This window comes from Sorex araneus, chromosome 3, assembly GCF_027595985.1.
Source record: "Sorex araneus isolate mSorAra2 chromosome 3, mSorAra2.pri, whole genome shotgun sequence".
Classification (NCBI taxonomy): domain Eukaryota; kingdom Metazoa; phylum Chordata; class Mammalia; order Eulipotyphla; family Soricidae; genus Sorex; species Sorex araneus.
In genome coordinates this window covers 145825970-145898058 of record NC_073304.1, presented here as the reverse complement: position 1 = coordinate 145898058, position 72089 = coordinate 145825970, and the positions used below count along the sequence as shown (strand labels likewise).

Sequence of the window (72089 nt, the reverse complement as noted above, 5' to 3'; positions counted from 1 at the left end):
TTACAAGGAATTCCCGTAATATGATTGATACCATAAGCAGAGAAAAAAATCACGTATTTTTGCAGAGGTATAAGCAAGTGCATTATCAGTTTTCATTGTTTTAGGAACACCCATAACAGCAAATGCCTCTAACAAATTAGTAACCACAGCTCCTGCCTTTTCCGAAGATAACGCAGAAGCCCATCGAAAATGTGAATAGGTATCAATTTCTTTATTAATGACCATATTTTTATTTACCAAAAGCTGGGACAATAGTTACATCCATTTGCCAAATTTCATTTGTCTTTATACCTCGAGGATTACCTCCCAAAGGCATATGAGGCATATTGATTGCCTGACAAGTAGGACATTGCCTAATAATGTCTTTAGCTTGCCTCCAAGTAAGGGCATATTTGGTTTTCAACGCAAGAGCATTTTGATGATGTAAGGCATGAGATTTTTCTGCATTTATTACTAAACCAACCAACTTATCAGCTTGATCATTGTCTTGAACTAATGGACCAGGAAGACCCATATGAGCTCGCATATATATGAACAATGTATAAAAGATGTTTATGGTCTTTCAAAACTTGCCGCGATTTTTTAAATACAGAAATAAGCTCAGAGTCACTCAAAGGCAAAGCAAAAGTAAATATATGATTGACATTCCAAGCTGCATACTGAGAGTCCATTACAATATTTAATGGCTCAGAATAATTTTGTAAAAGAGAAATAATTGCAAATAATTCATTCTTCTGAACTGATTTATATGAAGTTTGTAAAACCTTATCATTTTGCATATTAGTATAAGCAACCTTTCCTTCTTTTCTAGCATCTGTGAAGAATGTAACAGCAGACTCAATAGGTTCAGCTTTTATAATGTTTAGCCAAATCCAATTAGTCATGAATCATGAATCACGAAATCCCGTTGATCGTTGATTTCTCAAGCGGGGTCAGTAACCACTCCATTTGTCCTATCCCTGAGATTTTAGAAGCCTCTCTCCACTCGGCCTTCCCAAGGATGCCACATTGGAGGCTCTTTCAGGGTCAGGGGAATGAGATCCAGCCTGTTACTGGCTTTAGCATATGAATACACCATGGGAAGCTTGCAAAGCTGTCCCATGTGGGCAGGAAAATCTCAGTAGCTTGCTAGTTTCTCCCAGAGGAAGAAGTAGGTTACAAGATATCACTTCTGGGAGCTTGCTTTTAAATCTCTGGATATTAGCCGTTGATGGGATTACACACACCTGGGTTCCTCTGCCGGTACCTTCATGCGTGAGGCTTGTCTGAACCTGTGGAGAGGGGCCTTGAGCATGGCTGTGGCTAGATTCCGGTGGTCTTTGGCCGTCAGGAGCTCTGCTCTGGGTGGGGAGGGAAGCTGGAGTTCATCCCCTCCAAGGAGCCCCTGGGAAGACAGCAAGGCGTGCGGGCAAGAGACTCAGTAAATTTAAGAAATTTAAGAAATTGAAATATCTTTTGCTTTGGAAAGTTGTTATGAATTTTGCACAGATAAATAGTACAAGCAATTTGCCAATTTTCATCAATTTCCCATAGCGCTTGAATTTGTTCACTAGTCAATGGTACAATAATTTCAGTAGGATTGCTCCCTATTAATTGTTTAGTTCTTTTTCTTCCTTTGAAAATTATTTGAGATATTTTATTTACATAAGTAACCAATGTTTTACTATACTTGTTACATAAAAAACTCCATTCCACAATATTAGTTCCTTGTACCAAAATCCCAGTAGGAGAATGTGAAGTACGCAACACTATCAGGTATAAACTTTCTGAAGAATCAATTCTATCCAGCTGAGCCTTATTAAGAATTTCCTCAATTATTTCTAATTCTTTTTCAGCTGCTAGGCTAAGTTGCCTTGGACTATTTAAAGAGGGATCACCTTCCAATGTTTAAAACAAATTTTGTAGGGCATAGGTTGGAATACCCAAAGAAGGTTGTAGCCAATTTATATTTCCTAATAGTTTTTGAAAGTCATTTAAAGTTTTTAATTTATCTCTCCAAATTTGGACCTTTTGGGGTGTAATTTTACTCTCCCATATTATTTGTCCCCAAAATTTCCAAGAAACCTGACATTGAATTTTGTCCTGTGCAATTTTTAAACCCCATGACTAGTTCATAAGTTATAGCTTCATAAACTTTCTGCAAATTTATTTGAGGTGGAGCAGTAATTAGAATATCATCTATGTAGTGAATAATTTTGACTTCAGGGTACTGTGCCCTAATTATATCCAATAGTTGATTAACAAATATTGACACATCATGGGACTATTCATCATCCCTTGAGGCAAAACAGTCCAGTGATATCTTTTAGCAGGAGTTTCACTATTTAAGGAAGGCACAGTAAAGGCAAATTTTTCTCTATCCTCTGATGGTATAGAAACAATCCTTTAGATCAATTATAATAATATTCCACTGTTTTGGAATAATGGCCAAATTAAGTAGGCCCATTTGCAAATTAGGGCCCATTGGTTTCATGCAGCCATGAATTTTTCTTAGATCACTTAACATTCGCCATTTACCAGTCTTTTTCTTGATAACAAATACTGGTGAGTTCCAGGGACTAGAGCTGAAAACAATATGTCCCAGTTAAAACTGTTCTGTAACTAATCCATATAAAGCCTTAAGTTTTTTCTTTTGTTAAGGGCCACTGCTCAATCCAAACCGGCTGAACCTTTTTCCATACTATTGGGAGAGTTGTTCTTTGAGCAGCGGCCCAAATTAAAAAGGCAATTGCTGAGACACCTCTTTTTCTTTATTATATTTCACACCAAGTTTTTGCAACAAATCTCGTCCTCATAGGGTGATAGATATTGGAGCAATGTATGGCTGGATGAATGCCGTGTCTCCATCAGGATCACTACAGTGAAGAGGCTGTACGCTCTGTTGAACATCAGTGACCACTCCCATACCAGAAAAAGTAACGTCCACACAACGCTTTTGCCAAACCATAGGCCAATGATGAGAGGCAAAAACAGTAACATCAGCACCTGAATCTAACATACCCTCGTTTTGTCCCATCCTCAAAGGTCATAACTAAAGTAGGTTTATCATCAGTAATCTTTTTTTGCCCAAAATATTTCTGCATTACTGCTTCCAAAATCACCTTTTCTTTTCATGCCTGTATTTTTTCTTAGTATGCACGAAGCAAAAGCAGTTGAGCAATATGTTTTCCTTTAAATATTCTGATGTTCGTTTGGACAGAGACTATAATTGAGATTTCATTTACAAAATCACTGTCAATGAGTCCCACTTTTACGTTAACACCTCGTAAAGTCATACAGTTTCTCCTTAGGATCAATCCTGCTGTTCCTTTTGGAAGGGGGCCATAAACATTAGTTGGGATTTTATAAATTTTATTAGGAGTCAGAAACAAATCCTGTAAAACTGAAATATCAGTGGCTACGCTTCCTTCCGTTGCTCTCATAAGGTCAGTATAAGACAGTTTTTTGTCAAAGTTCTTGGGTTTATTAATTACTATCATCATAGGGGATGAAAAACTCTTTAATTTGAGGTTTTATTGACAATTTCCCGTACTGTTGAAGGGGCCCCAGGTCGAGCCCTGACTCCCATTTCCCTTTGGGTCATTACTTTTCCAAATTTTTCTCTATTATAATGACATTTATTAGCCCAATGCTTCCCCTTCCCACATTTTCTACAGATGTCTGGTTCTTTCCTTTCCCCAGGTTTAACACGAGTACAATCTCATCTGAAATGTCCAAAAGCTCTGCAAGCCGTAACATTTTACCTGGTTCACTCTTTTAAAAGCAGCGGCTATTATTTGCACCTGATGGGTTGGTGTTCCCACTTCACTACATACTCTAATAAAATCATCCAGAGAGTTTTTACCCATCAACCTATTACTTTGAATTTCCTTTTGGCAATATGCTGTAGCATTTTCCACCGCAAAAGTTAGCATAAGCATTTCACAAAGGCCTTCATCAGGTATAGCCTTTTCAAGAGAGTCCAGGAGTCTGGCAATAAAATCTGTTTAAAGTTCATTTACTTCCTGAAAGATTTTTGTGAATGACATAGTACGTTTTGCAGAGGTTTCAAAATAACATCACGCCTTTAGACAGGTCTTATTAACAGCTTCTAAAATGTTTGCCTCAAAAGAACTTTTCTTCCACTAAAGCCCACTTGCTAGTGCCTAAAATCTGGCTCACATTGATATCAACATGTATTGGTTCTTTAACTCTAGCAAATTTCTGCTTCTTCTCTCCAGCAAGATTTAAATTGTACATACTGAGAATTTTCTTTCTTTTTTAAAAAAATTTTATTGAATCACCGTGAGATAGTTACAAACTTACATGTTTGGGTTACAATCTCACAATGGTCAAGCACCCATCCCTCCACCAGTGCACATCTTCTCACCACCAATATCCCGGGTATACCCCCGTTTTCCCACCATCCCCCTGCCTCTATGGCAGACAATATTCTCCATAATCTCTCTCTACTTTTGGGCACAATAGCTTGCAACACAGACACTGAGAAGTCATCATGTTTGGTCCACTACCTACTTTCGGCATGCATCTCCCATCCTGACTGGTTCCTCCACCCATCATTTTCTTAGTGATCACTTCTCTATTCCATCTGCCCTCTCCCTTCACCTCATGAAGCAGGCTTCCAGCTATGGGGCAATCCCTCTGGCCCTTATATCTGTCCTTGGATGTCAGCCTCATGTGATGTTATTTTATACTCCACAAATGAGTGCAGTCCCTCTATGTCTGTCCCTCTCTTTTTGACTCATTTCACTTAGCATGATACTCTCCATGTTTATCCATTTATAAGAAAATTTCATGACTTCATCTCTCCTAACAGCTGCATAGTATTCCATTGTGTAGATGTACCAAAGTTTCTTTAACCAGTCATCTGTTCTAGAGCACTTGGGTTGTTTTGAGATTTTGGCTATTGTGAACAGTGCTGCAATGAATATATAGGTACAGATGTCATTTCGACTGTGCTTTTTTGCATCCTCGAGACATATTACCAAAAGTGGTATTGCAGAGTCATATGGAAGCTCAATTTCTAGTTTTTGAAGGACTGTCCATATTGTTTTCCAGAAAGGCTGGACCAGTTGGCATTCCCACCAACAGTGAAAGAGTGTCCCTTCTTCTACACATCCACACCAGTACTGGTTGCTTTTACTCTTTTGAACTGTGCCAGTGTCTGTGGTGTGAGATGATATCCCATTGTTGTTTTGATTTGCATCTTCCTGATGAATAGCGATGTGGAGCATTTTTTCATGTGCCTTTGGCCATTTGTATTTCTTTTTTGAGGAAACTTCTGTTCATTTCTTCTCCCCATTTTTTGATGGGGTTGGAGGTTTTTTCCTTATACAATTCTACTATTGTCTTGTGTATTCTGGATATTAATCCCTCATTAGATGGGTATTGGGTAAACATTCCCATTCTGTGGGCTCTTTCTGTATTTTGGTCACTGTTTCTTTTGAAGTGCAGAAGCTTCTTAGTTTGATGTAGTCCCATTTGTTTAAGTTTGCTTCCACTTGCATGGTCAGTGCTGTTTCTTCCTTAAATTTGCTTTTAGCTTCAATGTCATGGAGAGTTCTGCCTACGTTTTCTTCTATGAACCTTATAGATTCATATCTGATATTGAGGTCTTTAATGCACTTTTTTTTTCCTTTTTGGGTCACACCTGGCGATGCATAGGGGCCACTCGTGGCTTTGCACTCAGGACCATATGGGATGCTGGGAATAGAACCTGGGCCGGCAGCATGCAAGGCAAACGCCCTACTCAGTGTGCTATTGCTCCAGCCCAAAGTCTTTAATACACTTTGATCTGACTTTTGTGCCTGGCATTAGACAGAGGTTAGAGTTCATTTTTTTGCAGGTAGCTATCCAGTTTTCCTAGCACCACTTGTTGAAGAGGCTTTCCTTGTTCCACTTTGCATTTCTTGCTCCTTTGATTAAGTGGCCATATATTTGGGGGTCTGTGACAGGATATTCAACTCTGTTCCATTAGTCTGCAGGTCTGTTTTTATCCCAATATCATGCTGTTTTAATTACTACTGCTTTGTAGTAGAGTTTAAAGTTGGGAAAGGTGACGCTACCCATCTTCTTTTTCCCAAGGTTTGTTTTAGCTATTCGTGGGGGTTTATTGTTCCATATAAATTTTAGGAATGTTTTGTCTATTTCTTTAAAAAATGTCATGGGTATCCTTATAGGACTGCATTAAATTTGTAGTGTTTTGGGAAGTATTGCCATTTTAATAATTTTAATTCTCTATCCATGAGCAGGGGATGTGTCTCCATTTCCTAGTGTCCTCCTTTAATTATTGAAGTAGTGTTTTTAATTTTCCTTGTATAGGTCTTTCCCTCTTTGGTTAAGCTGATTCCAAGGAACTTTATTTTCTGAGTACTATTGTGAATGGGATTTTTTTTTTTTTTGCTTTTTGGGTAACACCCGGCAATGCACAGGGGTTACTCCTGGCTCTGCACTCAGGAATTACCCCTGGCAATGCTCAGGGGACCATATGGGATGCTGGGAATTGAACCCGGGTCGGCCACGTGCAAGGCAAACGCCCTACTGTGCTATCGCTCCAGCCCCGGATTGTTTTTTAATGTCTCTTTCTTCTCTTTCATTATTTGTATATAAGAAGGCCATGGACTTTTGGGTGTTGATTTTTGTAGCCTGCCAGTTTACTATATCGACTTATTGTTTCTAGGAGCTTTTCTGTAGAGTCTTTAGGGTTTTCCAAATATATTATCATATCATCTGCAAATAGTAATAACTTGATCTCTTACTTTCCTATCTGTATGGCCTTGTTATCTTTTTTCTTGTCTAACTGCTATGGCCGAAACTTCCAGTACTATACTGAGTAGGAGTGACAAAGGCAGGCAACCTTGCCTTGTGCCTGATCTTAGAGGGAAGGCTTTCAGTTTTTCCCTATTGAGAATAATACGTGCCGTGGGCTTTTGGTAGATGGCTTTGACTATATTGAGGAGAGTTTGCTCGATGCCCATTCTGCTGAGAGTTTTCGTGATAAATAGGTGCTGAATCTTGTCAAATGCTTTCTCTGCATCTATTGATATGATCATATGGTTTTTATTATTTCTTTTATTAATCACTGTCATCCCGTTGCTCATCGATTTGTTTGAGCGGGCACCAGTAACGTCTCTTATTGAGAGACTTATTGTTACTGTTTTTGGCATATCCAATACGTACGGGTAGCTTGCCAGGCTCTGATGTTGATTGACTTGCGAATGTTAAACCATCCTTGCATCCCTGGGATGAATCCTACTTGGTCATGGTGTATGATCTTTTGTTGAGTCGTTGGATTCTATTTGCTAATGTTTTGTTGAGAATCTTTGCGTCTGTGTTCATCAGGGATATCTGTCTGTAATTCTCTTTCTTTGTGGTATCTTTGTCTGTTTTTGGTATCAGGGTGATATTTGCTTCATAGAAACTGTTTGGAAGTGTTTTTGATACTTCAATTTCCTGGAAAAGCTTAAAGAGGATGGGGAGTAAGTCCTCTTTAAAGGTTTGGAAGAATTCACTAGTAAATCCATCCGGGTCAGGACTTTTGTGCTTGGGGAGACTTTTTATTACCATTTCTATTTCCTTGATGGTGATAGGTCTGTTCAGGTACTCCAGGTCTTCTTGGTTCAGCCTTGGGAGGCTATAGGAGTCTAGGAATTTATCCATTTCCTCAAGGTTTTCATGTTTCGTGTCATAAAGATTATCAAAGAAATCTCTGAGGATCCTTTGAATTTCTGTAATTTCTGTTGTAATGTCCCCCTTTTAATTTCTAATTCTGTTTATTAGGGTTTTCTCTCTCCCTTTTATCGTGAGTCTTGCTAAAGATTTATCAATCTTGTTTATTTTCTCAAAGAACCAGCTCTTGGTTTCATTGATATTTCGGATTGTTTTTTTGGTTTCCATCTCATTAATTTCTACTCTGAGTTTTATTATTTCCTTCCTCCTGTTTGGATTGGGCTTCTTTTGTTGGTTATTCTCCAAGCTCTTAAGCTGTGAGGTTAGGTTACTTATGTGGGCTTGATCCTCCTTCCTGAGGAATGCTTGTAGAGCTATAAACTTTCCTCTTAACACATTTTTTGCTGTGTCCCATAGGTTTTGGTAACTCGTGTCCTTATTGTCGTTCATTTCCAGGAATCTTTTGATTTGCTCTCTAAACCACTTATTGTCCAATAGTGAGCTGTTTAATTTCCAGGTGTTTGATTTCATTTTCTGTTTGTGTGTGTGATTTATTTCTAATTTCAGCGCATCGTGGTCTGAGAAGATCATTGATACAACCTCTATATTCTTCATTTTATGGAGGTATGTTTTGTGGCTCAGCATGTGGTCTATCTTGGAGAATGTTCTATGCACACTTGAGAAGAATGTATATTCAACTTTTTGAGGATGAAGTGTCCTGTATATATCTACTAAATCCCTTTCTTTCATTTCTTCCCTCAGATGCTCTATGTCCTTGCTAAGCTTGAATCTGGTTGATCTATAAAGAAGTGATAAAGCAGTGTTCAAGTTTCCCACTAGTATTGTGTTGCTATCGATGTCTTTCTTCAAGTCTATGAGTAGTTGTTTTAAATACTTTGCTGGTCCTTCATTAGGTGGATATATATTTAATATTGTTAGTTCTTCCTGTTGTACAGATCCCTTTATCAATAAGAAATAACCTTTACTGTCTCTTGTACCTTCTTCAGTCTGAAATCAATGTGGTCTGATACTACGATGGCTATGCCAGCTTTTTTACGGGAGTTGTTCGCCTGTAGGATTGTTTTCCAGCCTTTGACTTTGAGCCTCTGTTTGCTCTGACTGTTGAGATGTTTCTTACAGGCAGCAGAATGTTGGGTTCAATTTTGTAATCCATCCTGCCACTCTGTGTCTTTTAATTGGTGCGTTTAACCCATTGATGTTGAGATTATTGTTATGGGGTTTTGTCCAATTTTTCTGCTGAAATTTGGTGTATTTGAGGGTCCTGTCTTGTCTTAAAGTAGCCCATTCAGTTGTTCTTGTAACCATGGTTTTGAGTCTATGAAGTTCCTGAGCTGTTGTTTATCTGTGAAGCTGTGTGCTGTTCCTTTTGTTATGAATGAGAGTCTAGCTGGGTAAAGTATTTTTGGTGAGGCATTTATTTCATTGAGTTTTTTCACTATATCCCACCACTGTTTTCAGGCCGTTAGGGTTTCATCAGACAAGTCGATTGTGAATCTTAAGGATGCTCTTTCATAGGCAATTTCTTTCTTTGATCTTGCTGCTTTCAGGATTTTGTCTCTAAGGTTTTGATCATTTTGATCAGGATGTGTCTTGGGGTATTTTGATTTGGATTTCTTCTAGCTGGTACCCTTCAGGCCTCCTGAATGTGGTCATATGTTTTCTTCAGCTCTGGGAACATTGTAGCAATGATGTCTTTGACAGTTTGTTCTTCATCAGGGTTTTCTTCCTGTCCCTCTGGGACTCCAATAATTCTTATACTACTCCTCTTGTCTTCATCGTGATCTTCTCTTGCCATCTGTTCCCGGATTGTCAGTCTCTTTTCCATTTTCTGTTGTTTTCTAGAGAGTCTCTGGACTTCATCTTTCAGCTCACTAATTCTGTCCTCAGCAGCTGTTACTCTGCTACTGAGGCCGTCCAGTGAGTTTTTTAATTCGCCTACCAGGTTTTTCACGTCTGACATTTCCGTTTATATTTTCTGCATCTCTATCTTCAAATCTTCTTGTATTTTATTGGTATTGCTTTCCATTGTTTCTTATAGCTCCCTAAACATCCTCAGTAGCTCCTTTCTAAATTCCTTGTCAGAGAGGTTGTATAGCACTTCATTGCTGTTGGGATCATATGGCCTAGCCTCTTCAACAAGTAAGCTTGGTGGGGATCTGCGTTGCTTTACCATTGTGACCTATGTGGCTCAGCCCTTCACACTCACTGTTACTATTCTGTTTATGATGCAATATTAATTTAGTGGGCTTAATGAGATATTGGCTAATGTGTTTCTGTTGGTTAAGCTAATCTGGTGAAAATTTCAGCTAAGAGGATAACTTCTGGTTCTTGTGGGATATAGAAGGGAGAGAATAACAGGAGCCCTGACCCAGACTGGTACTTGAATAGCGTGGCAGAGTGCACGGAATGATTCAGCTTTGGATGTGGCGCGGTGTCCCTCAATTTCTGCCCCCCCAAAGACCAAGGGTGAAAACCGGCTTTTCTGAGAACTGGGTAAAAACGCGGCCCCGGGCAGGAGCCTCGACCCGGGCTGGTACCTGAATAGCGTGGCAGAGCCGTACTGAGAATTTTCTAACACAGTATTAGCTTCTGCAAAATTTTCAAGAAGGGCTAGCACATAGTTAGAAGTAACACCATAGGTGGTCACAACTTGCTTAAGGGAGGAAAGAAACTTAAAATGGCAGGCTCCCCTGCCTGTCTTTTTTTTTTCACATCAGGATTGCAAACGACTGGAAAAGCCATAAACTGAGCAGGCTGTTGGCTCTATTTTGCCTTATATAAAGGAGCTTCAGATTTTTGCATCAGAGAATGCAACTCAGGAGTAAGCTTAAAATGGCAACAACTTCCCTATTGTTATAGAAGTGAGGGGTAGGAACTTCCAAAGGGTCAGGATCAGTGATACCTTGTAAAGCAGGCATTATCCTTCTTTCAGAAGGGCAGTGCATCTCAAGGTAATTTATTTGTCTAATTCACTGTATCGCTGTATCACTGTATCAGTTTTATCCCATTGCTCACTGATTTGCTCGAGCGGGCACCAGTAACGTCTCCATCGTGAGACTTGTGACTGTTTTTGGCATATCGAATACACCACGGGGAGCTTGCCAGGCTCTGCCGTGTGGGCGAGATACTCTTGGTAGCTTGCAGGGCTCTCTGAGAGGGGCGGAGGAATCGAACACAGGTTGGCCACGAGAAAGGCGAATGCCCTACCGCTGTACTATGGCTCCAGCCCAGTAAACAAACAACACAAACTTTTCACAAATCTTTCCAGCAATACCTCAATGCTGTTTTAAGAAAATCTAACCTTATTCTAAGTTTCAGTTGTTTTTCTATTTTAACTTTATCAGGATATTTTAAAATATTTTCTTGAGTTTTCTTCATCCTATTGGTTTGATTAGTAGCCTTTTGTCGAATCTCCAAAGATCTGATAATTTCTCAGGTTCTTTTTCTTAAAATTGTTTTGTAGTTCCACATTATTCTGGTCAGAAAAAATATTTGAAGTGATTTCAAACTTCATAAATTTATTAAGACTTGTTTTATGACTTAACATATATTCTATTCAGAATGACATTCCAATAAACTTGATAAGAGAGTATTTAAGAAATTTACTTCTTTATTTTTAGTTTTCTATTAGTGAATCACCGTGACCTAGAGTTACTTACAATTTTCATGCTTATGTTTCAGTCATATAATGCTCGAGTACCCATTCCTCCACTAGTGCCCATTCTCCACCACCCATGATTCCAGTATCCCTCCCCCTCCAACCCATCTACCCCACCCCACCTCTGTGGCAGGGCTTTCCTTTTTGTTCTCTCTCTCCTTTTGGGTGTTGTGGTTTACAATAGAGATATTGAGTGGTCATCGTATTTGATCTATAGTCCACTGTCAGCGTGCATCTCCTTTCCCCAGCGGGTCCTCAAACCACACTTTATCTGGTGTTCCCTTCTCTATATGAGCTGCCTTTTCCTTCAGCATTTGAGGCCAGCTTCCAAGCCGTGGAGCCAACCTCCTGGTACTTATCTCTAATAATTTTGGGTGCTAGTCTCCCATTCTGTTTCTTTATATTCCACAGATGAGACCAATCATTTGTTCTTTTCTATGTGATCGTTTCTGTGGTGTAAGATGATACCTCATTGTTGCTTTGATTTGCATCTCCCTTATGATTAGCGATGAAGAGCATTTTTTTCATGTGCCTTTTAGACATTTGAATTTCTTTTTTGAAGTAGTTTCTGTTCATTTCTTTCCCCCATATTTTGATAGAACTGGGTTTTTTTTTCGTGTAAAGTTCTACTAGTGTCTTGTATATCCTGGATATTAAGCCCCTATCTGATGGATATTGGGTAAATAATTTTTCCTATTCCATGGTCTCTTTCTGTAGTTTGGTCACTGTTTCTTTTGAGGTGCAGAAGCTTCTTAGTTTAGTGTAAGTGTCACTTGTTTATAATTGTTTTCATTTGCTTGGTCAGTGGTGTTTCATCCTTGAAGATGCCTTTAATTTCAATATCATGGAGGGTTCTCTCTACATTCCCTCCTCCCCCACGTATCTTATTGATTCAGGTCTGGTATTGAGGTTTTTAATCCATTTTGATCTGACTTTTGTGCTTGGCATTAGGCAGAGGTCTGAGTTCATTTTTTTGCATGTAGCTGTCCAGTTTTTCCAGCACCACTTTTTGAAGAGGCTTTCCTTGTTCCACTTCACATTTCTTGCTCCTTTGTCAAAGATTAAGTGATCATATATTTCAGGTGCTTTGTCAGAATATTCAGCTCTGTTCCATTGTTCTGCGGGTCTGTTTCTATTTCAACCAAGCTGTTTTAATTACTACTGCTTTGTAGTACAGTTTGAAACTGGGAGAGGTGATGCCACCCATCTTCTTTTTCTGAAGAATTGCTTTGGCAATTTGTGGGGTTTTATTGTTCCATATGAATTTCAGAAGTGATTTTTCTATTTCTTTGAAAAATATCATGAATATCCATATAGGGACTGCATTGAATCTGTACAATGCTGTGGGGAGTATTGCCATTTTGACGATGATAATCCTCCCAACCATGAGTATGAGTGTGAGATGTGTCTCCTTTTCTAGAGTCCTCTTACTTCTGAAGTGGTGTTTTTTAGTTTTCTTTGATTAGGTACTTCAACTCTTTAGTTAAGCTGATTCCAAGGTACTTAATTTTCTGAGACACTATTGTGAATGGGATTATTTTTTAAAAAATATTTCTTTCTTCTCTTTCATTATTTGTATGTAGAAAAGCCAAGGACTTTTGAGTATTGACTTTGTAACCTGCTAGTTAACTATACAAACCTATTGTTTTTAGGAGCTTTTCTGTAGATATTTAGGATTTCATAAGTATACTATCATATCATCTGCGAATAGTGATAGCTTGGCTTCTTCCTTTCCTATATGGATGCCCTCATTACTCATTTTCAACAGTTTTGGAAATCCTAGTTAGAGGAGTTAGGTAAGAAATAGACATAATATAAAACCATATGTGTCCATTCACCCCTCACCCCAACATATCCTTGTCTTTTAAAAAAATTAATTTTATTTATTTTTAAATATTTTTACAGACTTACAACTTTTTGTGCTTGTGTTTGAGTCATACAATGCTCGACTACCCATCCCTCATCAGTGTCCACTCTCCACCACTGATGATCCCAGTATCCCTCCCAACCCCCCACCCCACAACCCCCACGCCACTCCACCTCTGTGGCAGGCATTCCCTTTTGTTCTCTCTCTCCCTTTGGGTGTTGTGGTTTGCAATAGAGGCATTGAGAGGCCATTGTGTTTGGTCTATTGTCTATGTTCAGAGCACATCTCCCATCCCAGCTGGTCCTCAAAACACTTTACCTGGTGTTCACTTCTCTATATGAGCTGACTTTTCCTCCAGCATGTGAAGCCAGCTTCTAAGCCATGAAGCCAACCTCCTGGAACTTATCTCTACAAATCTTGGTTGCTAGTCCCCCATCTGTTTACTTTATATTCCACAGATAAGTGCAATCTCTCTATGTCTGTCTCTCTCTTTTCGACTCATTTCACATGATACTTTCCATGTTGATCCATTTATATGCAAAGGTCATGAATTCATTTTTTTCTAACAGCAGCATAGTATTCCATTGTGTAGATGTACCAAAGTTTCTTTAATCAGTCATCTGTTCTTGGGCAGTGCTGCAATGAACATTCGAGTGCAGATGTCATTTCGACTATACTTTTTTGCCTCTCCAGGATATATTTCCAGGACTGGTATTGCCGGGTGAAATGGGAGCTCAGTTTCTAATTTTTTGAGAACCATCCATATTGTTTTCCAAAGGGGCTGAACGAGTCGGCATTCCCACCAGCAGTGTAGGAGAGTCCCTTTCTCCCCAAATCCATGCCAACAGCAGTTGCTTTAGTTCTTTTGGATGTGTGCCAGTCTATGTGGTGGCATCTCATAATTCTTTTGATCTGCATCTTTCTGATGGATAGTGATGAAGAGCATCTCTTCATGTGCCTTTTTGCCATTCATGTTTCTTCTTTGAGAAAATTTCTGTTCATTTTATTGCCCCATTTTTTGGTGTGGTTGGATGTTTTCTTCTTGCAGATTCCAACCAGTGATTTGTATATGCTTGATATCAACCCCTAATCAGATGGGTATTGGGTGAATATTCTTTCCCTTTCCGTAGATTTTCATTTTATTTTGATCACTGTATTTTTTGCGGTGCAGGACCTTCTTAGTTTAATATAGTCCCATTTGTTTATCTCTGTTTATATTTGGTTGATCAGTGGCATGTCATCTTTGAATATACTGTTAGCTTCAATGTCATGGAGGGTTTTGCTAACCTTGTCTCAATGTACCTTATGGATTCTGGTCTGACGTTGAGGACTTTAATCCATTTTGGTCTGATTATTTTTTAATAAGTGAATCACCATGAGGGTACAGTTACAGTTTTATACATTTTCATGTTCATGTTTCACTCTTACAATGTTCAAGAATCCATCCCTTCACTAGTGCCCATTCTCCACCACCAATAAACCCAGCATCCCTCCCACCCATCTGAATCCCATCTCCCCCCCACCCACCCTGTCACTGTAGCAGGGTATTCCCTTTTGTTCTCTCTCTAATTAGGTTTTGTGGTTGGCAATACAGATGTGATGTTGAGTGGCCATTGTGTTCAGTCTCTAGTCTACATTCAGCATGCATCACCCTTCCCCCGCATGGCTTCCAACCCATTTTACTTGGTGTTCCCTTCTCTATCTGAGTTGCCCTCTCCCCAGAATGTGAGGCTAGCTTCCATGCCATGGAGTCAACCTCCTGGTACTTATTTCTACTATTCTTGGGTGTTAGTCTCCTACTCTGTTATTCTATATTCCACAGATGAGTGCAATCTTTCTATGTCTGTCTCTCTCTGACTCATTTCACTTAGCATGATACTTTCCATGCTGATCCACTTATATGCAAAGTTCATGACCTCATTTTTTCTAACAGCTGCATAGTATTCCATTGTATAGATGTGCCAAAGTTTCTTCAACCAGTTCTAGGGCACTTGGGTTTTTTCCAGATTCTGGCTATTGTAAACAGTGCTGCGATGAACATATAAGTGCAGATGTCATTTCAACTATACTTTTTTGCTTCTCTGGGATATATTCCCAGCAGTGGAATTGCTGGCTCAAATGGGAGCCCAATTTCTAATTTTTGAGAATCGTCCATATTGTTTTCCAAAAGGGCTGAACTAGTCAGCATTCCCACCAGCAATGTAGAAGGGTCCCTTTCTCCCCACATCCTCTCCAACAGTGGTTGCTTTTGTTCTCTTGGATGCGTGCTAGTCTCTGTGGTGTGAGGTGGTATCTCATGGTTGTTTTGATCTGCATCTCCCTGATGATTAGTGATGTAGAACACTTTTTCATGTGCCTTTTGGCCATTCATATCTCTTCCTTGGGAAAGTTTCTGTTCTTTTCTTCTCCCCATTTTTTGATGGGGTTGGAGGTTTTCTTCTTGTAGAGTTCAACCAGTGCTTTATATACCCTTGATATCAACTCCTTATCTGATGGGTATTGTGTAAATATCCTTTCCCATTCTGTAGATTGTCTTTGTATTCTGGTCACTGTATCTTTTGTGGTGCAGAAGCTTTTTAGTTTAATGTAGTCCCATTTGTTTATCCCTGTTTCCACTTGGTTGGCCAGTTGCATGTCATCTTTGAAGATACCTTTATCTTCAATATCGTGGAGGGTTTTGCCGACCTTGTCTTCAATGTACCTTATGGTTTGTGGTCTGATATTGAGGTCTTTAATCCATTTTGATCTGACTTTTGTGCATGGTGTCAGGTCGAGGTCTAAGCCCATTCTTTTGCATGTGGTTGTTCAGTTGTGTCAGCACCATTTGTTAAAGAGGCTTTCCTTGCTCCACTTCACATCTCTTGCTCCCTTATCAAATATTAGATGATCATACATTTGGGGTTGTGTGTAGGGATATTCCATCCCGTTCCATTGGTCTGCCACTCTGCCTTTGTTCCACTACTATACTGTTTTGTTACTGCTTTGTTCAGTACCATGTTGTTTTAATTGCTACGCTTTTTAGTAGAGTTTGAAGTTGGGGAGTGTGATGCCTTCCATCGTCTTTTTCCCTAGAATTGCTTTAGCTATTCGTGGGCGTTCATTGTTTCATATGAATTTTGATCCATTTCTTTGAAGAATTTAATGTATATCCTTATAGGGATTTCATTAAATTTGTATAGTGCTTTTTGGAGTACTGCCATTTTGACAATGTTAATTCTTCCTATCCATGAGCAGGGAATATGTTTCCATTTCCTCATGGCCTCTTTTATTTCGTGGAGTAGCATTTTGTAGTTTTCTTTGTAGAGATCCTTTACCTCCTTAGTTAGGCTGATTCCGAGGTACTTGATTTTCTGGGGCACGATTGTGAATGGGATTGTTTTTTCCATGTTACTTTCCTCTGTCTCATTATTTGTGTATAGGAAGGCCATGGATTTTTGGGTATTGATTTTATAGCCTGCGACTGTACTGTACAAGTCTATTGTTTCTAGGAGTTTCTTGCCACAGGTTTTAGTATTTTCTAGGTATAGCATCTGTGAATTGTGAGAACTTGATTTCTTCCTTTCCTATTTGGATGCCCTTAATGTTTTTTTCTTGTCTAATTGCTATTGCAAGTACTTCCAGTACTATGTCAAACAGAAGTTGTATGAGTGGGCATCCTTGTCTTATCCCTGATCTTAGAGGGAAGGCTCTTAGTTTTTCTCCATTGAGAATAGTGCCTGCCATGCATTTGTGGTAGATGGCTTTGAGTATCTTGAGGAAAGTTCCTTCTAAACCCATTTTGGTGGTAGTTTTCATCATAAATGGGTGCTGGATCTTGTCAAATGCTTTCTCTGCATCTATTGAAATGATCATATGGTTTTTATCTTTGCTTTCGTTTATATGATTGATTATGTTGATTGATTTCTGAATGTTAAACCATCTTTGTATCCCCGTAGTGTATGATTTTTTTGATGAGTTGTTGAATTGTAATTGCTAATATTTTTTTGAGGATCTTTGCATCCGTGTTCGTCAGGGATATTGGCCTGTAGTTTTCCTTGTTAGTGGTGTCTTTGTTTACTTTTGGTACTAGGGAGATATTTGCTTCATAGAATTTGTTTGGGAGACTTCCTGTTTCTTCAATTTCCTGGAAAAGCTTGAGGAGAACTGGCAACAGGTCCTCTTTAAATGTTTTGAAGAATTCACTAGTGAGTCCATCTGAGTCTGGACTTTTATTTTTGGGGAGACTTTTGATTACAGTTTCAATTTCCTTCATATTGATGGGTCTATTCAGGTATTCCAAGTCTTCTTGGCTCAGTCTTGGGAGATGATAGGAAACCAGGAGTTGATCCATTTCTTCTAGGTTCTCTTGTTTCTTGGTATACAGTGTCTCAAAGTAGTCTCTGAAGATCTTTTGAATTTCATTAGTTTCTGTTGTGATGTCCTCTTTCATTTCTAATTCGGTTTATTAGAGTTCTCTCTTTCTTTGTGAGTCTTGCTAGTGGTTTATCAATCTTGTTTATTTTCTCAAAGAACCAGCTCTTGGTTTCATTGACCTTTTGGATTGTTTCATTTACCTTTCGGATTGTTTTTTGGGTTTCCATGTCGTTAATTTCTACTCTAGTTTTTATTATTTTTTTCCTTCAACCGGGTTGGGGTTCCTTTTATTGATCTTTTTCTAAGGTCTTGAGCTGTGAAGTCAAGCTGTCTATGTAGGCCCTTTCTTCCTTCCTGAGGAATGCTTGAAAAGTTATAAACTTTGCTCTTAACACAACTTTAGCTGCGTCCCATAAGTTTGGGTAGCCCGTGTCTTCATTCTCATTTGTTTCCAGGTATCTTTTGATTTCTTCCTTGACTTCCTTCCTACCCACTCATTGTTCAACATTGAGTTGTTTAATTTCCAGGTGTTTGATTTGGTTCTCCGAATCTGTGTGTGATTAGGTTCATCGTGGTCTGAAAAAATAGTTGATGCAATTTCTCTCTTCTTGATTTTATTGAGTTATGCTTTGTGACCCAGCACATGGTCTATTTTAGAAAATATTCCTTGTGCACTGGAAAAGAATGTGTATTCTTTCTTTTGGGGGTGTAGGGCCCTGTATAGGTCTGTTAGCCCTCTTTCTTCTATTTCTTCCTTCAGAGCCAGTGTTTTCTTGCTGAGTTTTGTTCTTGTTGATCTATCCAGAGGTGACAAGGTGGTGTTTAAGTCTCCGATTACTATTGTATTGCTGGCAATGTCCTCCTTAAAATCTGTTAGCAGTTGTTTTAAATGTTTAGCTGGCCCCTCATTAGGTTCATATACATTTAAGAGTGTGATTTCCTCCTGTTATATATAAAAACCTTGATAAATTGAAAATGGCCTTCACTGTCCTTTCTGATCTTTTTCAATCTGAATTCTATGTTGTTGGATACTAGTATGGCCACCCCAGCATTTTGAGGGAGTTGTTTGCTTTTAGGATTGTTTTCCATCCTTTAACTTTGAGTTTCTCTTTGTTCTGATTGTTCAGATGTGTTTCTTGTAGGCAGTAGAATGTTGGTTTCAGTTTCTGGATCCATTTTGCCACTCTGTGTCTCCTGATAGGTGCATTTAGACCATTGACATGGAGAGAGATTATTGTCATGGGGGTTTGTGCCATCTTTCTTTCTATAAGGGCTTGTTGCGCTTATGGGTGTTTTCCTTCTTGTCTTACAGGAGCCCTTTTAGCCCTTCTTTTAAGAATTCAGAGAGGAAATCGTCAAGATGGTTGATGAACTCAAAGCAACTATGAAACAAACATCCAATAAATTAAGGAAGAATATGGATGCAGCTTTGGAACGGTCCACCAAGATTATCCAGGAAGAAATGAGAGCAGAAATTTCAAAGCTACGAACAGAAGTGACACAATTAAAAAAATCAGTAGATGAATAAAAATCTCGGTAAGAGCCCTCAATAGTAGAATGACTACAGCCAAAGACAGAATCAATGAGCTTGAAGATGAGCTGCACAAAGCATATAGGGAACAACAAATAATGAAAAAAAAATCAAAATGGCTCTAGAATGAATTAGAGTCCTAGGGGATGACCTCAAGAGAAAAAACATAAGAATCATTGTAGTACCAGAAGCACAGGGAACCAATCCCAATGAAAAAAACACAATTAAAGACATCACTGCTAAGAAATTCCCAGAGCTAGAGAATGCGGGCATGCAGATCCAAGGAGTCCGAAGGGTACCAGATAAAAGGGACCTAAATAAAAAATCCTCAAGGCATATCATAGTCAGAATGATGGATGCCGTGGACAGAGACACAATACTGCAAGCAGAAAGATCAAAGAAGGAAATCATATACAAAGGAGCACCCCTTAGATTCACAGCAGACCGATCAGAAGAAACATTCCAAGCCCGAACACAATGGTGGGATATAGTGAAAAAACTTAATAAAATGAACGCCTCACCAACAATACTATACCCGGCTAGACTCTCAGTTAAACTTGAAGGAACCACACACTATTTCACGGAGAAGCAACAGCTCAGGAACTTCATAGACTCAAGACCAAATTTAAAAGGACTCAAAGGGCTACTATAAGACAAGGAGAAAACCTACAAGAACAACAAACCCTACAGAAAAATGGCAGAAAATTCCATGACAATAATTTCTCTTAATGTTAACAGTCTAAATGCACCAATCAAGAGGCACAGAGTGGCAAAATGGATTAGGGAACTAAACCCAACTTTCTGCTGCCTACATGAAACACATCTGAATAGTCAGAAAAAACACAGTCTCAAAGTCAAAGGATGGAAAACAGTCCTGCAAGCAAACAACTCCCTCAAAAAAGCGGGGGTGGCCATACTAGTATCCGACAACATAGATTCCAAGCTAAAAAAGATCAGAAGGGACAGCGAAGGTCATTTTGTATTCATCAAGAGATATGTACAACAGGAAGAAATCACACTCTTAAACGTATATGCACCTAACAAACGACCAGCTAAATACTTAAAAGAACTCCTAACAAAATTTAAGGAGGACATAACTAGCACCACAATAGTAGTTGGAGACTTCAACATTGCCTTATCACCTATGGATAGATCGACAAGAACAAAACTCAGCAAGGAAACAATGGCTCTGAAGGAAGAAATGGAGGAGACAGTGCTAATAGACTTATACAGGGCTATATATCCCAAAAAGAAAGAATACAAAGTCTTTTCCAGTGCACACGTAACATTTTCCAAAATAGACCATGTTCTGGGTCACAAATTATACCTTAATAGAATCGGGAAGATAGAAATTGTATCAACTATCTTTTCAGACCATGATGCACTGAAGATGGAAGTTAATCACGCACAGACGTGGAGAACCAAATCAAACACTTGGAAATTAAATAACTCACTATTGAACAATGAGTGGGTCAAGAAGGAAATCAAGGAATAAATAAAAAAATACCTCGAAACAAATGAGAATGAAGACACAAGCCACCAGAACCTATGGGACGCAGCTAAAGCTGTGTTAAGGGGAAAATTTATAGCTCTGCAAGCTTTCCTCCGAAAGGAAGAAAGGGCCTATATAGATAACTTGACTTCACAGCTCAAGATCTTAGAAGAGGACCAGCAAAAGGAACCCAAACCAGATAGAAGGAAAGCAATAATAAAACTTAGAGCAGAAATTAACGATATGGAAACCCGAAAAACAATCCGAAAGATCAATGAAACAAAGAGCTGGCTCTTCAAGAAAATAAATAAGATTGATAAAACGCTAGCAAGAGTCACAAAGAAAGAGAGAAAACCCTAATAAACCAAATCAGAAATGAGAAGGGGGACATCACAACAGAAACCAAGGAGATTCAAAAGATCATCAGAGATTACTTTGAGAGTCTGTATGCAATGAAACAAGAGAAGCTAAAAGAAATGGACGAATTCCTTGACTCCTACAATCTCCCAAGACTGAATGAAGAAGACTTGGAATACCTGAATAGGCCCATAAATATCAAGGAAATCGAAACTGTAATCAAAATTCTCCCCAAAAACAAAAGCCCAGGTCCAGACGGATTCACTGGCGAATTCTTCCAGACATTTAAAGAAGACTTGTTGCCAGTTCTCCTCAAGCTTTTCCAGGAAATTGAAAAGACAGGAATCCTTCCGAACAGTTTCTATGAGGCCCATATCGCCCTAATACAAAAAGGAAACAAAGACAGCACTAACAAAGAAAACTATAGACTAATATCCCTGATGAACACCGATGCGAAGATCCTCAACAAAATACTAGCAAATAGAATCCAACAACTCATCAAAAAGATCATACATCATGACCAAGTGGGATTCATCCCAGGGATGCAAGGATGGTTTAACATTCGGAAATCAATCAACATAATCCATCATATCACCAAAAGTAAAGATAAAAACCATATGATCATATCAATAGATGCAGAGAAAGCATTTTTCAAGATCCAACATCCGTTCATGATAAAAACTCTCACCAAAATGGGTTTTAGCGGAACTTTCCTCAAGATAGTCAAAGCCATCTACCACAAACCTATGGCAGGCATTATCTTGAATGGGAAAAATCTAAGGGCCTTTCCTCTAAGATCTGGGACAAGAGAAGGATACCCACTCTCACCACTTCTCTTTTATATAGTACTGGAAGTACTAGCAATAGCCATTAGGCAAGAAAAAGTTATTAAGGGGATTCAGATAGGAAAGGAAGAATCAAGCTCTCACTATTTGCAGACGATATGATACTATATTTAGAAAAGCCTAAACGCTCTAGTAAGAAACTCTTAGAAACAATTGATTGTACAGTAAAGTCGTAGGCTATAAAATCAATACCCAAAAATCCATGGCTTTCCTATATGCAAACAATGATACAGAGGAAAAAAACATGAAAAATCAATCCCGTTCACAATCGTGCCCCAGAAAATCAAATACCTTGGAATCAGCTTAAGTAAAGAAGTAAAGGACCTCTACAAAGAAAACTATAAAACGCTACTCCATAAAATAAAAGAGGACATGAGGAAATGGAAACATATCCCCTGCTCATAGATAGGGAGAGTCAATATTGTCAAAACGGCAATACTCCCCAAAGCATTATACAGATTCAAGGCGATCCCTGTAAGGATACCCATGACATTCTTCAAAGAAATGGATCAAGCAATCCTGAAATTCATATGGAACAATAAACGCCCACGGATAGCTAAAACAATTCTTGGGAAAAAGATGATGGGAGGCATCACGCTCCCCAACCTTAAACTTTCTACAAAGCGGTAACAATTAAAACAGCATGGTTCTGGAACAAAGGCAGAGCCTCAGACCAATGGAACAGAGCGGAATATCCCTACACACAACCCCAAATGTATGATCATCTAATCTTTGATAAGGGGGTAAGAAATGTGAAGTGGAGCAAGGAAAATCTCTTCAACAAATGGTGCTGGCAAAACTGGACAACCACATCAAAAGAGTGGACTTAGACCTTGACCTGACACCATGCACAAAAATCAGATCGAAATGGATTAAAGACCTCAACATCAGACCACAATCCATAAGGTACATCGAAGATAAGGTAGGCAGAACCGTTCCTGATATTGAAGCTAAAGGCATCTTCAAATATGACACGGAACTAAGCAATCAAGTAGAAACAGAGCTAAACAAATGGGACTATATTAAACTAAAAATCTTCTGCACCACAAAAGACACAGTGACCAGAATACAAAGGCAATCTCCAGAATGGAAAAAGATAGTCACCCAATACCCATCTGATAAAGGGTTGGTATCAAGGGTATATTAAGCACTGGTTGAACTCTACAAGAAGAAAACATCCAACTCCATCAGAAAGTGGGCCGAAGAAATGAACAGAAACATTTCCAAGGAAGAGACACGAATGGCCAAAAGGCACATGAAAAAACACTCTGCATCACATGAGATACCACCTCACACGACAGAGACTGGCACACATCCAAAAGAACATAAGCAACCGCTGTTGGAGAGGATGTGGGGAGAAACGGACCCTTCTACACTGCTGGTGGGAATTCCGACTGGTCCAGCCCCTTTGGAAAACAATATGGACACTTCTTAAAAAATTAGAAATTGAGCTTCCATTTGATCCAGCAATATCCCTTCTGGGAATATATTCTGGAGAAACAAAAAAGTATAGTCGAAATGACATCTGCACTTATATGTTCATTGCAGCACTGTTTACAATAGCCAGTATCTGGATAAACCCCGAGTGCCCGAGAATAGATGACTGGTTAAGGAAACTTTGGTACATCTATACAGTGCAATACTATGCAGCTGTTAGAAACGATGAAGTCATGAACTTTGCATATAAGTGGATCAACATGGAAAGTATCATGCCAAGTGAAATGAGTCAGAAAGAGTGGGACAGACATAGAAAGATTGCACTCATCTGTGGAATACAGAACAACAGAGTAGGAGACTAATACCCAAGAATAGTAGTATATAATACCAGGAGGTTTCCTCTATAGCTTGGAAGCTGGCCTCACATGCTGAGGGAAAGTCATCCCAGATAGAGAGGGAAACACCAAGTAATATGTGATTGGAGATCCTGCGCGGGAAGGGAGATGCCTGCTGAATGTAGACTAGAGACTGAACAGGATGACCACTCAATACCCCTATTGCAAACCACAACACCCAAAAGGAAAGAGAGATATCAAATTGGAATGCCCCCCGACAGAGGCGGGGTGGGGTGGGGTGGAGGGGATGGGATTGAGAGGTTGGGTGGGACACTGGGTTGATTAGTTGTGGAAAATGGACACTGGTAGAGGGATGGGCTCTCAAATATTGCATGAGAGAAAAAGAAGCACGAAAATGTGTGAATCTGTAACTGTATTGTCACTGTGACTAATTAAAAAATATCACACACAGAATATCCCGTTAATCACTGATTTCTCAGGCAGGCTCAGTAACATCTCATTTCATCCTTTCCCTGAGATCTTTTTTTTTTAAATTAAATTTAATTTAATTATTTTTTATTAGTTTATTTTTAATTAGAGAGTCATCGTGAGGGTACAGTTACAGATCCATACATCTTTGTGCTCATGCTTCCCCCATACAAAGTTCGATAACCCATCCCTTCACCAGTGCCCATTCTCCACCACCCGTAAACCCAACATCCCTCCCCCCCTCCCCAGTCCCGTCTCCCCCCACCCCACCCTGCCACTATGGCAGGGAATTCCCTTTTGTTCTCTATCTCTGATTAGGTGTTGTGGTTTGCAATAAAGATGTTGAGTGGCCATTGTGTTCAGTCTCTAGTCTGTATTCCGCCCGCCTCACCCTTCCCCCACATGACCTCCAACCATATTTTACTTGGTGGTCCCTTCCCTGAATTACCCAGAATGAGAGACCAGCCTCCAAGCCATGGAAACTATCTCCTGGTACTTATTTATACTATTCTTGGGCGTTAGTCTTATAGTCTATTATTCTATATTCCACAGATGAGTGCAATCTTTCTATGTCTGTCTCTCTCTTTCTGACTCATTTCACTTAGCATGATACTTTCCATGTTGATCCACTTATATGCAAACGTCATGACCTCATTTTTTCTAACAGCTGCATAGTATTCCATTGTATAGATGTACCAGGGTTTCTTCAACCAGTCATCTGTTCTAGGGCACTCGGGTTTTTTCCAGATTCTGGCTATTGTAAACAGTGCTGCGGTGAACATATAAGTGCATATATCACTTCGACTATACTTTTTGGCTTTTCTGGGATATATTCCCAGCAGTGGTATTGCTGGGTCAAATGGGAGCTCAACCTCTAGTTTTTTGAGAATCGTCCATACTGTTTTCCAAAAGGGCTGAACTAGCCGGCATTCCCACCAGCAGTGTAGAAGGGTCCCTTTCTCCCCACATCCTCTCCAACAGCGGTTGCTTTTGTTCTTTTGGATGTGTGCTAGTCTCTGTGGTGTGAGGTGGTATATCATGGTTGTTTTGATCTGCATCTCTCTGACGACTAGTGATGTAGAGCACTTTTTCATGTGCCTTTTGGCCATTCGTATCTCTTCCTTGGTAAAGTTTCTGTTCATTTCTTCGCCCCATTTTTTGATGTTTCCCTGAGATCTTAAAAGTCTATTTGACTTGGCCCTCCTAAGGATGTTGCAGGGGGGGCTCTTCAGGGTCAGGGGAATGAGTTCCAGCTTGTTACTGGATTTTGCACATGAATACACCATGGGGAGCTTGCAAGGCTGTCCCATGGGGGCAGGAAACTCTCAGAAGATTGCCAGTGTCTCCAGAGAGAGAAGTATGCTACAGATATGGTGTGGCCGATTGTGGCCACACGCTTCTGAGAGCTTGCTTTTAAGTCTCTGGATGTTGATCGTTGATGGGATTACACACACCTGGGTTCCTCTGCTGGTACCTTCATGCATGAGGCCTCTCTGAATGTGTAGAGAAGAGCCTCCAGCATGGCTGCAGCTAGGTTCCGGTGGTCTTCGGCCGCCGGGAGCTCTGCTTGGGGTGGGGAGGGAAGGTGGAGCCCATCCCCTCCAAGGGGCCCCGGGGAAGACAGCCAGGCGTGCGGGCAAGAGACTCTCTGTAGTGAGTGGTTGCAAGGTCAACCTAAAGTCAACCTGCAGCAAATTAAAAAATAAATAAATTAAAAAAAATAAGAATGACATGATGAACTAGAGAGAGAGAGAGCAGAGAAGCTTGGGCACTTGCCTTATACCACAGCCAACCAGGTTTCAATCCTTGGCACTCCAGGTGGTACCTCAAGCTTGCCAGGAGTAAGGCCTGAGCACAGCTGGTTGTGGCCCCAAAACAGAAGAAAAACATGAGGACCAGAACGAGTAGAGACATTAAGGCGTTTGCCTTACATGTGACCAATCCTGGTTTGATCCACACTGCCACACAGGCTTCCCCAGGACCACCAGGAGAAATCCCTGAGCACAGAGGCAGAAGTATACGCTGAGCACAGCAGTGTTTTGGTCCTGAAACACACAAAAATAAACTTAAAAGAAGCACAATTCCCAGATTTAGGGTTTGATGAGGCAAGATACTTTGGTGTAGTTAGTCCTCCCCCTCAGCTCATCAAGTGAGGCACCTTAGAGAGGGACAGACCTAGAAGGACTGCACTCATTTGTGGAATATAAAATAACATAATAATACATTAACGCCGAAGGACAGTAGACACAAGGGCCAGGAATATTGCCCCATTGTTGCTAACCTGTCTCATGAGCTGGGGGAGAAGGCAGCTGGAATAGAGAAGGGATCACTAAGGCAATGATGCTTGGAGGAATCCTTCAGGATGGGAGATGTGTGCTGAAAGTATATAAAAGGCCAAATGTGATGGCTTCTCAGTATCTGTTGTGCAAACCATAATGCCCAGAGAGAGAGTATGGGGGAACTTGTCTGCCATGGAGGCAGGGGGAGGTATACTGGGGACATTATACCTGGTATGGATATAATGGTGGAGAATGTGCACTGGTGGAGGGATGGATATTTGCTCATTGTATGATTGAAATTCAAACATGAAGGCGTTGTAACTGTATCTCATGGTGATTCAATAAAAAATAAATAAATAGGGGCTGGAGTGATAGCACAGCGAGTTAGGGCATTTGCCTTGTACGTGGCCAACCCGAGTTCGAATCCCAGCATCCCATATGGTCTCCTGAGCAACGCCAGGGATAATTCCTGTGTGCATGGGCCAGGAGTGACCCCTGTGCATCTCCGGGTGTGATCCAAAAAGAAAAAAATTAAAAATAAATAAATAAATAAATAAAAATAAAAGTTAGCCATCTTAGTGAGACGTCCTTTCTTTTGGAGTCAATTAAAGGTGACATGGAGTGCTAAGACTGCATAGAAATACAACTGAGACTGACTTCTTCTTTCGTTGTGGTGGTGTTGGTTTGGGGCACATCAGGCTGTGCTCCTGGATCACTCTGGGCAGTATTTAGGGGACGGTGGGGTGTCAAGTGAGCTGCATGCAAGGCAAGTGCCCTACCCACTGTGCTATGGCTCCCTCAGTACTGAATTGTTAGAGAGTTTGTATTTCTCAAACAACTCACAGGAACTGCTTAAGATGAGGAAACTGGTTCAAGATGAAGCGATATCATGTTGTTTAAGATTAGAACATAATCCTATTACAAACAGAATGTTCCAAGTCATCTTCTCCCCAAAGTAAAAAGAATTGAACTTGATCCCCACCCACCCCACCCCCACCCCCACCGTGAAATCCTTCCAGGGCACTCTGAGGCCTCCATCTGTTTCAGACTCTATAAAACTTCTTGGTTTTCCTGATGTTTATACCACAAATGTGATTCCATTTTAAATATTGCTCAATTTTAGATGTGAGAATGTGAAAAGGGCTGGATAGTGAATACAGCGGGCAAGACATTTGTATGCAGGCGACTTCCGTTATTCACAGCCACCACATAGGGTCCACCGAGCACCTAGAAATTGTCCCTAAACACAGAGGCAGGAGTAAGCCCTGAACCTTGAGAGGTGTGGCTCAGAAACTCAAAAAAATAAATAAAATTTAAAAAAAAATGAAATGTAGGAAGAGTCCCAAGGTCTTACTTTCTGCTCCAAGGAAGAAGGCAATAGCTTAACATGCAGAGATTTAACAGAGCCTAGGAACTTGCCAGGCATGGCAGAGCCTGGCAAGCTACCTGTGGTGTATTCGATATGCCAAGAACGGTAACAACAGGTCTCATGATGGAGACGTTGCTGGTGCCCACTCGAGCAAATCGATGAACAAAGAGATGACAGTGCTACAGTGCTACAGGAACTAAGAGCACTGGACTTCAGATCCAGATGACTTTCAGAAATTCTAAAATTTAAATTCGATTTCTAAATTGTCACTGTCAGTGTCATCCCGTTGCTCATCGAGTTGCTCGAGTGGGCACCAGTGACGTCTCCATTGTGAGACTTGTTGCTACTGTTTTTCGCATATCGAATACGCCATGGGGGGGCTTGCCAGGCTCTGCCATGTGGGCGAGATACTCTCGGTAGCTTGCAGTAGGGCGTTTGCCTTGTACGCGGCTGACTCAGGTTCTAAATTAAAAGTTCTAAATTTCAGAATCAATGCTGGACAACTTTGGGAAAGTTATTTTATCTAAGTCTTGGTTCCCCTCCTCTTTAATGTAGAATAGTAGCCTTTATTAGTTCACAAAGTAGCACTGTAGCACTGTCCTCCCGTTGTTCATCCATTTGCTAGAGCGGGCACCAATAACATCTCCATTGTGAGGCTTGTTGTTACTGTTTTTGGCATATCAAATACGCCATGGGTAGCTTGTAGGATGATCAAACGAAGCATAAAGGAAGATCAAATGACATAGCCACCGTACTCAGAAAACTAGCAAGCATAAGAGTTAACTACCTCAGTGCTGGTTATGATTATGTTTGTTCTAGGTGTTCATTCCCACATTCCACAATTTTTTCCTGAGTGTCTTTTCTGTTCTCACAGTGAATAAGACAGGCAAGGCCTCAGCCCCTATGGGATGTCCTTTCACATCCCAAGGAAGAGTGCAGACACTGTCATTTTGCACATGCCAGTGCTTTGTACGTATCATATTCTCTTGGTGTTTGTGTGTATAAAAACATGCTTCGGAAAAGCTGGATTCCTGTGCAGAGACAATTCCAAGTCTGTGAACAAACCTACTGTGATCTACTAAGAAGATCTAGAATCCCAGTCCATGGACATTGCTTAAAAACCAATGCCTTGGTGACTGAAAATACAAGGGATTACACAGAGTTTCCACTGCACCATGCCATGTTTTCAACAGACAGAGACATGGCATGGCACACACTTTGGAATTGTGATGTGCAGCCAGATGAGCCCAGATCACCGTGAATATCACCACCGCAAGCACTGGACTTGCCAAGAAGATTCACTCGGCTTTGCTCTTGCCAGGGAGGCAAAGGTATACCTTGCTATGCACTTTTCCTCCTTGAAGACTTAAGTTACTATTCAAACATGTACACCTTGAGGACATTAAAAAATCTAGGGTACCTACTATTTGTTCACTTTTCACAATAAATAAGAATCAGATTTTCAAACTCAAGTATGTATGTTTTGTTACCAAAATCTTCAAGTTCTCACAGAGTCAGGGATGGGTGACCTTTCCCAATCCCACTGTTCTTCCTGGAGCCTGGAAGTCATGCCCATAAACTGTCTCTGGCACCGTATGAGCTCAGTAAAGGACGTGATTCAGAGACTAACAAATAAATCTTGGAAGAGAGCAACAAGTTGCAGAGATGCCTCCAGACCCCAAAGTCACCATCCAAATTCACCATCCAAATTCACCATCCAAAGTCACTAAATTCAATTCCAGCTCTATGACCCCATTCAAAATTTTAGAATTCCTGGAGTGAAATCTCCCTCTGGGAGAACCTGGCAAGCTACCGAGAGTTTCCTGCCCACATGGGACAGCCTTGCAAACTCCCCATGGTGTATTCATATGCTCAAACCAGTAACAATGATGGATCTCATTCCCCTGACTCTGAAAGAGCCTCCAATGGGCATCATTGGGAAGGACAAATAAAGAGAGGCTTCTAAAAGCTCAGGGATAGGACGAACGGAGACGTTACTGAGTACGAATGGAGACGTTACTGAGACCGCTCGAGAAATTTGACGATCAATGGGATGATGATGATGATGATGACGATGGGGTGACATCAATGCCACTGATATATCACGAGCAGCACGCCACAATGGATGTGGAAGACAATCAATCTCGATTATGAAAATATTAGCATATAAAGCTTAACCTGTAACAACATTTAGTAATCTCTTATACAAGGGTTTAATTGCTCTAGAGAGAGATACAATGATCTTCACACACCATCTTCTAAGGATATCTTTTTAGATCATTCTTAGCGAATTATTATAATTGTTAGCAATACAAAATAAGTTATTTAGGGCCTCCTCTTGGGACAGGCTTGGTGGTAGTTGGGATCATTGGAAATAATGGTGGTCAAAAGGTATAATGGTGATGGCACTGGTATTGGAATATTGAATATAATAAATTATTATGAACAATCTTATAAAATTAAAATAAAATTTAAAAAAATTAAAAAAAAAGAAAACATAGTATGAGACTAATACCCAAAGAGAGTAAAAACAATAGTCAGGAGAAGTGGTCCATGGTTGGCAGATGCTGCAGTATGGTGGGGGGGCAGGGAGAAGCAGTCTGAATAAAGAAGGGATCACGATGACAATGATACTTGGAAATGATCACTCTGGATAAGAACTGCATGAGAAAAGCAGGTAAAGGAACAAACACGATAATCTTTCAGTACTTGTACAACTGCAAATCATAATGTCAAAATGAAAAAGTGAGAAAGCGAGAGCCAGAGAGAGTGAGAGAGAGAGCGCCAGAGTGAGATAGAAAGAGTCAGAGAGAGAGCCAGAGAGAGAGAGAGAGAAAGAGAGAGAGAGAGAGAGAGAGAGAGAGAGAGAGAGAGAGAGAGAGAGAGAGAGATGCCTGCCATTGAGGCAGGCTGAGAGGGGGTCAGGGGGACAGATGTGCCGGGAGGGAAACTGGGATGATCAGTGGTGGGAAATGTACACTGGTTGGATGGGTGTTGGAACACTGTATGACTTAAACCAAATCATAAACAACTTTGTAGCTGTGTATCTCAAAGGGATTTAATAAAACATTTAAAAAAACCCTGAAAACTATGCACTGTAAAAAAGGAGAAACTTCTACCATTTGCAAGAAAACAGATTACCTATTATTATGCAGTGCCTTAAAGTCAAAAAGGAGAAAAAAAATCAAATGATATTCCAATATCAATACTGGGAACCAAAATATTAGAACAGATGAAACAGAAACAACCACTCGAGCACAACTAATGTACTGTAGCTACTACAGGTATAGGAGTTGGGGGAATGCAATGGTACAGGAACTATAATGAGGACAGGGGAACATGCATCACATGACTCTGTATTAGTTATTGTTCCCTGGAACTGCATGACCTCATACACGCAAGGAGAAATCCCAGTTCATCAGGTATTGACAATACTGAGCACAAGATCTCAGTGGGGGTTGCCTATTTCTTAATAGAATAAGAAAGGAAGATACATGCATGTATACATGAATTTTTCTATACATACATAATATTGCAAATATAGTGTATAAAAAGTATGAAATTGTACCTGTAAACTTAAGAATTTTATAAAGAAATATCAACAATATAAGAAACATTAAAATACTTAAATTTGATGTAAAGAATTCTGCAATAAACTAATACTGGTTTTCACTAGGTTCTCTCAGAAATCCTAAAGGGATTATGGACTATCAGTGATTCATAATGCACTTTCATTTTATATCATATCTTAGAATGGAATATTAGGAATATACTTTACACCTTTATTATAGCTGAGAACGCTTCCTATACAATTTATATTTTGGCTCTTTGGGTAACACCTGGCAAGGCTCAGGGGTTTCTCCTGACTTTGCACTCAGGAATTAATCCTGGCAGTGGACAGGGGACCATATGGGATACTGGGGATAGAATCTGGGTTGGCCATGTGCAAGACAAATGCCCTATTCACTGCATTATAACTCAGGCCCTAACAATTTTTTAAAACACATAAATTAACAAAAAATATAGAGAAGTTTCACATATATGTGTACTTGCATACAATATATGTTGCAAGTATTAATTATTAGTTTTGGTGATGCAATGGTCTAAGATTTTCTCTATGATGAGGAAATTGCATGAACAAACAAAACCAAGAACGAGATTTGCACCAGGCATCTTGTGTGGCCAATCAACAAGAAGTGATGTTATAGCTGTTGGTGTGAAGTGATGATATACTTCAGAAAAGATATCCTGAAAGGAAGAAAGTATGTCAAAATATGGAAAAAAACTGCTATTTTAGAATGTTTAATGTTAACTTTAGGGTTCACATTAAAAACTGCACTCTGTTACTAAGCAACTGTGTGAGACCAGGGCATGGTTGAAGAGGGGGATCAGTCCCAGGCCAGACAGGCCATGAAAAGGTCATTCTGAGCAGAAAGGCCAGGGAAGACCAGGAAGTGACCTTGCTCCCATGATGGGGGAAAACAGAGTTTGGAACGCTGGTCAAAAGGCACTCACGTTCTAGAAACGGCAGTTTGCTTGTTTCACGTGCTGGTGAAGGAGACACAGCAATGTTCTGCTGCTGGCCTCGATCCCCAGGCTGTGGCCTAAAGAGCCAGAAGGGGAACATCCTGAAGTGATTTAGAGAGTGGGTGGGGACTCGCTGAAGATGCTCTGCAGAGGTCATCAAGGGTAAGGCAGCACAGGCAGGGCAGGACAGTCTGGGACACAACACGGATGCCCAAGGGCACCCCCCTATCTCCTTGTCAAGCACGTGTTTGTGTGACTGGGCGTGTGTGTGTGTGTGTGAGCCTCTGACTGTGAGCAAGCTAATGGGGAAAGAGCCTACCCATGAGCAGGAGGGCAGGTAAAAATCACAGGGCAGAGTCAGTTTCCTGCTGTGTCAGGGAATATAGGTTGTTCTGGGTAGTGCCCTTCTGACAAGTTTAACTGAATCATACCCATCCTTGGAGAGTAGCACAGAGCTGTGAGGGAGAGTCAAGGATGCTGAACACAAGTGACAACACAGTACAGGGTATGAGTGCTGAGCTTCTGCTGGTCTTGTCATGTGTACTGTCATCAGAGACAGAGGGGAGTTGGGCATTCTCCCAGGTGGGAGAGTGGCTCTGGTTTAATCTATGGTCTCACAGCACTTTCCATTGTACTCTGAGTGCTGAGCTTCTGCTGGTCTTGTCATCAGCGCTGCCCACAGATAGAAGACAAGCTGATCTTTGAGGACACCCAATACCTTTCGATCCCTGGAAAAATGGCATCTCCCAGCACTGAGGAGATATGGTAGTGGTGTGGGGTGGTTTGGGTGAGAAATAGATCTTACAAATGCGGAGCTCAGCTTGGCCAGGGAGAGCTATCGTACAAGATAACAACATACCCATTGTACAACACCTTGATAGTGCATCGGGCACAAGATTCAGAGGATCTGGACAGTGAGGTTGAGTCCAGGATGGATGTGTGGAAATACATGGACAAGAGGAAGGTGGATGGGAAGCAGGGATGGGGGAATCACACACAGAGAAGTCCCTGTATTGGGTTTTCCAAAGAATTGAGCTTTGGCCTCACACCCCATCTGGGACACTGTGATAGAAGAGAAATATCCTATGGTGGGCCCTGTGGCCTCCAGGATGGAATCTGACCTTGGAAAACCACTTGGAAGAAGACATCTGGGTGACATTTTCTCTTCTTTCATATTCGGTTCCTTCTCCAGAATTAGAACAGGCTCCTCCTTCTGTGCCTCTCTCATGGAAGGAGCTGGGGGGGAGGTGGAGAAGCCAGAGCCACAGAGCCTGCTGCCACCCTGCCACCCACAGGGGCCACTCCAGAATGTCCTCCAACATCACCAGTGAAATTGATGCTGCGGATCTATCTAGGGCCATAGATCTGCAGTCAGAGCTCCATAAAACATTCTTCCTGTAATGTGTGCAGCCCTGCTGGAAGAAGACTCTCGTCAACTGGAGAGGAGGTCCCAATAGCACCACTGGGGACCCAGTGCTGAAGGCTCCACAAGAGCAGCACCCAGTGAGACAGAGAGGAGTCAGGTGCTCTTCCGGGTGGGAGAGTGGCTCTAGTTTATCTGTGGTCTCACAGTACTTTTCATTGTACTTTATGAGTTATTTTACTTTATTTTTTAAATTTAAATAAACTTTCTACTGACGTTTATTGTGAATGGGATGCACTTGACTATGATATAGATAACTGACAATGCCTTGGGACCTTCCCTGCATCTATATACAGAATATTTTGGGTTTTAAAGCATATCTGTTTAGAAGATTTCTTGTCCACCCTCTCTCCCATCCCTGCACAATTCAATCTTATTTCATTCTCTGTCCCTTTACCTATTCTTGACGCAGGTGTCAAGGGCCTAGGGGAGACTGAGTTTGCGGGAGCTTGCTTGGAATCTCGGGCCATAGATCTGCAGTCAGAGCTCCATAAAACATTCTTCCTGACCTACAGCAAATGGAACACAGACACATGATAATTGGACCCAACTACCAGGAACTGTTTTGTAACACTTTCAGTTTAAAAACTAATCAGTTCTTTCAACTCCATTTTGTATTTTCCTTTTCCACCATATCCTTATTGGTCATTACTATACTAAATTTGTACCTGGATCTAGAATACACAGTTCAGAAACCAGCCTTGGATACATGGGGCAGCAGAACAAGTGAGACAGGGATAAAGGATACATCACAAACTTCCCCAGGTGGAGAACACTGTTGCTTACCTGTAAGCACATTGTTCTGGGTCCCAGAGAAAAAATACTACACTGAAATCTCCCATAGAAATAAACACTCTGAAAGAGATAGACAGACAGATACACCCCTCCCCCCACACAAAAAACATTCTTCTCAAAAATGGCAGGTATGACTGGAGATGGAAAGAACCATGGAACAACTTTTTGTGAGCATGGTTCATGAGTTAAAACCCAACAGAACTGCCTGAGGTCAATTCTGCACACCTATGTTTACATACACATTTTTTTTTTGCCCCCATCTGGAACACTTGGGACCTTTGTGCTATAAGCAATGAATTTATATCAAACAAATAGGACTATAACTCCATTATGACCCAATGATACCACTTCTTGGCACCCATCCTTCAAACATACACATAATAATTGGAAAGGGTATATGCATACCTACTTTCATCACTGCATGTTTACAATAGTCAAGATACTAAAATAACCCAAATGCCCAAACACAGTGAATGCATCAAGGTGCTGTGTGATATATATGTATATGCAGCTCTAAGAAAGAACAAAAGAATGCAATTCACCACAGTATGGATGGAACTAGATTTATTTAAATTTATTTAAATTTATTATGCTGACTGAATCAGCCAGAAGGTAAAGGATGGATATAGAATGAAGTATCTCATACATGGGATTTAATAACGCACAGGAATACAACACAGGTACAAAAGCAACAGTTTAGGAGAACTGATCCAGGATAGTCAGGAGAGTAACACTGGCCTCAAAAGCTCAACTTTTCCAAATGTATATCATGCTGAGAGAAGTCAGCCAGAAGCAAAGGAATAGAAGAAAGAATTCTCCTGTATGTGGTACTGAAAGAAAGACAGACGGTAAGACGGTAAGATGGCAACAAGGGAATGTAATGGGAGTTCTGATCCACACAACAAAGCTGTGTGTGCAGGGAGGGAAGGTAAGCATGAAAGGGAGGGGTATTGGAGTGATGGGTATAGTATTAGAATTACATGCACCAAAATCATTTACATAATTATATTATAAATCATATAAGTTAATCAAAAAACAGCTCAAAAAGTACATATTTAAAAGGCTTATTTCTGTCAACTGGTGGTACAAGGTCTCTTAGCTGAAGTCACAGTGAGCAACCTGCTTCACTTGTCTGCAAAGAAATGTTTGCAGTTCCTATCTTCAGTCCACAAGCGGGGGCCAGGGGGATATCACCAGATTTTCTCTGGAGGAAAAGAGAAGCACACAATTTTGGGGGAGCACATGTGATTGATGATCAGGAGAAATACAGGAAGGCTGAAAAAAGGTGAGCAGTGTCTCTGATCAGCGGCAGTTGCAGGCCAGCAGACCTGGTGGCCTTCAGGCCATTTGACCATTGAACTCTCATCTTGTCACCTGTGAGACAGGGTAGCAGTGACTGACCGGGGATTAAAGGTAAGTCAACTGGGATACCCAGGGGAGGCCTGCATATATGGAGCTTAGTCAAGTGCCATAGCTTACATGATGAGACTTCACAAGGGCCAATATGAAAGGGGCAGTCATTCCCTTGTGACAGGCTCGGTCTTGTGGCATTGTTGCCATCTTAAAATGCCTCACTGTCCTTCAGGTATGATTAGAAATGTCATACTGTCATCTGTGTCCCAAGATTGCAACACTGGCCAAAGCAGTAGTTTTCCTAAGGCAGTTGTGAGAGGAGTAGGAGATTCATTCCTACACAGGGATTGACACTTTACTCCTCTCCCTGTGTGCACCATCCAGAAGACAGTAGGTCCTGAGAATGTCTGTATCATTCCTGCTCCTGCCAGTGGATTGGGGAATCTGAATAAGTAAGTGTAGCTGCAGGTGCTCAACAAGGTGTGATTTCACCACTTGATCAAATCCTCAACCCTGGGATCTGTAGGCAACTCAAACTATGTGCAGGGTCATTCTCATTCCTTTTAACAAACACATCAGCAGCAGTTTGGTTCAGTGTCATGGCCAGTATTGAATCTTCACTCTCAAGGTCAGGGGCACAAAGACTCTGCATGCCTGTGTCTATACTAAACCACAGTATTTAACAGCTACCCATCCCCTTTAAACACCTTTACAATGGCCCATTAATGACACTGATGATATGGATCATACCTAATAAGCACTAATTAATACCTTTTATTTATGCTGAAGCATATACAAGTCATGGATGGGAAGTACACCTTTTACTCCATGTACTTTTCAGGTATAAATAACTGTCCTGGATATGGGGATAATCTTCTAAAGTTTTAGAGCTGCAGCTGCCTGTTCCACAACCAGAAAAGGGAGACAAGATCAGTGTGGGCTGCTGTGAATTTGAAAGGATCAATCTGCTACTCTGAGATTCACTCTCACCCATTTACCCAATTTCTTAAAAAGCTGCTCATATGATCTAGAATTTCTTCTACTTCCAAACCTAGAGACACTTAAATACCAGCTCCTGAACCATCTGTGGCTAGCTCATCTGTGGTACACTGATAAAGCCAGAGTTAAAACAAGGCACACAGTAGAGTCCCTCTCTAGCTGAAACACTTAGTCCAACTCCAAAGTGGGAGTCATTTTAGCACTAATTTCCTACACCAAATCCAGTGACTGCGCCAGAGATGGAGATACCCTCAGATTTATTGCCATCTCTGGAGGCAGCCCTACTCATACTGGCAAATACTCAGTCACTTCCCCAAGATGCAGCATGGATTCCCAGAGAGTAGTTCTAGGACAGAACTGTGGCATCCATCTCTAACATTAGCCAAGTAGCTCCAGCACTAAAGCCACATCCTTCAGGGTCAATTATTAGCTTTAGGAAGAACCAAGAACAGAATTAGCAATTTCCTTCACCTTTACACATTTAGTAATATTTTAATTTCATCTAAATATCACATATGAACAAAGATAATAGATGCATTCTGATGTATATTTTAAATAGTGATCACAGCTGGCATGCTGGAGGGCATAGAGAATGTCACCTATTGGCTTACTGAGAGACTGCCATGAGAAGACTCACAGTGCTTGGACACCATGTTGATTTAACACCCCTACCTTTTGGCTACATCCCAGAAAATTCTATGTCTAATTTCTGCCATTTTAAAGGACCCAACTGTACATATCCTGAAGCTCTATTTGCTGTCCCACGCTTCCAAGTCAGAAGTCTTTTAGACACTGAATAGCCCTCTCTTCTACATAGCCTCTGACAGCCTTCACTTCAACGGCCACCATTTTCTTCCTTTTTATTGATTTTTTAAAAAATTGAGATTCTATGACTTACAGTACATGACCATTATTCCAACACCCTATCTATCACCACTTCCATCACTCCCCCAAAGACCTCAAAGCTCTTTCACACCCCTATTATATGATTTATGGTGAAATTCTATCATTGTGTTGCCTGTGATCTTTTGTTGCTACCTTCTGTTTAAGTCCCATATGAGAGATAACATTTAATATCTATTTCTTTCCTTTTGACTTCACTCAGCACGATGTCCTCTAATTTCATTCACATTGCTCCAGCTGTATTTTTGCTGACCCCCATCATTTCAACTGGCCCAGCTCCGCATCTCATTAAATGCACACCCATAGCGGCCACACAACAGTTCCACTGAATCTTACACTGCTCAAAGCTATGCTTCCTATCACTGGGTAAAGAACAGCAGGGAAGGAAAAGAGCAGTTCCCAGCCAAATTCCCGAGTCCCAAAGGGAATACACACAAAGATTCAACCTTAGCACAGCAAACAACCAAATGGGGTAGATACATAGAAGATCACCAAACTCACTAAGTGAAAACGGTAACACAGAAGTCTCAATCAGCACCAACTAGCTCCATAAATGCTCAGATAATGACTTTAGTGACATTGCTGAGAGGTTTAATAAGTTCAAAGAAACTTTGGCACAAATAGTGAAGCACAAGAAATCTGGCTCATGGACAAAAAAAAAAATTCAAAAGGACAGATGCACAACTTTATTCATTACTGCCTTTGGTATATTATCCATGTCAAATGAATGGCCAGTATGCTCATGAAAAAGTGCTAAGCATCACTTATCAGTATGGGACTCCAAATCAAGACACGATGACATTCATCTCACATTCAGTGAGAAAGGCACTTATCAAAAACAGAACAATTCGTGTAAAAGGACCTCACTCACTGCTGCTGAGGACTGCTTTTGATTGAACCCCTCTGGAAAACAGTATGGAGAGTTCTCAGTAGAATCGAGCTACTATCACTGTATCACTGTCATTCTGTTGACTGTCGATTTGTTTGAGCTGACCCTGTAACGTCTCTATTCGTCCTAGCCCTGCTACTTTATGATGCAACAATTCCACTGTTGGGCATCTACCTCCAGGGCAAAAAAAAAAATACTTTCACTCAGAAGAACATATGCACACCATTATTCACTGCAGCACTTAGTGCAATAACTAAGATATGGAATAAACCTCAGTGTTGAATGACAAATGTATTATTATGAAGATGTGGTATATATATACAATACTATGCATCTGCAAGGAACAATGGAATCCTACTATTTGCTGCAACCTGATTGGAAAAGAAGATACCATGGTCAGTGAAGTTGATCGTCGATTTCCTCGAGCAGGCCCAGTAACGTCTCCATTCATCCTAGCCCTGAGATTTTAGCAGCCTCTCTTTACTCATCCTTCCCAACAGTGCCGCATTAGAGGCTCTTTCAGGGTCAGGAGAATGAGACCTGTCAGTTACTGTATTTGGCATATGAATACTCCATGGGGAGCTTGCCAGGCTCTCCTGTGTGGGCAGGAAGCTCTCTCGGTAGTCTGTCAGGTTCTCTGAGAGAAAGAACTAGGCTTCCGGGAGCTTGATTTTATAGTCTCTGGATGTTGGCCATTGATGGGATTACATGGCACTGGGGGCAGTTTGTGGGTGTGACTGACTAGCTACTGGAAAATGGAGAATCTGGATGGAAGAGGCCCAGTCCCGATCTCAGCTCTGGGTCCTGCACACCTGGGTTCCTCTGCCGGTTCCTTCATATGTGAAGCTCGTCCAATCATGTGGAGAGTGGCCTTGAGCATGGCTGTGGCTGGGTTCTGGAGGTCTTTGGTTGCTAGGGCTCTGCTCAGGGCAGGGAGGGAGACTCAACACTCTCCTTCTTCTTTTTTTAATCTTTGAATTTTTAACATGCATAATTTTAAAAATGATATAACAATCAAATTTATTGCTATCTTCTCAAAAATGCAGGGAATTTAGAACAGCATAATTCTAATTACTTTGAACCATGATGCATTCTCTTGCAATTTAGTATTTTTTTTTGTGAGTCACAGTGAGGGTACACTTACAGATTCACACCTTTTCGTGCTTGTTTTTCCCTCATGCAATGTTCGAGAGCCCATCCCTCCACCACTGTCCATTCTCCACCACCAATGAACCCAGTATCCCTCCCACCCCCGATTCCATCCCCCCTACCCCACCCCGCCTCTGTGGCGGGGCATTCCAATTTGTTCTCTATCTCTCCTTTTGGGTGTTGTGGTTTGCAGTAGGGGCACTGAGTGGCCATCGTGTTCAGTCTCTAGTCTACTTTCAACATGCATCTCCCTCCCCGTGCAGGATCTCCAATCACATTTTACTTAGTGTTCCCTTCTCTATCTGGATGACTTTCCCGCAGCGTGTGAGGCCAGCTTCCAAGCTATGGAGCCAACCTCCTGGTATTATACACTACTATTCTTGGGTATTAGTCTCCTACTCTGTTGTTTTATATCCCACCGATGAGTGCAATCTTTCTATGTCTGTCCCACTCTTTCTGGCTCATTTCACTTAGCATGATACTTTCCATGTTGATCCACTTATATGCAAAGTTCATGACTTCATCCTTTCTAACAGCTGCATAGTATTCCATTGTATAGATGTACCAAAAGTTCTTTAACCAGTCATCTGTTTTCGGGCACTCGGGTTTTTTTCCAGATTCTGGCTATTGTAAACAGTGCCGCCATGAACATATAAGTGCAGATGTCATTTAGACTATATATTTTTGTTTCTCCAGGATATATTCCCAGAAGTGGTATTGCTGGATCAAATGGAAGCTCAAATTCTAATTTTTTGAAAATCGTATTGTTTTCCAAAGGGGCTGAACCGGTCGACATTCCCACAAGCAGTGTAGAAGGGTCCCTTTCTCTCCACATACTCTCCAACAGCAGTTGCTTTTGTTCTTTTGGATGTGTGCCATTCTCTGTAGTGAGGTGGTATCTCATGGTTGTTTTGATCTGCATCTCCCTGATGATTAGTGATGCAGAGCATTTTTTCATGTACCTTTTAGCCATTCGTATCTTTTTCTTGGAAAAGTTTCTGTTCATTTCTTCGGCCCATTTTCTGATGGGGTTGGATGTTTTCTTCTTGTAGAGTTCAACCAGTGCTTTTTATACCCTTGATATCAATCCTTAATTGGATGGGTACTGGGTGACTATCCTTTCTCATTCTATAGATTGCCTTTGTATTCTGGTCACTGTGTCTTTTGCGGTGCAGAAGCTTCTTAGTTTAATGTTGTCCCATTTGTTTAACTCTGTTTTTACTTGATTGCTTAGTTCTGTGTCATCTTTGAAGATACCTTTAGTTTCAATATCGTGGAGGGTTTTGCCGACCTTGTCTTCGATGTACCTTATGGGTTGTGGTCTGATGTTGAGGTCTTTAATTCATTTTGATCTGATTTTTGTGCATGGTGTCAGGTCAAGGTCTAAGCCCATTTTTTTGCATGTGGTTGTCCAGTTATGCCAACACCATTTGTTGAAGAGGCTTTCTTTGCTCCACTTCACATTTCTTGCCCCTTTATCAAAGATTAGATGATCATACATTTGGGGTTGACAACACTCTCCTTCTGAGGGGCCTGGTGAAGACAGGGGCAGGGGCAAAAGACTCTACAGTGAGTGAAGTAAGCCAGATAAAGACATATACAGGATGACCTCTTAGCTGTGGTGTACAGAGTAATGAGGAAATGAAATGAAGTAAATGAGAGATGCCAAGATCATTCTTACCTTAACATCACTGTATCACTGTTATCTTGTTGATCATCAATTTGCTCGAGCAGGTCCAGTAACATCTCCATTCATTCTAGCCGAGATTTTAGCAGCCTCTCTTTACTCGTCCTTCCCAATGGTGCTGCATTAGAGGTTTTTCAGGGTCAGGGGAATGAGACCCATCATTGTTACTGTATTTGGCATATGTATACATCACGGGGAGCTTGCTAGGCTCTCCCCCATGCAGGCAGCAAACTCTTGGTAGCTTGCCAAGTTCTCCAAGCAGGAGAACTGGCTATCAGATGTCATGCAGCTGACATACTGTATGCCAGTACCTTAGCATACTGGAAGAAAAAGAACAGAGAAGAAATCAAGGGCAGAAGCAAGAAGATGAGAAAGGGAAGTAATGGGGGAGTACGAGCTGGAGCTTCAGGTCTATTGGTCATATGGGAACGTGGTATAGTAATAGTCAAAGGACTCAACAATACTGAAGATCTAAAATGCACCCACCCACTTTGAAATATGCCTGCACAATAGCAGGTGGTGGTCTGGGGAGTGAGGTGTCGGGGGACAGGAAGCATGGATACACTGGTGAAAGATAAGTTCACACTGATGGCAGGAGTTTTTTGTTGAAACACTGTATGCCTAAAACTCATCTATCAATAATTCTGTAAAGCAGTTCTTTAAATAAAGTTTAAATAAAATAAATTGTTAGTTGAAATGAAAAAACTTCAAGCAGAAATGAGAGAAATGCAAAGTATGGTAGCTGATATAAAAAACTCAATAGACGTTTGACACCTAGCAGAGAAAGAGAAGCAGAGGAAAGGATAAAGCACTCCAGAGGAAACCTCTATAAAACAACAGAATGTAGGAAAATCTGAAAAGAAATGAAAAGCATGCCAGAGAACAATCACCGGAGTTCCTAAAACGATGAAGGCAAATTTGACAAAGAACCTATAGTTAAAGAAATCAGAGGGGCTGGAGTGATAGCACAGCGGGTGGAGCGTTTGCCTTGCATGTGGCCTACCCGGGTTTGATTCCCAGCATCCCATATGGTCCCCTGAACACCACCAGGAGTGATTCCCAAGTGCAGAGCCAGGAGTAACGCCTGTGAATCGCCGGTGTGACCCAAAAAGCAAAAAGAAAAAAAGAATCATAAATAAGAACTTGCCAGAGTTAAGGAATATAGAGAACCAAATATAAGTGGCCACAGGGCCCCAGACTCAAACAGGAAAACTCTAAGACACATTGTGCTTAAAGAATAGCATTGTAAACTACAAAGTCTCAATAAAAAAGTAGTATTAGAAAAGTCAGTTTTGCAAGAAGTTTTAGAGCTTCTTTAAAAAGCAAGACAAACTTCTTAGCATTTGACATTAAGTATGGCATTCACTCATGGTGCATAAGGTTGCTCTGCACTAAAAAACGAAAAAGTTTTTTAGTTACTTCTAATTGTTAAGGTATTTCATACATTTGAAATAATGAACTAACATTTCATTTACATTAAATGTTCTAAACACATGATAGGGTATTCTTTTAACATCTGTACTTTTACTACAATCTTTTACTTAGTATTGCAGGTATTACATCTTAAGTATACAGATATTTAAGCAGTATCTATAATATTTTCTAGCATAAAAACAATATTCTATTTCTTAGGACAAACACTTTTTTACTTTACCTATTAGATTTTGCCTTAAAATTTTTTCAATTTCTTCACTCTTACTAAATTATCATTATTTTTCAATTTTGTCACTTTCCAGAGTAGATCTATTTATCATTAGGTGTCTAGGTGTCCCTACCTCCACAATAAAAAGAAAATAATAAAAGAGGGGAGACTTTTGTCATATATAAGATAAAAATTAAAATAATAAGCACTGGAGCAGGATAGAACAACAAGTAGAGCATTTGCCTTGCATGTGGTTGACCCAGATTCAATCCCTGGCACCCCAGGTGTTCTTTGTGCCTTGCCAGAAGTGATCCCTGAACACAGAGCCAGGAGGAAGTCCTGAACACCATCAGGTGTGCTCCCCACCCCCCACCCAATTTTTTTTAAAAAGCCACAAAAACCAAGAGAACAAATGGTCAAAAGAATCAAAACTAAAGATGTTGTCCACTGAACTGAGCTTAGGATTTTAGTGAATGGCAGAGATCTTTGGAACACTGGAGGTGGAAAGCAAGCTCGGGTGGTACATGACATCAGTAAAAAGTGGTAGAGAGGACACAAAATTATTTTTCTCATATGTGGGATATGATAAGAAGCAACAGTGGAATAACAAATGTCCAAAAGCAATATAAACTATGAAACTGGTCTTGAGTAGAAAGGATGTCACTTGGGGGAGTGAAAACTGGTACAAGTGGATAGGGAAGGGAACATAATAGTGAAGAAGGAAAGTGTTCAAATGGGAGGGAAAGAAAAGGGACTGAAAGGTAGTAAAGAATTATGCATGACAACAGTACCTAAACTCACAATGTCAAAAGTTACTGAAAAAAGTAGCTCTCATAGAGGTAGATGTAGCTACGACAGGAGGGGCAGAGCTTATGGTGGAAAGACAAGATACTGGTGAAGGATTAATGTTGAAATATTGTTTCTGAAACTGAATCACAAATAACTTTGTAATTCGCTGAGGTATTTTCTTTTTTCTTTAAAGCCAGTCAGTCTTCTGTGAGGGCTTGTATACAATTATAGTGATACTCACGTGAATAAGTTCTGATTACCCACTAGGAGACTTTCTTTTTTCAATGTGCTGGTCAAGATGGCAGGCTGAGGGGGAGGGATGGGGAAATTATGGGAACACTGGTGGAGGTAAGTAGACACAGGTGGTGGGATTGGTGCTAGAACTGTCAATAACTTTGTAAATCATTATTATTATTATTATTTTTACCAGAACATCACATAAGTTTATTTCAGATGTAACAGCAATGTTAAAATCAACAAGTTTAATTCTTAACTGCACCAAGGAAACTTAGCCATTTAAGTATTTTTAAAGTTATTCCCTCCAAAAAACTAAGGAATTTTTCTTTTCTACCCACAAACCTTGGTTTCCCAATAGTTGCTTTTGGAGGATTTTCAAATGAATCAACTGTTTGGGGGATTTCAGACTTCTTTCCTCAAATGAAAACAATTTGGACAAATTATATTGCATAGATTTCTCTACAAATTCTTTTCTTTAGAACTAAATGCAAAACATATGACTTTTGCCTATTCGCCCCACAGTAAAAATGATTTGTCCTGGAAAATATGATGGACATATCTTGCAATTTTCTAATGGTTTTACCTCAATAATTTTATTACATGTCAAAATATTCAACTCAACATGGGACATTATTTCAGTCTTTACCAACTTGTAAGCATATGAACTACTAGCACCCAGCTTCTATTTCTACATCCTCCTCCTTAAGTAGATGGAATTATTTAACAGTTTCATGTAGGATAATTAACCCTTTATAAACACATACAATTTAGGTAAAATCACTGACTAGTATGGAAAAAGAAACTATGATAGGGAGTCTACACACTCAATTCAAAATTTATTATTTTTTCCTCCTTAAATAATATGTACTTAATTGTCATGAGGCAGGTATTCGGTTTTCAATCACCACATTTAGGGATACATTCAATGGACTGATTAGATAATCCAGGTGAAATGGTTATAGAAATAGCGGCAGTGTCATCTCAGAAAACTCATTTATATATCAAAATCTACTTTGATATCTGGAGGTTTACAAAAAGGCTGAATTCTTCAAACTAATTTTCCCTTCTGTAACTCACACACTTTGTGTTGGTAAGAACAAGCTGAAGCTTATCCATGAAGGTAAAGGTACTTAATGCTAAACTTTTCTTCTGAGCTTAGATTTGGACTGCTTAAGAAACTGAGACTCAAGAAATCAGCATGGTCTTTCTACAATTTTACTATCTTAAGATTAGAACCCTACACACTCATTCAACCACTATCTTCCTTTTCTGTATTACGCTTGGCACTGAATTAAGACTATAGAAGTCTACTGTACTTTTAACTTTCACATTCTCAAATTAACTTAAAAAGATATAAAATGTGCATAAACATCGTGTAAAATAATTCAATAATTCTGATACTTAACATGTTGGGAGGGATGAGTCTGTTATGCCAGAATTTTCTTGAGACTAAATATAATAAACCAACCTTCTCTTAAAAGTCAGATGACAGAAAAGTCAAGCCTTGTGCATTTTCAATGTCTAATCAGAATATTCCTTGTACCACACTATTGGCAATCTAAAAATTTTTTAAATATTGGAGATGGGACTATGGAGGAAAAATGAAAATGCTAGATGTCCTTTATCTTACAAAAAATATCAACCCAATTAAAATCAGTCCCTATATGTCATTAAATGACCTGGCATAAACCAGTCCTGTGAAGAAGAGGAAGTCACAGTGACACTTGCATTATTACCACTTCTAGACTTCTATTTTTCCAAGAATAAAAGCAGTTATGTTCAACAACTCCCCCTCCCCCAAATCCTTACTATAATAGGCACAAAATATAAGCAAATCTGGGATGTTCTCCAACAGATAAGCAATAGCACAGCTATATTTTCTCAAAAATACTGACTAGATATTCTTTCCTATATAATCAAATGTTCAGTGGCCACATTTTAAACAATCTGGAGTAGCTAACATTAAATCCATTTATTGTGCCACAAGTTCCTCGAAGCTTCCTTTTAGGTATTTTTTAATATGTCCAAGAGAAAACACCTGCTTCAGGCTTATTTAGAGATATTAATCTATAAGGACATCATTAACTTCATTTTCAAAGTTAGACTATATACTGTGGGTTTACTGAACAAAAAAGACAGGGGGGGAAAAAAGTGAATCACAACAAACATCTTTAGGTCAGTTAAAGGCCATATCTCTAGCTGGGATATTAAAAAAAATTAATCTCACCAGCCCACACTCTAAAAGTTAATGCCACTAATAATCAACAGCAGGAAAAACAAACCTGCTAAAAACCAGTCCACTCATTAGCAAAATGCAGTTTAACTCAAATACTGAGAACAATGTTTGACACTATCTACCAAAACTCTCCCACCCACCCTTAACCTCCATCAAAGAAGAGAAGAAATAATTGCTTTTAAAAAACAATATAAGTTTAGTATTTCTTATAAGGATAACAAATGGTCTAAACTCCTGATACAGTACTCAGAAGGACAGAGATGGAATGAAGGCAATGTTCAGGGATTAGCATCCCACAGTCTTAAAAAAACCCAAAAGTACCACAAAGTACCACAAAGATACTAAACTTGTCTATGAGTTAGAAAACAAAATACTGCTACTTTTTTTGTCTTTTGAAATATATGATAATTTGTAGGCTTTGCCCTTCAATGTGAAAGCAGGACATTTAAAAAAAAAAAGGCTAACAAATTTTGAAATTGATACTCAAATTTTAAGCTTAGCTGTGAAGAAACTAAAGTATATTTTTCTTTCCTATAGTCAAACCACCTCACCAAAAAAAAAAAAGGAAAATAAAAAAAGAGAACTAAAACAATCCAAACATGATTAATTTTAAAAATCCTTGAATATATTAAAAATTTTAAGAGGAAAGGAAATAAAAGGGGGAAAGGACAACAGAGGGTAAAAAGCTTTAAAAGAAAGGGGTGAGGGGAAAATCAATGGGCCTCTTTTATTTGGCGACAATCAAGTGCAAGAAAGTTCATTTGTAATTTGATCAGTTGTCTGTCTTTTGCACATCTGCATTCTGGCCAGAAGGGACTTTGAGGTTTTTCTGCAGCACGTGAGCATCTGTGGGCTCTATTCTCTTATAGTAGTTCTTGTCTCAATAACCTTAAAGCCAAATTTTCTGTAGAAGTCAATTGCTGACTCATTGCTGATCTGCACATGAAGGTAAATGTCAAAAGTGCCATCTTTTTCACAGATGTTTAAGACATGATTTAACATTTTAGTTCCTATTTCTAGCCTTCGGTATGGAGCCAGACATCCTGGTGTCATGATGTAAAGTCTCTTCTGATTCTGTGAATGATCCACCCTACAGCATACTGCACCTACTGCGGTATCATTGAAATAGACAAGTTTTGCTAGCTCGCCAACCTCCAGCACATCCTTGTAGAACTTGTCATTGTAGCTGACTGGAAAGATGACCTGGTTCAATCTCTTCAACTGTTTAATATTGTGTGGTGTCACATCTCCCAGCTCAATCTGGTTACCTTTCATCTTCCCTGCTAGCTGAGGCTGTTGTTCCCGCCGCTCTCAACACCGATGCTGCCCTGAGCTCTCGGTGCCTTCGGCTTGGGCCACGCCAACCCCACCAGCCCGCCTCCTCACCTCGGGCAGAGCACCGAGCGATGACGGCCTGGAGAACCGATCGGCCCTGCGCCTTCCGAGGGAGAAGGGGTGTCGCCTGCAGCCGCGCTGCCACCGCTCAGCCACACATGCACACCGGGGCACTTGGCACCCGCCCGCCACCCCGCCTATTATTATTGTTACTATTATTACTCTTTTTGGGTCACACCCGGCGATGCACAGGGGTTATTCTTGGTTCTGCACTAAGGAATTACCCCTGGCGGTGCTCAGGGGACCATATGGGATGCTGGGAATGGAACCTGGGTTGGCTGCATGCAAGGCAAATGCCTTACCTGCTGTGCTATTGCTCCAGCCCTATAAATCATTGTTCTTTAAATAATTTTTAAAATTTCTTCATGAAATAGGCTGGAGCGATAGCACGGCGAGTAGGGAGTTTGCCTTGCACATGGCCAACTCGGGTTCGATTCCTCTGTCCCTCTCGTAGAGCCCAGCAAGCTACCGAGAGTATTCCGCCTGCATGGTAGAGCCTGGCAAGCTACCCATGGCGTATTCAATATGCCAAAAACAGTAACAAGTCTCACAATGGAGACGTTACTAGTACCTGCTCGAGCTAATTGATGAACAATGGGATAGTGCTACAGTGCTTGATGTAACGAAACTAAAATTTTATAAGCAAGTGAACATGGATGGTCTCTAAATTTAGTAATAGCTGCTTGCTATGTAAATTAACTAACCTTGTTTATTGAAGGCCTTGGAAACTTAGCAGTGAGGAGGTTTGTCACTCAGGGTTAAGATGTAATATAGCATAATGGTAAAAGTATTACTTAGCACAGGTGCTCAGTTTTACATCTTGCCTATGTACACCAAAGATGAAAGGGGAAGAAGTCTCATATAGCATGTCAAATATCAGATTTATTTAGTATTTGCTTCACTCATGCTACGCTGCCTCTTAAAATATGAGCAATTATTGTATCATGGAATATTTTGAGAGGGCAGGGGAATAGAGGGTTTCCTAAGCCATGTTCAGGATATACCGGGATCCTATTGGCAATTTTAGGCCAATGGGCCCACGGGTTCAGTCGAAAATTAGAGGATGAATGCTCCCTACTTGGGCCCTGCAATGCCAGCAATATATAGGTCCCCATGGCAGTGCTGGGGGCTTTCAGGCCACACCTGGCTGCCCTTGAAGGGCTCCAGTGTCTGGTGATGTTTAGAGATCATGTATGGTGCCAGAAATGGAAGCCAAAGTATCCTAACTGCTGTACTATCTTGTGACCCCCCCTTAAGGAATTTTTACATAATTATTTGTCCATAAACAATTTGAATAATATAGGCTGCAATCGATGTAAGAGTGGGCAGACAGATATTCTTACAAACTTTACATTTTCTTTTCTAATAATCTCTCCTAATCAAAGTTCTTTCTTTGGTGGCTTTCAGATTATTCGGATCAATAAAATTCTTGAAACATGCTTTGATAATGTTGTTCACTAGCATTTTGTAAATCACACACTCCATGTATTTCTCCTGAAAGCTTCAAGAGAATGGGTGTGGGAAGGAAAATGCTACCTCACTGGTGAAATAAGCTGGAGCAAGCCCTACCTATCTTTGAAAAAAGGACAGGAAAAATAAGGACAACTCTTTCCTTGCTCTATTTCTTTAATCTTTAACTCACTGTGAAAATCAAGCAAACCATTAATGTCACAATAAAAAAATAAATAAAATAAAAGATCTCATACACCATGACCAAATACATTCCAAAGGTGTAGGGATGGTTCAACGCATACCCAAATCATAAGCGATTCATATTAATATAAAAGCTAAAAAAATCACACATTTCAATAAATGCAGAAAAATATTTGACAAAGTACATCCTTTCATGATAAAAATACTCAACAGAATGAGGAAGGATCAAGCTTTAACTGATAAGGAATATATAAAATCCATATTTAACAATCAGTGGAGAAATACGGAACTTGACTTGCAGCTGAACTTGTTGAAAATCCTAAATTTCCAAATAATCTCTTTCTAAATAATTAAGAGAGTACATGCTAATTTTGGTAAACTGAAACTAGTTTTGCCTCTCCCACAACTTTGTCATTATATAAAGTCTCTTTGTAAAGTGAATATTAAAGATTTTAGGCATGCCTTTGTCCTTCAGATGGACATACTGGTTCTAGGATGAAAAACTGAAGGAAACACTCTGCAAGCAAATGGCAGCCCCTGAACAATAGTAATGAGAGTATTAATTCATTTATGCCAGACATCCACACATCTAAGCGTAGTCCCACCTTTGACAACAAGCAGAAACAATCTGTAACTGTTCTACTTTTTCACTGCAATCTTCATTTAACAGGTGGGCTTCACAGTCAAGTTGGGAGTGGAGGAAGGCTTGTGAAGAAAATGGTATTTCATTTTAGAACCCTGAAGGAGTCCAGTAAATTGGGGGAAATGGTACATGGACAAAGATTTTTTTTAACCATTTAATGAACTTCATGCATGAGTTAAAGGCTTATTAGCAAGAGAAAATTTGAGAATTATGATTGCCATTTCTCACACATATTTCATGTATTTCAATTTTGTCTCAAAGAGGAAGAATCTATTTGCTGACCCTGAATTTATGGCTTAACTAGGTCAACAAAATGTGCAGAAGTGACTGTGTTGATTCCTATCCTGTGTCTCAAGAGTCAAATCTTGCTCCTTCAGAGCAAGAGTCTTTGGGTCTTTCCCTCTGAAGGAAGAGGCTTCTGCCCTAAGCAGAAGCTCTTCGGGGGTCATATCTGTGGCATTCCAAAGGCAGCAAACTACACATATAGACACTCAGACAACACTAGAGCAGGTATGCAGGTCTATGTACAGGAGCGCTTCCATTTAGGCAAAGATTTCTACCCACAGGAGACCTCTTTGACCTTCCTTATTGCTGCCCCAAACTGCCCAGAATCTGTAAGTCCTGGGGAGTGAGATCCTGCAGTCAGGGCAGGGGGTAGTGATTGGAGGGAGCTGGTGGGCACAGGTAGGCACACATAGGATAGGGACTCATATTAGGTACCCAATTTCCCCCCAAATCTCGAGATTACAGGTCAAGCAGAATTTTTCATAAAATTCAGAGTGGAAATTCAAATTTTAAGTATTTTCTTTCATCCCCCCCTAGGAACCTTAAAACAAATGCTGTCCATAAAATTTGTATTTGCAGATAAAAAACAAAAAAATAAAAGCAGATAAAAGGGAAAAGAGATCTATTAACGTGGTTTGGAAAACCAATTGGAAGGTAAATATAGATCAAGAAGCTATTACTTTTTCTTATTTTGGCAATTACCAAACTGATCATTCAGGTGCCAGAAAGACAGTAGTACAGCAACTTTCCCTACAGTCTCCTGTGCCACATGAGGAGCCAGGAGAGTTGAGTATGGCCCCAATCAAGAAAGAAAAACAAAAATTTACAGCATTGTGCTGACCAGTGACCCTTTAACCCATGGTGTTTAACTTTGGTCCAAGATCACAAGTTTCATGGTTTTCGTGAGAAGGGGCAATCAGTCTTTCAACTTCTCCAGTTCAGGCTTCCAAGTGGCATGGTAAGCTTAGGAAGACCAGCCTGCCTTGTCTTGTCTATGGCCAACTTGGGGTTGATCCTTGGCACGCCATATGGTCCCCTGAGCACCACCAGAAGTGAACCCTGAGCATAGAGCCAGGACTAAGCCCTGAGCACTGCCAGGTGTGGCCCCAAAAAACAAACTGAAAAGTGCAGCCTATACACAGAAGACAAAGACTGTAGGGTTCTTTCAATGGGTTTATTGTTGCTGTTGATTTTTTATCTAATTTAATGATTGTAAGTATGAAAGAGCATAGAGGCTGAGGGGTAGAAGGGACAGGGGCTAGGACTCAAAGGGAGGAGGTTAAAGGGAAAGTCGCTTGGAGCTTCTATATGTAAAATGGAGAGGAAAGAAAACTGAGGGGGTTCCTGGTAGTATGATACCCCAGATTCAGATAGTTGGGGAATAATGAGAAATCAAGAAGCTTCTGAATACAGTCAGTTCCAAGTCCAGATCATATTGGTAAAAAGAATTACTGCTTACTTTTGCTGACTACAATCCATGTAGCTCTTTAGTAAAAATACTTCATGTACCCCTATCAAATGATGTCATTATACAGATGAGTACTATCTAGGCCTGATTTAAAAACGGCATCTCACCTCATCCCATGAGGGAGGCTTTGTGGTTTGAGACACATCAATCTCTGCACCAATTCTCCCAGGCCACTCCACTCTTTTCTGCTAAGGAAGTTTTAGACTTCAGATAATTGTACAAGTTAGAAACTAATTTTTGTATCTTACATGTTTCATCAGCATCTCAGCTGAATTGTCTTGGCTTGCTATGTACACATCTACAACTGGTTTTACCATTCTTTATATGTGACTTTAAATCTAAATTTACCATTTTCATTGCCTCCCATTAGACTGTGAACATTTTGAGGCCAAGAGGGCACAAAACAGGGCTGGAGGGATAGCACAGCAGGTAGGGCATTTGCTTGCACGCAGTTGACCCGGGTTCAATCCCCAGCATTCCATATGGTCCCCCAAGCACTGCCAGGAGCGATTCCTGAATCCAGAGCCAGGAGTAACTCCTGTGCATCACCGGGTATGACCCAAAAAGAAAAAAGAAAAATGAAAAAGAGGGCACAAAATATCCCCAAATATTCTGGTTTGTCAAGGACACTGCAGTCATTTTCTCACTTGCATATCTTGTCCCTTGCAGCTCTTTCCGTACTTAATGATTAGGCTTTACTAGGCTAGATGTCATAATACTTCAAATCAATAATGCTAAAATATGCTTCTTTCATTTTAAAGTCTGGGAAAAGGCAAACTAGAACCATTTTGGTAGTTCAAGTCATCAGTGTATATATGCACTTTACAGCTTAACATAGTTCCCACCTAAAGTCAACTTGGTCTCATGGCCCAAAACTCAGACAGGGCCAGTAGTCCAGCTACCATAACCTTGTCCAGGTAGGACAGAAGGGTTAATCTAGCAAATTCCAAGCTCAACTGTTAAGTGTCACTGGCCAAAACTTAATCATGTCAAATCTTTTAGAAAGTTTAGCCTTTTAGGTGGGAGTTTTGCCCCACTAAATACTGGAGTTTAGTAGTAGAAAAGGGAGGGGATACAGAGGAAATTGCCGTTATGTGCTACTGTACAAATCAGAGTTTACTTCCTTCTCTGATATTTCTAATTCACTATCATAACTAACTACAATTCTAGATCAAACATACTATGCCCTAGTCAAAGAAAATGTAACTTCAGAAGCTATGTAGTACTAAGATCTATTGGTTAAAGGACAATTAAGCCTTCAACAATTTACTTTTTCTTTATATGGAGAAATTAGAATTAGTCTTCAGGGTTAATAAAATTTGTAATTTGAACTGTCTCACCACCACCACCCACTCCAGTACTTCTTCTTCTCTTTACAAAGGAAGAGAATTTCAAGTTACAAGCATTTATTCATTTAATTTCATTTGCATACTTTCAGCCACCTAAGGTTCTCAGGCATATGCACAGTAAGTCTGAGGTACTCAAATGTTGATATCTCCCATCTCCCATGTTTTTGAAAATAGTCAATTTCTAGTCCTGGTAATCTAGGTGAAAAGTTAATATGGGCTGTGTAGATTGAAAAAAGGTAATTTTCAAAGGTCCTAAGGAATTACAGCTGTGAACTCCATCACTACTATACCTGAGTGAAAACCTCTGCTTAAGGTATGCAACAGGCCTTAGAGTTCACATATCTCTGTAAATACCTTTTACTAAGCTTCCTGCCTTTAATGCTTTTCCACCCTCCTCAAAATAGTCTAACATTTCAGGCAAGGATAAAGAAACAACATTTTTATTATTACAGTTTTTTTTTGGGGGGGAGGGGGTCCAGAATTTTCAGTACCAGGGTCTCTAAGTGAGTAAGTATAAAAATAGAAAAGTCTACTAATTTGAAAAGGCATCTAAGACAAACACATAAACACTCAAAAAGGTGGATCCTTAAACTAGAGCAAACAGAATTCAATGTGGGCAGGGAAGTCTGCAAGAGAGAAAGAAACCTGTGTTCCCACATTTGAGATCTATATTTACCTACAGAACTGTGGCTGGAGAGGCCTTTTTAGACTTCCTAGTTAGCCCAGTCCTGGAACCGGAAGCAGTCACTTGCTATCTTCCACACTGTGTTATTGGGTGAGGCTTGAGCAGTTAGGATGAAAGTCTGGTTGAAGTCCCGTTGCTTGTTACCCTCAAACTTCACTGACCCACAGATCACAACGAGGACTGTGGTCTGGCTTGGTGTGGCTTCATCATGAACTGGTTGGCAGTCTACCACATTGATTTGGAATTCACTGGAAGGCAACATTTCAAAGAACTCACTCAATGACTCTTGTCCAGAAACAGCATTTCCGTTCCATACCAGGGTGGCTGTTCCCATGTACAGACGAGACAGTAGACGCCGCCGCTTATCCATGGTGGTATAGTAGACATTGACAAACTCTTCAGCTGCTCTGCAGGCCTGATCCACATAGGTCTTGAAGTCCACTGATGCCATCTCTGGCTGTGTGAAAGGAGGTCTCCGCCCAGGTGCCTCCTATTCCTTGAGAGAGTCAAGAATGTAGGACAGGAAGGTTGAAGAAAACTTTGTATTAATGCCAAACTACATTTCTCTTTTAATATTGGAGGCATAACAACATACTATAGAGGGATGACTACAGACTGTTGCTGATGCCTAATCTTACTGTCATTCTGAATATTTAAGAATGGGAATATCACAAACTGTACATGATTAAAATGTATGAATTAAACAATATAAAAATACATAGTTAAAAATATGATTTGGTCTATTTGTACCATTTGTTCAGAAACGATTAATTATAAAACATATAATTATAGTGATGATGATTATAATTGATGATTATCAATGATAACACCATCATTATTACAATAACCTAATTTTATAAAATGTATGGAAGGTTGCCTTTCCCTGGCACAGGGTGGAACAAGTGTAATGCAACTACTAAACTTAAGGAAGTGGGTCAAGTTTACTCTGGATAAAGACAATGACTGAATACAGGCCAAGCACACAGCACAGGTTCACCAGATAAGAGTCTTGAAGCCTCTAAATGAACTCACCCAACCAGCACTGGGAGGATGAGAAGAGAGGACAAGATAAAAAGGGGCCATAGAAGTAAGACATAAGAAACAAACTTGGCACTTGATTGGGAGGATCCCCAGCTTTTAAAAACATTGTTATAGGGTAAGCAAGAAAGAATTTCAACATAATTGAAAGTTACACTTCCTTAAAAAAAGAAAATAAAGTTCAGCGGCAAAACAACAAAAAAGTATTTGTTCCATTTGTTCCATTCAGGGTATAGTACAACTGCCAAAAGCTCTGTTGTTCTCTGCATCATTAAAACATTTTATTTTAAAAAAAGAGGTAAAAATTATTAAAATGGTGGATATGTTTGTATTTACAAACTTATATACTAAAAAATGTATCCTTGTTTTGGGCCACACCTGGCTGTGCTCAGGATCACTCCTGGAGGGACTCAGGCACCATACAAGGTGCCAGGGGTGCCAGTGATCTAATCGAGGTGGGTGGAGGGCAATAAAGTTAACCCTTACCTGCTGTGCTATCTCTCAGACTCCTGAAAAGTGTGGCTTTTAATTAGCTTTTGAAATACACAAAAGATTCCATGCAGGGTTGGGAGAATCTGGCATTCAAAAAATCTGATGGATGTGGAGGTACTGTGTCTCCAGAAAAGAACTGTCAAGACAAAGGGGGAAAAAAAGAAATGAGCAGTTGGTTACAGGGCGAGAAGGCACTGGCTAGCTAGACCCTCTGCTCAATCCATCAAGGAATGTAAAGTTATGTCTCAACAGTTTTTTTTTACACAGATTACTTCACTTAAATATCACCATGTGGATGAGAGAGTCTATCAATTTTACAAGTGTCAACAGAGAAACTAAGAGCTGGATCAAAGTCACTTATATATCACCTCTAAGAATGTGTACTGTTCTTGAGAAAGTCCATAATATTGCTTTTTCAGGGCCCATTTTCTCATATGCAATAGGTTCCTTCCATACCCAGCCTACCCCCACCCACCCTGCCCAGTACCCCTACCCACTCAGATGAACCTCCACTGCTTGCATTACCTACAGAGCTAGGGGACAGCTGGCCTCTAACACATCAGGAGAAGCCTCTAAGGAGACAGTGCCCCAAGTGAATGCTAAGAACAGGCTGTGCAGATCGCCGCCTTCTCTCTACTGTCCACGCTGTCAAGTTCTCTGCGGCTGGAGCAGAGAAGATGCAACAGGCCTTATTTCCGGCAGAGTGGCTTTCTGCAAAACACAACGTTCGCAACAAAACTCTCAAGGTTTGCGCTTCCCGGCCCGGGCCCGGATAAGGGAATGGGACCGTCACTGCTAAGCCAATTTACTGACAAGCGGTGCACGAAAGCCGTGAAAAAGCAAGATCTGTGCCGCCGCCAAGACAAGAGACCAAACCTCGGCCCCATTCCTGGCAACGGCGGGAGGGCGCGAGGCCGCGCGTGAGCCGGACCGCGTGCGTCCCGGGCGCCGGGGCCGTCCGACCGCCGGCGGCGGGGCGGGGCACCTACTGCGGCGCGCGTCCTGGCGTCCCAGGCTGGTCCCAGCGGGCGTCCCCGCGGCGCGAGCAGCCCGTGGGGGGGGGGGGGGGGGGAGGGGAGGAACGGCCGCCGTCAGGCGGTGGGGGGCGGGCCGAGGGATGTCCCTGGGGCGCCGGGGCTCGGCCGGGGCCAACGCTGGGCCGCAGCGACCTGTCAGAATCGACGACCCGGGAGAGCCGAGCCGAGGGGGATGGGGGCGGCGACGCCCCTCAAACAGGGTGGCGGCTCCCGAGCTCGCGCCCACCCGCGCGGGCCGCAGCCTGAGGAAGAGCCGGCACCTGAGGGTCCTGGGGAGGGCTAAGCCGAGCTGCCGAGCTCCTTCGTCGCCCGCTTCACCTTCCTCCTGCGTCTCCTGAGCGCGGCCGGTGGCGGCCACGAGCGCGCCGCCCTCGGCTTCTCCCCGCGGAGTCCCGCGTCCAGAGGGGCTCGGCGCCGCGGGGAGCGCCCTCGGCCACGCCCTCTCCCGCCTCCCTTTGAGGGACAGCTATGACCAGCCAGTGGCGCGGAGGGTCGGAAGGTTAGCTCCGCCTTAGCGTGGCTAGAGTTGTGCCAAACTTCCGGTTGTGCCAATTTTCCCCCAGAAATCCGTGCTCTAGTTTTCATTGGTTTAATCCGGTCAATGAAACAGGTCCAACTGGTTAAATGGGATCCATGATAGGATCAAACTTCTCAAGTCCCGCCTCATTGCGTGATGCTCCGCCCGCGCCGCTTCTGGGTTGGTTGGTGAGAATGGCAAAAGTGTAAGCGACGGTTCAGTGTCCTGTTCCACGTTTCCCATTTACTATGTTTGGATTTAATTCCATTTAAGGGATTATTGAGCTCCGTAACTTGATTCAGTGAAAGAAAGTCAGTAGTAGTGATCTTATTAAGGCTTTTATCAATAAACGCTTGGTTTGGATATCTATTTTATATACCTGTAGGCCTGAGGTTGCATAGTAAGTGGAAGCAATTTTAAGAAGTTCTGGTTAATCCTGTGCTGGGGGACAGTATGAGATGCCAGGGATTGAACCCGTGTTGGCCGCATACAAGGCAAACCCCCTTAGCCGCTGTACTATTTTTGTACATTGTATTTCAGCCCCAGATTTCATGCCAAGTTCATAGGTAACTTCCACCCCCACCCCTGCCTCTTAAGTGAAAAAAATTGGAGGCTAAAGAGAGAGTTAACTAATTTTTTTTTTTTTTTTTTTTTTGCGTCACACCTGGCAATGCACAGGGGTTACTCCTGGCTCTGCACTCAGGAACCACCCCTGGCTGTGCTCAGGGGACCATATGGGATGCTGGGATTTGAACCCGGGTCGGCCGCGTGCAAGGCAAACGCCCTACCCGCTGTGCTATCTCTCCAGCCCCCGAGAGTTAACTAATTTTTTAGCGGTATTTACACTAAAACATCTTTGTAACAAAATCCGGGGGAATGAACGGCAATCTAGAATGTAAATGAGAGTTTTCATTTCCACTTGACTAAATTAGGTACCATGCTGTTTCAAGATTCCTTATGTTTTCACCAATTTGCATTTCCACCTTCAGTATATGGGATGTCCTTTCCCCACCCCCTGGTTAACACTTGTTTCTTTTGATGTGATCTATTTTCATGGGTATGAGGTGGTCTCTTGCAGTTCTGATTTGAATTCTTTTTTTTTTTTTTTTGCATAAAATTGTGAGTGGGGAACAGAAAGATGATGCAGAGGTGAGGAGCTTGCCCCAGTCTGCCTGGGTTCAATCCCTGGTACCACATATGGTTCCCTGAGCACTGCCTGCCTGGAGTGATCCCTGAACACAGAGCAGGAATATGTTTTAGCATGTACATGCTTGTAACTTTTTTGTTTGTTGGTGGGGTGGGGAAATGGGGTTGCATAGGGGAATTTGTTCCACACCCAGCGGTGCTCAGGGCTTACTTCTGGCTCTGTACTCAGGGATCATTCCTTATGGTACTGAATAACGTTATGTATCAGCAGGGATTGAAATTGCATTGTCCCTCTATGCAAGGTGAGCACTTTACCCCTACCATTTCTCTGTCTAGGTATTTGTAAGTTAACTAGTGTACCAGCAAATTAACTTCAAATGAGTTAACTTTCCAGAACAATACTTCTGCATATCTACAGGTGGAGACAGTAGTAATACCCATTCCTTCAAGTTTTTGTGAAAAGCTAATGAAGCAATGAGTATTACAGGGTTAATATAGAGCTGAGCAAAAAATAAACATCCAGAGAACATAAATTTGCCTTGACATTTTATAGTGACATCAACTTCTTTATATGCCAAAGTTTTTTCAACAACTGGCTTTTAAATCTGGGGCAAACATACTGACAAATTAGTAGGATTTGTCACCAAATCATATGGGTTTCTTTTGGAGGATGAGTTTGGCTTAAATAGCCATGGAACCATGTGGAGTTCATCCAGGGAGGAATGGCACATCTGGTCATATTCATTGGGTCTCTGGCAGCTCTGAAGACAGGCTTGACTTACAGATCTTGAAGTCTGTAAACATAGGACTGAGCTTTTCTCCATAGTCAAGATCATTTTTTTGGTACCCAAATCTAAAAGTATTTGTTTGAAACAAGAAGGTGTGATTTGGAACCAGGTAAGTGAGCAACTGTACTTCTCGTGCATCCATCACCCCACCTCAACACTCAGACATATTATGTGTGTTGCCTCCCTCATCCTCTTCAGTTTAAAAAAGAACTGTCCAAGCTGCTGTATCATACTACAATTCTTGAAGGTAACTTGATTGAAGATCTGCTTTTTGGAGAGATTCTGTGAAGGCAAGAACTGAAGTTCATAGGTTTAAAAGCTGATGTTTGACTAAGAACTCAAAGAAGAGACAATGAGGCAGAGGTGAAAAGTGTGAAATGACCGGAGATTGAATGGGAAAGAGAGGAAGAAATACTGTAACAACACATGCACACAAACACAATGGGGACTTTGCACGTGGATGACCCGGGTTCGATTCCTCTGTCCCTCTCGGAATGCCCGGCAAGCTACCGAGAGTATCCCACCCGCATAGAGAGCCTGGCAAGCTATCCGTGATGTATTTGATATGCCAAAAATAGTAACAACAAGTCTCACAATGGAGACGTTATTGGTGCCTGCTCGAGCAAATCTATGAACAATGGGATGACAGTGCTACTGTGCTACTATAGAGCAATATTCTTTGATCAAACACAGAAAGACCATTAATGCTGTACTTCTAATATTTGGGAGTTGATTGACTCTGGAATATATCTACTCCTGGGCATCCATCATAATTACTTGACTCAGGCTTCAGTTGCTGTAGTTCCTAACACCCCAAAAGGGAGGTCCTGCCTGCCATGGGACTGAGATGGTCCCGGGTGAGTGGCAAAGCTACCCCAGCATCAAAATGGGACAGTCTAGAAATCATAAATGCATGGTCTTGATGCAAGCTTTTATGACTTAGGAGACGGCCCCCATGGGGAAGGACAAGCTGAACTGGCCTGAGGACTTAGTCTGGGTTATATGGTAAAAGCCTTGCTTGCTCTCAGAACCCAGAGAAATAAGTGTTGGGATCCTTGTCTCTTACTGTGTTTATCCAAATAACTGCAAGTACTGATAACACATACAGCTAGAAGGAAAGTTAAAAGCAATATAGATGTCCCTGGGAGACAGAGTGTCTCCTTGCCTTAATCTCCCCAAAAGAGAAATTTCCTGTGTTTTATCTATGTAAATGATCTATGTAAATTTCCAGATGCCTCATCTATGTAAATGATCAATCACATCTAGGTCCTTACCTCAACCCCTTTTAGATGTTCTATAAGTATGACTAGCGGGCCATTTTGATCATCAGGCTGTGGTTCGCCTGCCTGCCCTCCCCACCATCTCTGTCTCTCTGTTTCTCTGCTGGGGAAGCCTGGGGAGGATGGGACATGGGTCGGGGCCACTGAACACAGCACATGTAGCAAAAGCAGACCCCACACATTTATTTTTTGAACTCACACTCTTTGACCTCAAAGGAAGGGGCAGAGAATGAAATAATCTATGAATTCTGATTTAGTTAATTGTATATATAGTGGCACATCCGTAGAAATCCTCAAAGGCTTCTGCTTGGAGGACTTCTGGGTTGGTGAACATGTGGAGAATGATGAGGGCGTGCACTCTCTGTGCCCTTTTCCTTATACCTTATCTACCTGGATTCTCACTTTATATCATTTTATGACATCAATTTACATGTAATTTTTGTTAGTTGCGGGGCCCATACCTGCTGGTGTTCACATAACCATGTGGAAATGGGACCATTGCCACACATTGAACCCAAACTTGATAAGTAAAAACAAATTCTGTGCGCGTTCGAGGAGCTGTGAAATCCCCACACCGCAGGGCTGTGTGAGCCTCTCACGAGCTCAGGGATTACACGTGATAAGAAGTTTGCAGGCACTCCGGGCAGCTCTCTCTCGCTGTATTCAGTGCTCTCGTGCCGCTTCTCTACCCGGGATGGCTGTTGCCTTGGACGGACGACCACCTGCAGCCCATGAAGGCAAAACAGTGTTTAGGTGTGTTTCTCCTCTCCTTAGATATTTAACTTAATTAGCATCTTTAATTCTCCTTTCTAATATTTAACATTCTTTATGGACACAGTAATAAACAGTTTTAGGCTTGTAGGGTGAGTCTCCTGGGGACATCTTACCACAGACTCAGACTACAGTGCTCAGGGCGGATCAATCATTCCTAACCCTAGCAGGGTCCAAATCTAGTTATTTCTTTTGGATCATGACGAAATTTGTCAATGACCAAGCTCTTAACATATAGTTAAGCATTAGGGCACTTTGGCCATGCCCATTTTGATGTCAGTGTAGCTCATAGCTCACCGCTTGCCCTGGGTCTATCCAGTCCCTCGTCGGACCCTACTTTTGGGAACCCTAGATTTGGGGATCTAGGAAGAAAGGGCAACTGAGGCTTAAGTCAAGAGAGCAGATGTCTGGAGTCAGTCAGCTCCCAGGCCACAGGCTTGTCTTTTTAACTGTCTTCCTATATCCATACAAAAAACAATTGCTCTGAAATAACTAACAATGGAAAGTACATTAAGGAGAAGAGAAAGAATATTTACAAGTCAGGTCTGATCAGGAGACAAAGGTAATTGACAGGTTGGGGGGCAATCAACAAACACAAGTTCCCAGTGACCAGGGAGGAAGGGCAGACCAACGTTATCCTGCACTCATACATGTAAACTATGTGCTTTGTCACTTGAGTCACACTCCCAGTCCCTATATTTCATTTCATAACAAACTAAAGATCTAATAAGTAAACAGATTACCTGAGTTCTGTGGATCTCCTAGAAAATTAATCAAATCTTTAAAATGGAAGTAGGATAGACAGTAGGTCAGAAGAAGACGTGAAAATTTGGTTTGGGATTAGCACCTAAAATGTGAGAGGGGGGCAGAACTGAACTCAACCTGGGGAAACTGATGCTATCTCCAGGTAAGTAGTGTAAGAAATAAACTCAATTTTAGAATGCCAAGTTTATATTTGGAGAATTATGTGTTTCTCAAAAACTAACATAAGAGTTTTACTTCTATATTAGGAATCATAGGAGCCTACAATTTTATTTATTTTTTTTTAAATTTTTTATTGTGGAAAGTTACAAAGTTACAAAGTTTTCAGGTTTAAATCTCAGTTATACAATGCTCGAATACCCATCCCTTCACCAGTGCTCATATTCCACTACCAAGAATCCCAGTATGGAGCCTATAATTTTATGACTAGATATATATTAAAAACAAACAAACATCAGAAAAACAAAAAATCAGACACTCAAACAAGTTTTATGTATATGAGTGCTCATTATAGCTCAATGTGAAAATAGCCTAAATGTCTATCAATTGATTAGTGGATAAACAAATTATGGCATAATTCATAAAATAGAGTATTCAGCCATAAAAGTAAATTTCTTTTTTTATTTATTTTTATTATTTATTTATTTTTAAATTTTTATTATATCACCATGTGGAAAGTTGCAAAGTTTTTAGGTTTATGTCTCAGTTATACAATATTCAAATACCATCCCTTCACCAGTGTCCATATTCCACCACCCAAATCCCTCCGCCCCCTACCCCCAACTGTATAACTGATGAATTTCACTTCATTTTCTCTTTACCTTGATTATGTTCCATATTGCAAAACAAAACTCATTATTGTTGTTGGAGTTTCCCCCCAAGAAAGACAGCCCTACTAAGGAAGCATTTGATAATTGGTTTTCCATTAAAAGATTGTATGTTTTCAGTTTTTAGAAAAGGTCTCGCGGCTGCACGGCTCGGATGTGTTTCAGTCCCGCAACCTGGAGACGTGTTAGTTGCTGCTCAGTGTCGCCAGGGCTCCATCTGGAGACGGTGTACCGGCTGTACCTCCTCCGTCTGGATCCCTGGTGTTGTTGGCCCGGATTCCGGTACGGAGCATTTCTCCGGCCGCATTGCTCACCAGACTGCCTGGCCTCTTCTCTGTTGAATGTGGCGAGATGGTCATTATTTATTTTTTAATAAGTGAATCACCATGAGGGTACAGTTACAGATTTATACATTTTTTGTGCTCATGTTTCCCTCATACAAAATTCGAGAACCCATCCCTTCACCAGTGCCCATTCTCCACCAAAAATAAACCCAACATTCCTCCCACCCTCCCCAATCCCATCTCCCCCTGCTCACCCCCCACCGCTGTGGCAGGGTATTCCCTTTTGTTCTCTCTCTCTAATTAGGTGTTGTGATTTGCAATAAAGGTGTTGAGTGGCCATTGTATTCAGTCTCTAGTCTACATTCAGCACACTTCACCCTTCCCCTGCGTGGCCTCCAACCACATTTTACTTGGTGTTCCCTTCTCTATCTGAGCTGCCTTTTTCCCAGAATGTGAGGCCAGCTCCCAAGCCATGGAGTCAACCCCCTGGTACTTATTTCTACTATTCTTGGGTGTTAGTCTCCTACTCTGTTATTCTATATTCCACAGATGAGTGCAATCTTTCTATGTCTGTCTCTCTCTCTGACTCATTTCACTTAGCATGATATTTTCCATGTCGATCCACTTATATGCAAAGTTCATGACTTTATTTTTTAACAGCTGCATAGTATTCCATTGTATAGATGTAACAGAGTTTCTTCAACCAGTCATCTGTTCTAGAGCACTCGGGTTTTTTCCAGATTCTGGCTATTGTAAATAAGGCTGCAATGAACATATGAGTGCAGATGTCATTTCGACTATACTTTTTTGCTCCTCTTGGATATATTCCCAGCAGTGGTATTGCTGGGTAAAATGGGAGCTCAATTTCTAATTTTTTGAGAAGCATCCATATAGTTTTCCAAAAGGGCTGAACCAGTCAGCATTCCCACCAGCAGTGTAGAAGGGTCCCTTTCTCCCCACATCCTCTCCAACAGTGGTTGCTTTTGTTCTATTGGATGTGTGCTAGTCTCTGTGGTGTGAGGTGGTATCTCATGGTTGTTTTGATCTACATCTCCCTGATGATTAGTGATGTAGAACACTTTTTCATGTGCCTTTTGGCCATTCGTATGCCCATGGATAGGGAGAATCAATATTGTCAAAATGGCAATACTCCCCAAAGCATTAAACAGATTCAACGCGATCCCTATAAGGATACCTATGACATTCTTCAAAGAAGCAGATCAAGCAATCCTAAAATTCATATGGAACAGCAAACGCCCACAGATAGCTAAAACAATTCTTGGGAAAAAGATGATGGGAGGCCTCACCCTCCCCAACCTCAAACTTTACTACAAAGCAGTAACAATTAAAACAGCATGGTACTGGAACAAAGGCAGAGCTGCAGACCAATGGAACAGGGTGGAATATTCCTACACACAACCCCAAATGTATGATCATCTAATCTTTGATAACGGGGCAAGAAATTCGAAGTGGAGCAAGGAAAGCCTCTTTAACAAATGGTGCTGGCACAACTGGACAACCACATGCAAAAGAGTGGACTTAGACCTCGACCTGACACCATGCACAAAAGTCAGATCAAAATGGATTAAAGACCTCAACATCAGACCACAAACCATAAGGTACATTGAAGACAAGGTCGGCAAAACCCTCCATGATATTGAAGATAAAGGTATCTTCAAAGATGACATGCAACTGGCCAACCAAGTGGAAACAGAGATAAACAAATGGGACTACATTAAACTAAAAAGCTTTTGCACCGCAAAAGATACAGTGACCAGAATACAAAGACAATCTACAGAATGGGAAAGGATATTTACACTATACCCATCAGATTAAGGGTTGATATCAAGGGTATATAAAGCACTGGTTGAACTCTACAAGAAGAAAACGTCCAATCCCATCAGAAAATGGGGCCAAGAAATGAACATAAAAGTGAATTTCTAATACATGCTGCAGTATGAATGAACCTTGACAACTTAAATGAATGAAAGAAATTTAATTTATTTGAAATATGTAGAGAAATCTACAAACTACAGATTTTTTTCTCCAGGGGGTAGTGGATAGAGAATGTTTGAAATTTGTGGATCAGAAGTAATACAGTAATATTGGCTTTTCTGATCCAGAATCTAAAAAAAAAACCTCTTGGGGGTTGGTATCAGTGTGTCACTGTATCACTGTCATCCCATTGTTCATCATATACTCAAGCAGGCACCAGTAATGTTTCCATTCATCCCATCCCTGAGATTTTAGCAGCCTCTCCTTACTCGTCTTTCCCAATGATTGGAGGCTCTTTCAGGGTCAGAGGAATAAGACCTGTTATTGGCATATGAATACGCCACGGGGAGCTTACCAGGTGGGATAGTCTCAGTAGCTTGCTGGACTCTCTGAGAGGTATATATATATATATACCTTAGGCGTGAGACTTTGTCTGGGCCTGTGGAAGGAGGTCTGGAGCATGGCGGCAGTTGGGTAATGGAGGTCGGCTGGCTGCCGGGACTGGGTTCCTTGGGGCAGAGAGGGCTCTCACCTGCCCCACTCTGGGGTGCCCCAAGTGGAAACAGTCTCTGACGTGGAGTCCAGTGGCATGGTTATAGGAGCCTTAATTTATGCTCCCTTTTGGGAGAAGCAGCCTCGAGTTTTGGATGGCAGCTGATGAGGAGATTATCTGGCACTGGCAGGAGGTGGCTTATGGGTGTGGCCCCTGGGTAACCAGAAACTGGAGGAAGCAGGCAGAGGAACTCTGCTCCTGGGTCCTGGTGAGCCCTGAGTCCAAGATCACAAAGTTGCGCATTACCTGGGTTCTGTGGGACTTCACTCATGCGTGAGGCTCGGCCCGAGTGTGTGGAAAGTGGCCTGGAGTGTGGCGGCAGTTGGGTAGTGGAGGTTTTCGGCTGCCAGGGCTGGGTCCCTTGGGGCTGGAGGGCTCATGGAGCAGAAGGTGAAGAGCACTTCACTTATTGCTTCTTGAACAAAGGCCCCTCTGGTCACAGACTTTGGTCTCACTAGGGCTAGGAAGGATGCCCAGGAGCCAATTCCCAACAGCTTCCTAAACAATGACAGATGTAAAAATTAGGATAACTGGCCCATCTTCTAAGTCCCAGGTAGGACATCTCTGTGGCATTGAACCACCTCCCAGAGCTTTCTAGGGACTTATTTTGGTTGTTCACAGAGCTAGCCTGCCTATGGATATACCTAAGTTGGTCAATACTATGGCACAGAAGTTGAGGCCCTGAGATAACCTTCCAAATGTCTTGCTGGTATTTGATGAACAGAGTTTGTATCAGGAGAACACAGTATAACCTGTGAATAAGAAAGCCTTGTTTTTTATTTTTATACCAACTGAAAATTCTGGGGCATCTCTACAGGGGTTCTCTTGTTTATTTGGTATTTTTCTGTTCCTGATAGTAATAAACTCCACCATATCTGGTGTTATTAAGCTCTAAGTAGAGGCTTCCAAACTTGAGGGATTATCAGATCTTCTGGAGAGCTTGTTGATGACAAATGTTAGAGTTTGAGCCTGGGATTCTCATGATAAAGGACAGTATGGGGCTAGGAATGTACACTTCTAACCAATTCCCAGATGTCTTGCTGAAGCTGTTGGTGTAAGGGCCATACTTTGAGAAACATGCTCTTTATTATAGAACAAAATTCCCAAGGGTCAGAGTTTAGACTATTTTTTCTTAGTACCAAGGTTAGAAATAAAATCCAGAGACCATACAATGAAGGTGCTCTACTGTGAGCCGTATTCCTTGCCCTAAGCATCAGGGTTTAAAGGTGCTCCAGGTAAAGACTGGTAGGAAGTATCTGTTGAAACTGAGGTTTACTTGTTTCTGCTGATACACATGATTCTAGTCCCCTCCCCCACCTCCATGCCAAACTCACTCCTAGGTAGTTCTGGTAATTTCAAATTATCATATCAAGCATTATTTTTTCACTCCATGGCAACTGGACTACACCTAAATGGAGTTTTTCTCCCCAGCCACTTTTTTTTTTTAATTTATTTTATTGAATCACCATGTGGAAAGTTACAAAGTTCTCAGGCTTATGTCTCAGTTATACAATGCTCAAACAGCCATCCTTTCACCAGTGCCCATATTCCACCACCACCACCAAAAAAAAAAAAAAACAGTATACCTCCCACCCCCTTACCCCCAACCCCCCACCCCCCTGCATAACTGATAAATTTCACTTCCTTTTCTCTTTACCTTGATTATATTCCATATTTCAACACAAAACTCACTATTGTTGTTGGAGTTTCAACACAGAACTTCACTATTCTTGTTGGAGTTTATCCCCCCAAAATACGGCCCTACTGACAAGGAAACATTTGATAATTAGTTTTCCACTGATGAGATGAGAATGTAGAGATATGAAGTCCATGCGGTTTAGGTTGGAAATTGCATCATTTCCCTTCCTGGGGCAGCATGGAGCAGAAGCTTAGTTCACAGTCTGGAGACATGGCTGCAAGCACTTGTCTCCAGCCACTTTCAAAGCTGTTAGACTCTCAACTTTTAGAATATGAGTTGCTGTTCAAGGAAATGGCCACGTGAGTGTGGGCTAGACTTTCAAAAGAGTGCTGTATGTCTACTCAGAGACAACAGCACCTGAGCCGGCAACTCTGCTTAGCTAATCTGCTCTGAGACTGGGGTGGCTTTTTCTAATCATAGTATAAAAGTTTATGGGGCTGGAGTGATAGCACAGCGGATGGGGCATTTGCCTTGCATGCAGCTGACCCAGGTTTGATCCCCAGCATCCTTCATGGTCCCCCAAACACTGCCAGGAGTTATTCCTGAGTACAGAGCCAGGAGTTAACCCCTGTGCATTGCTGGGTGTGACCCAAATAGCAAAAAAAAAAAAAAAAAAAAAAAAGAATAAGAGTTTCCAGTTTCCATTCTAGAAAAAAGCACTTGAAAATGCTGAAAAGGGCAAGAAGCACTCATCTATTGATAAATGGCTGTGCACAGGGAGTGTGTGTGTGTGTGTGTGTGTGTGTGTGTATGTGTGTGTGTTTTCTTTCTAAGGAAGTAGTTTTAGAAGCCTTTGGAAAGTCCCTTGACCTTCACTAAGCAGCACAGCCTGTAATCCTTGGCATTGTTTATAATCTCCGAGAGACCACCTCCAATAATGCTTTGTTAGCATTTTTGGTCAAATGATTGGTGCTTTGAACTTTGGTCCAAGGTGATGGATGAAAAGTGTATACTTGGATAGCAGACTACTTCATGAGCAGAGGGGAGAAGGCAGATGGAATAGAGAAGGGATCACTAAGAAAATGATGGCTGAAGGAACCAGTTGGGATGGGAGATGCATGCCAAAAGTAGATAATGGACCAAATGTTATGACCTCTCAGTGTCTGGGTTGCAAGCTAGAGTGCCCAAAAGTAGAGAGAGAGTATGGGGAATATTGTCTGCCATTGAGGCAGGGGGAGGGTGGGAAAGGGGAGGGTATACCCGGGATGTTGGTGGTGTGGAATGTGCACTGATGGAGGGATGGGTGTTCGATCATTGTGAGATTGTAACCCAAACATGAAAGCTTGTAACTATCTCACAGTGATTCAATAAAATTAAAAAAAAATTAAAAAAAGGAAAAAAGTGTATACTTGGATACAAATGATGAGTGAGTAGAAATATTGGCTCAGGGGTACGTGATGAGCTTCTCAGTCAGCTGCACATGAGAGGAGTGGAGATGATGAGAAAGTACTGCTCCTGACACTCCAACTCTGATTTATCCACCTAAGACTACATGCTTGGTACAGATAAATCCTCCAAGTCTCCAAATCTTTCGGCTACAGATTTTATGGTGGGGGAGGTGGGAGGTGGGTGGCTCCTGTTGACACTCTTCATCTCACAGTCTTGACCTTGATGGTCTTTGGAGGTCAAGTTTCCTTCAGGTAAAGAAGAGCAGTTGTTGCAGATAGAAAGGTGAGACATAATTTTTTGAGACATAATTGACTTATAATACTATGTTAGTTTTAGCTACACAACACTATGGTTCTACATTTGGATATATAACAAAATGATCACAACTTACCTAGTTTTCCTATTACAAGAACTTTTAAGAGCTAATATCTTAGCAACTTTCAAATATGCAGTATTATAATGTTAGCTATAGTCAGCATCATAAATATTACATAACTGTAATTTATTTTATAATTGGATTTGATATCCTTCAATAACCTTTTTTCATTTTTGCCCACTCTTCATCTTGCCCCAACAATCACTTGTCTATATCTATGAACTGCTAAAAAAAATTTTGGAGTGAGTGAGTGTCACACCCGGCAGTGCTCAGGGATTATTCCTGGCTTTATGTTCATGAATGGCTCCTGGTATGTTCTAAGGACCATATGTAGTGCTGAGGATTTGAACCTGAGTTGACCTAATGCATGACAAGCTTCTTACTTGCTGTGATGCTATGTTATTTTTTCCAGCTCTCTATGACCTTTTCATAAAATATTTGACATATAAGTGATATCATTCTTCTTTGACTAATTTCCCATACCATAATACCTTCGAGATCCAGCCATGTTTTCACAAATGGTAGTGAATACTTATTTATTTGGGGCTTCTCAGTCCACACCTTGGTATGCTCAGTTTCCAGCCATAAAACCAGTTGCTTGTATCGCAGATGTCTTAATCTCTGTATTAACTTTCTGGCTTCTACTTTTCCTTAATTTTTAATAGTTTAACAATACTACATTATGTATATGCATGAATGCATGTATGCTTGTATGTTGCAGTGTCAGAGTTGCACTTGTAGTATCTGGAATTGTACACTTGGTTTCCGTTTTTGCACACTGGCTACGATTATAGTGTGGTTACAGTGGAAGATAACACTTGTGTTGGGGATCGCACCAGTTATGGGCAGTGTGAGGATGGCACTTAGTTATGTGAAGGGTGTTGCATAACACGTTTTTTGTCTCATGCAAGAAAAGCAAGTGAGCCTTATCACTGTGACCTGTTTTAAAATTAAGTTATAAAATGTAATTGTTTATTTTTTAATTGTTACACATGCAATGTAATAACTAACAATGATTTATGCATCCTTCTTTGTGAAATTGTAATATCTTGCCCTCTTTCTTTTAAAAAAGTTTTTTTAAATTAGTGAATCACTGTGAGGTACAGTTTACAAGGAATTTGTAATTACAAGGAATTTGTAACAAGGAATTACAAATTCCTTGTAAAATGTACAAGGACTTACAAATTTCCTTGCCTACAATTCAATCATATAATCCATCCCTCCACCAGTGCCCATTTTCTACTACCAATGGTCCCAGCATCCCTCCTATGATCCCCACCCCATCCCCCTCCCCCAACCCTGCCTCTGTGGCAGGACATTCTCTTTTGCTCTCTCTCTCCTTTTGGGTCTTGTGATTTGCAATAGAGGTATTAAGTTCTTGCCCTCTTTCTTTTAAGATTACTTTTTATCAAGGTTCTGTGATTTACAGTATTGTTATCTGCATGGTGGTTTCCCAAGCACATTATTTCTTTTTTTTTAAATTTTTATCATTTAAAAATTTATTTCTACTTCTTATCATCTTGGTATTTTTCTTTTTTTTTATTAATAGTTTATTTTTAATTAGTGAGTCAACGTGAGGGTACAGTTACAGATTTATACATTTTTGTGCTCATGTTTCTCCCTTACAGAGTTTGATAACCCATCCCTTCACCAGTGCCCATTCTCCACCACCAGTAAACCCAACATCCCTCCCACCCTCCCCAGTCCCGTCTCCCCCCACCCCACACTGCCACTATGGCAGGGTATTCCCTTTTGTTCTCTCTCTCTGATTAGGTGTTGTGGTTTGCAATAAAGGTGTTGAGTGGCCATTGTGTTCAGTCTCTAGTCTATATTTGGCCCGCATCATCTTTCCCCCACATGACCAACAACCACATTTTACTTGCTGTTCCCTTCTCTGAGTTGCCCTGAATGAGAGAACAGCCTCCAAGCCATGGTGACAACCTCCTGGTACTTATTTCTACTATTCTTGGATGTTCGTCTTATAGTCTATTATTCTATATTCCACAGATGAGTGCAATCTTTCTATGTCTGTCTCTCTCTGACTCATTTCACTTAGCATGATACTTTCCATGTTGATCCACTTATATGCAAACGTCATGACCTCATTTTTTCTAACAGCTGCATAGTATTCCATTGTATAGATGTACCAGAGTTTCTTCAACCAGTCATCTGTTCTAGGGCACTCAGGTTTTTTCCAGATTCTGGCTATTGTAAACAGTGCTGCGGTGAACATATAAGTGCATATGTCACTTCGACTATACTTTTTGGCTTTTCTGGGATATATTCCCAGCAGTGGTATTGCTGGGTCAAATGGGAGCTCAACCTCAAGTTTTTTGAGAATCGTCCATACTGTTTTCCAAAAGGGCTGAACTAGTCGGCATTCCCACCAGCAGTGTAGAAGGGTCCCTTTCTCCCCACATCCTCTCCAACAGCGGTTGCTTTTGTTCTTTTGGATGTGTGCTAGCCTCTGTGGTGTGAGGTGGTATCTCAAGGTTGTTTTGATCTGCATCTCTCTGAGGATTAGTGATGTAGAGCACTTTTTCATGTGTCTTTTGGCCATTCGTATCTCTTCGTTGGTAAAGTTTCTGTTCATTTCTTCGCCCCACTTTTTGATGGGGTTGGATGTTTTCTTCTTGTAGAGTTCAACCAGTGCTTTATATACCCTTGATATCAACCCCTTATCTGATGGGTATTGTGTAAATATCCTTTCCCATTCTGTAGATAGTCTTTGTATTCTGGTCGCTGTTTCTTTTGCGGTGCAGAAGCTTTTTAGTTTAATGTAGTCCCATTTGTTGATCTCTGTTTTTACTAGATTGCTTAGTTCCGTGTCATCTTTGAAGATACCTTTATCTTCAATATCCTGGAGGGTTTTGCCTACCTTGTCTTCAATGTACCTTATGGTTTGTGGTCTGATGTTGAGGTCTTTAATCCATTTTGATCTGACTTTTGTGCATGGTGACAGATCGAGTTCTAAGCCCATTTTTTTGCATGTCAAGCACATTATTTCAATACCACAATCACCTGTGTACCTTCTTCCTTCCCCTTTCAACTCTCAATACCCTATATCTTATTCCATATCTATTCTGTCCAATCGATCTGTGTCTGCTTTCACGCCAACTTCAAGTTGTTTTGATTGCTACAGCTTTGTAGTAGTCTTGTAAATCAAAGAAGGTTATGCCTCCATCTTTGTTCTTCTTTTTCAAGATTTTTTTCACTATTTTGTGTCTTTTGTGGTTCCATAAATATTTTGAGATATTTGTTTTATTTCTGTGAAAAAATCCATTAGAATTTTGATAGGAATTGCTTTGCTTTGAATCTGTCGATTGC

At 40.9% G+C, this 72089-nt stretch overlaps 1 protein-coding gene and 1 pseudogene across 8 annotated transcripts; both read right to left on the bottom strand.

The window, feature by feature from the left end:
- Positions 1-35012: 35012 nt before the first annotated feature.
- Positions 35013-56814, bottom strand: NXT1 (nuclear transport factor 2 like export factor 1). 8 transcript variants are annotated; one of them, XM_055132529.1, is made up of 5 exons: positions 56636-56814; positions 55864-56049; positions 55333-55474; positions 53800-54304; positions 35013-35276 (listed from the first exon to the last, which is right to left on the bottom strand). In XM_055132529.1, exon 4 carries the CDS (start codon positions 54257-54259, stop codon positions 53837-53839), a length of 423 nt encoding a protein of 140 aa, XP_054988504.1. In that variant the 5' UTR covers positions 54260-54304; positions 55333-55474; positions 55864-56049; positions 56636-56814; the 3' UTR covers positions 35013-35276; positions 53800-53836. The 8 variants fall into 8 exon arrangements, with proteins under 8 accessions (XP_054988504.1, XP_004614476.1, XP_054988503.1 ...); XM_004614419.2 differs by lacking the exon at positions 35013-35276 and adding an exon at positions 42496-42510; XM_055132528.1 differs by lacking the exon at positions 35013-35276 and having other exon boundaries at positions 49334-54304.
- LOC101538282 (N-alpha-acetyltransferase 50-like) lies at positions 47003-48129 on the bottom strand (annotated as a pseudogene).
- Positions 56815-72089: the final 15275 nt, after the last annotated feature.

Bases quoted from the DNA above. Each gene is read 5' to 3' on its own strand.
- NXT1 (XM_055132529.1), bottom strand. From the start codon at position 54,259: ATGGCATCAGTGGACTTCAAGACCTATGTGGATCAGGCCTGCAGAGCA.